This window comes from Pleurodeles waltl, chromosome 7, assembly GCF_031143425.1.
Source record: "Pleurodeles waltl isolate 20211129_DDA chromosome 7, aPleWal1.hap1.20221129, whole genome shotgun sequence".
Taxonomy (NCBI): Eukaryota; Metazoa; Chordata; class Amphibia; order Caudata; family Salamandridae; genus Pleurodeles; species Pleurodeles waltl.
The window spans coordinates 1,314,458,160-1,314,530,248 of record NC_090446.1 but is presented as its reverse complement, the minus strand read 5'-3'; the positions used below and the strand labels follow the sequence as shown (position 1 = coordinate 1,314,530,248).

General features: G+C 43.6%; 1 protein-coding gene across 1 annotated transcript; it reads right to left on the bottom strand.

Annotated features, from left to right (window-relative positions):
• Positions 1–31,199: 31,199 nt before the first annotated feature.
• Positions 31,200–62,995, bottom strand: RPL18 (ribosomal protein L18). The gene is made up of 7 exons (XM_069200638.1): positions 62,894–62,995; positions 60,105–60,191; positions 59,838–59,945; positions 43,237–43,335; positions 42,751–42,874; positions 32,853–32,922; positions 31,200–31,326 (listed from the first exon to the last, which is right to left on the bottom strand). Exons 1-7 carry the CDS (start codon positions 62,894–62,896, stop codon positions 31,251–31,253), a joined length of 567 nt encoding a protein of 188 aa, XP_069056739.1. The 5' UTR covers positions 62,897–62,995; the 3' UTR covers positions 31,200–31,250.
• Positions 62,996–72,089: the final 9,094 nt, after the last annotated feature.

Here is a 72,089-nt window from a genome sequence, read left to right as displayed (position 1 = left end):
GTATGTAAGGCTCTTTCGGCTACTGAGTCTGGTTGTGGAAAAAAAAAAACTGGGAGTTCCACTGTTTGGTTTAGGTGGAACGGTGATATAACTTTTGGTAAGAATTTTGGATTTGTACGGAGAACCACTTTATGTTTATGTATTTGTATAAAGGGTTCTTGTATAGTAAATGCTTGTATTTCACTTACCCTTCTAAGAGATGTGATAGCTATTAGGAAAGCTACTTTCCAGGTTAAGTATTGTATCTCACAAGAGTGCATGGGTTCAAATGGTGGACCCATGAGGAGTGTTAACACAATATTGAGGTTCCACGAGGGAACTGGTGGTGTTCTCGGAGGTATGATTCTATTTAATCCCTCCATAAATGCTTTGATGACTGGGATTCTAAATAGTGATGTTGAATGTGTAATTTGCAGGTAGGCAGATATTGCTGTGATATGTATTTTAATAGAAAAAAATGCTAGTTTAGATTTTTGTAAGTGTAATATGTAACTTACAATGTCTTTGGCGGAAGCATGTAGTGGTTGAATTGGATTATTATGACAGTCATAAACAAATCTTTTCCATTTGTTTGCGTAACAATGTCTTGTAGTAGGTTTTCTAGCTTGTTTAATGACCTCCATACATTCTTGTGTAAGGTTTAAATGTCCAAATTCTAATACTTCAGGAGCCAGATTGCTAGACTGAGCGATGCTGGATTCGGGTGTCTGATCTTTTGTTTGTGTTGAGTTAACAGATCTGGTCTGTTTGGTAATTTGATATGAGGTACTACCGACAGGTCTAGTAGTGTTGTATACCATGGCTGACGTGCCCAGGTTGGTGCTATTAGTATTAGTTTGAGTTTGTTTTGACTCAATTTGTTTATTAGATAAGGAAGGAGTGGGAGAGGGGGAAAAGCGTAAGCAAATATCCCGGACCAACTCATCCATAACGCATTGCCCTTGGACTGAGGGTGCGGATACCTGGACGCAAAGTGTTGTCATTTTGCGTTCTCTTTTGTAGCGAATAGGTCTATTTGTGGTGTTCCCCAGCGTCAAAAGTAAGTTTGTAGTATCTGCGGATGAATTTCCCATTCGTGTGTTTGTTGGTGAACTTGACTGAGATTGTCGGCTAACTGGTTTTGAATCCCTGGGATGTATTGTGCTATTAGGCGAATGTGATTGTGAATCGCCCAATGCCAAATCATTTGTGCTAAGAGACACAGTTGTGATGAGTGTGTCCCTCTGAGAAAATGTACATAATAGCTGCTAGGCATCTGTTTATCTTTATTATGTTGCCATGTGCTCGACAAACCTCCTGAACTTTGATGATTGACCTTGTGCTCACAGCCTTGGGCTGCAATCTGCTTATCGCTGCCATATTACTTTTTCCAATTACAGTTCCGAGAATAGTCGTGCTTAATCAGTAACTGCCAGAACAAGTTTGTACAGGTCATTGACACCTCCTGCCAGCTGCATCTGTACCTTCTCCCACCACACGTGTATCCCTGAAATATTCTGAAGACCGCAGAGGACCTTGAATACGATAGGGGTGGAGTTGTCCTCCGACTAAGCAGTTCTGTGTGTGTATATAAGGTTGGGTGCCCCAGAGTGAAGGGGCAGCCTCCGTAGGATAGTCACTTGACTGTCCTGGGACTCTGTATTAGCTCGAGCTATAATCCATGTAATAAACTTCTCTTTATTCCTCCAGTTTGTGACTCCGTCTGATTTGTGAACTTTCTGCTAAAAGGACCCTGAGGACATAAAGGGTGTCCCTCCGCCGCTGGGAAGAAGACCCCAGGTGGGGGTCAAATCTTTCCTGGTTCCTCACCTCCTGGTTTGTTTAAGTAATACATTGTTGTCATGTTGTCTGTTTTGACAAGAATGTGTTTGTGGGCTATTAGCGGTTGAAATGCTTTCAATGCTAGAAACACTGATAACTGTTCTAAATGATTGATATGCAGTTGCTTTTGTTGAACGTCCCATTGTCCCTGTATACTGTGCTGTTTGAGGTGTGCTCCCCACCCTATCATGGAAGCATCTGGTGCGATTACGTATTGAGGCACTGGGTCTTGGAATGGCCGCCCTTGGTTTAAATTTATAGGATTCCACCATTGAAGCGAGAGGTGTATCTGGCAGTCTATCAACACTAGATCCTGAAGTTGTCCCTGTGCTTGTGTCCATTGTGTTGCTAGGCACTGTTGTAAGGGCCGCATGTGTAGTCTTGCGTTTGGGACAATGGCTATGCATGAAGACATCATGCCTAGGAGTTTCATTATAAACCTCACTTGATAGTGGTGGTTTGGGTACATGGTTAACATTATATTTTGGAAGGCTTGTACTCTTTTGTGGACTTGGAGTGGCAATCGCCTTTTATGTGTCGATTGTTGCTCCTAAGTATTGTTGTATTTGACACAGTTGTAGATGTGATTTTTGGTAGCTTATAGAGAACCCTAGTTTGTGAAGGGTTTCTATGACGTATTTTGTGTGTAGAATACACTGTTGCTGAGTGCTGGTTTTTATTAACCAATCGTCTAAGTAAGGGAATACGTGAATGTGCTGCCTTCTGATGTGAGCGGCTACTACTGCAAGGCATTTTGTGAATACCATTGGGGCTGTTATGCCGAATGGTAGCACTTTGAATTGGTAATGCACTCCTTGGATTACAAACCTCAAATATTTCCTGTGGGAAGGATGTATGGGTATGTGGAAATATGCATCTTTGAGATCTAATGTTGACATGTAGTCCTGTTTGAGCAAGGGAATCACGTCTTGAAGTGTCACCATGTTAAAGTGATCTGATTTGATGTAAAGATTCAGTGTTCTGAGGTCTAATATGGGTCTCAGTGTTTTGTCCTTTTTTGGAATTAGGAAATACAGGGAGTAAACACCTGTTCCTTTTTGCTGGTTGGGTACTAGTTCTATTGCTTCTTTTTGTAACAATGCTTGGACTTCTAGTTGTAACAGATCTAAGTGTTGTTTGGACATGTTGTGTGCTCTTGGAGGACCATCTGTTGGGAAATGTAGGAATTCTATGCAGTAGCCATGTTGGACAATGGCTAGGACCCATGCGTCCGTAGTTATGTGTTCCCAGTTGTGGTAATAATTTGTAAGTCTTCCCCCCCCCACTGGTGTTGTGTGGTGGGGGTTTGTGACATTGAAGTCACTGTTTGGTTTGTGGAGTTTTTGGGCTCTGGAATTTCCCTCTTGTTTCAGGGAACTGTCCACCCCTATATTGTCCTCGAAAACCTCCTCTCTGATATTGGCCCTGATATGTGGGTCTGACTTGTGAGGTGGAAGGCTCTGTGGTTTGAGGCCGAAACCCCCCTCTGAAGTGCGGCTTTCTAAAAGTGCCTCTGCTCTGTGAGGAGTAGAGCGCGCCCATGGCTTAGGCCGTGTCCATGTCTTTCTTCAGTTTTTCTATCGCAGTACCCACCTCCGGCCCAAACAATTGTTGTTCATTGAAAGGCATATTCAGCACAGCTTGCTGGATTTCTTGCTTAAATCCGGAGGTTCGTAACCATGCGCGTCTACGGATGGTTACTGCTGTGTTCACTGTCCTGGCCGCCGTGTCTGCTGAGTCCATAGCCGACCTTATTTGGTTGTTGGCGATAGTTTGGCCCTCCTCGACAACCTGTTGGGCACGTTTGTGGAACTCTTTGGGAAGGTGTTAATTGAGATGTTGCATTTCATCCCTGTCGTATCTTGCCAGTAGCGCTTGCGAATTGGCAATTCGCCATTGATTGGCTGCTTGTGCTGCCACCCTCTTGTCTGCTGCATCGAATGTCCGACTTTCCTTGTTGGGCGGTGGTGCGTCTCCAGAAGTTTGTGAGTTTGCCCTTTTCCGGGCTGCTCCTACTACCACCGAATCAGGAGTTAACTGTTGTGTGATGTATACAGGGTCCGTAGGGGGAGGTTTATATTTCTTCTCCACCCTAGGTGTGATGGCTCTGCCTTTGACTGGGTCCTGAAACACCTGTTTGGCGTGTTTTAACATTCCTGGCAGCATTGGCAAACTTTGGTATTGGCTGTGCGTAGATGACAGGGTGTTGAACAAGAAGTCATCTTCTATGGGCTCTGCATGCAATGCTACATTATGAAATGTAGCTGCCCTGGAAACCACCTGCATGTAAGCAGTACTGTCCTCAGGTGGTGATGGCCTTGCAGAGTAGCAATCAGGACTATTGTCTGAGACCGGTGCATCATACAAATCCCATGCATTTGGGTCATCTTGGTTCATCCCTGTGTGCGTTGGTGACTGCATCATTTGCGGTGTTGCTACTGGGGACAGATGTGGCGAGTGCGCTGGCGATTGTTGTGGCGAAAACTGTGGTGGTGTTTTTTCTTTAGCCACTTTCGCTTTTGGCTGCATTTCCGCCTCTTGGAATGCGAACTTCCGTTTCATTTTTCTTGGAGGAAGAGTTCTGATTTTCCCTGTGTCTTTTTGTATATGGAGCCTCCTCTGGTTATGGTCTGGCTCTCCCATGCCCAGTTCTTGTTCAAATCTGTGGCCTTGTAATTGTGTGGAAAGGCCTTGTTCCTCTGTATAGGAGCTGTGTTTCGGCACCGAAATCTTTTCAGCAGTCTTTTTTTGCTCAGAGGAAACCTTTTTGGGTTTCGGGGTGCCGAGTTTTCGGGTTAAGCCATGGCCTGTTGGTGGTGGCATCCCCTTGCCCTTCATTATTTTGGTGTGAGTTTTCCCCAGGGCTGGTTTACTCACGGTTTGTTGCGTTTTCAGCTGCTTACTCCCGGACTCGTCCAAGTCCGAATCTTGAATGGAGAACTTCTTCTCTTCTTCGACGTCGATGTGTCTGGCCGGTGTCGACGCCATCTGGAGCCTTCTAGCTCTTCGATCCTGTAGTGTTTTCTTGGATCAAAATGCCCGGCAAGGCTCGCAAGTGTCCTCTTTGTGTTCGGGAGACAAACACAGATTACAGACCAAGTGTTGGTCTGTATAAGGATACTTTGCGTGGCAGCTGGGGAAGGGGCGGAAGGGGGTCTGGTCCATGAGGTTTGAAGATGGACGTGGTCGGGTCGACCATGCCCCGCCGAGGAGTGGAAGCCCCGAAGGGCCGCAGGAACGCTTCTTTCTTCGGTGTCGATGTGCTAGCACTAACCCGGTACGGAGCGCCAACAATACTGTCGAATTTTCCGATAATCAACTAACTTTTCCAAACCGAAATACAGAGCGAAGAGGAACACGTCCGAACCCGATGGCGGAAAGAAAACAATCTAAGATGGAGTCGACCCCCATGCGCAATGGAGCCGAAAGGGAGGAGTCCCTCAATCTTGTGACTCTAAAAGACTTCTTCGAAGAAAAACAACTTGTAACACTACGAGCCCAACACTAGATGGCAGGATAATGCACAGCATGTGTATCTGCAGCTACACATGCCATCGAATATATATATATATATATATATATATATATATATATGGAAAATGTCACTTACCCAGTGTACATCTGTTCGTGGCATGAGTCGCTGCAGATTCACATGCTGTGCACAGTCTGCCGTTGGGCTCGGAGTGTTACAAGTTGTTTTTCTTCGAAGAAGTCTTTTCGAGTCACGAGACCGAGGGACACCTCCCATTTCGATTCCATTGCGCATGGGCGTCGACTCCATCTTAGATTGTTTTCCCCGCAGAGGGTGAGGTAGGAGTTGTGTATGTTAGTAATAGTGCCCATGCAATGGAATGAATACGTATGTACATAATAAAGGTTAAAGTAATATATTTACATATGTACAAATGTTCAAGATCTACTTCTAAACGGCTACAGGCTCCCGGGGAGGCGGGTGGGCCCATGTGAATCTGCAGCGACTCATGCCACGAACAGATGTACACTGGGTAAGTGACATTTTCCGTTCGATGGCATGTGTAGCTGCAGATACACATGCTGTGCATAGACTAGTAAGCAGTTATCTCCCCAAAAGCGGTGGTTCAGCCTGTAGGAGTTGAAGTAGTTTGAAATAATGTTCTTAGTACAGCCTGACCTACCGTGGCTTGTTGTGCAGTTAACACATCTACACAGTAGTGCTTGGCAAATGTATGAGGCGTAGACCATGTTGCTGCCTTACATATTTCGTTAATTGGAATATTTCCTAGAAAGGCCATGGTAGCCCCTTTCTTTCTGGTTGAGTGTGCCTTTGGTGCAATAGGCAGCTCTCTATTGCTTTAAGATAGCAGGTTTGAATACACTTAACTATCCACCTAGCAATGCCTTGTTTTGAAATTGGATTTCCTGTATGAGGTTTTTGAAAGGCAATAAATAGTTGTTTTGTTTTTCTAATTAGTTTTGTTCTGTCAATGTAGTACATTAGTGCTCTTTTGATGTCTAATGTATGTAGTGCTCTTTCAGCTACAGAATCTGGTTGTGGGAAGAACACTGGTAATTCTACTGTTTGATTTAAGTGGAACGGTGAGATAACCTTTGGTAAAAATTTGGGATTTGTTCTTAGAACTACTTTCTTTTTATGTATCTGAATAAATGGTTCTTGTATGGTAAATGCTTGAATCTCGCTCACTCTTCTTAGAGATGTGATGGCAATCAAAAATGCAACTTTCCACGTTAAGTATTGCATTTCACAAGAATGCATGAGCTCGAAAGGTGGACCCATGAGTCTTGTTAAGACAATGTTGAGGTTCCATGAAGGAACAGGTGGTGTTCTTGGTGGTATGATTCTCTTTAAGCCTTCCATAAACGCTTTAATGACTGGCATTCTAAATAGTGAAGTTGAATGAGTAATTTGTAGGTAAGCTGATATTGCGGTGAGATGTAGCTTTATGGAAGAGAAAGCTAGATTTGATTTTTGCAAATGTAGTAAATATCCTACTATATCTTTTGGAGATGCGTGTAATGGCTGAATTTGATTCAGCCATTACAGTAATACACATACAGTAATAGCAGTAATACACGAATCTTTTCCACTTGTTTGCATAGCAGTGTCTAGTGGTAGGTTTCCTAGCTTGTTTTATGACCTCCATACATTCTTGTGTGAGGTGCAAGTGTCCGAATTCTAGGATTTCAGGAGCCAAATTGCTAGATTCAAAGATGCTGGATTTGGATGTCTGATCTGTTGTTTGTGTTGTGTTAACAGATCTGGTTTGTTGGGTAGTTTGACATGAGGTACTACTGACAGGTCTAGTAGTGTTGTGTACCAAGGTTACCTTGCCCATGTTGGTGCTATTAGTATGAGTTTGAGTTTGTTTTGACTCAACCTGTTTACTACATAGGAAAGTGGAAGGAGAGGGGGAAAAGCGTATGCAAAGATCCCTGACCAGTTCATCCATAGAGCATTGCCTTGGGATTGATCTTGTGGGTACCTGGATGCGAAGTTTTGGCATTTTGAGTTTTCCTTTGTTGCAAATAGATCTATTTGAGGTGTCCCCCAAACTTGAAAGTAATTGTTTAGTATTTGGGGGTGAATTTCCCATTCGTGGGTTTGTTGGTGATCTCGAGAGAGATTGTCTGCCAACTGGTTCTGAATCCCTGGAATAAATTGTGCTATTAGGCGAATGTGGTTGTGATTCGCCCAATGCCATATTTTCTGTGTTAGGAGGCACAACTGTGTCGAGTGGGTCCCTCCTTGTTTGTTTAGATAATACATTGTTGTCATGTTGTCTGTTTTGACAAGAATGTATTTTTGGGTTATTATGGGTTGAAATGCTTTCAGCGCTAGAAATACTGCTAACATTTCCAAGTGATTTATGTGAAACTGTCTCTGATGTATGTCCCATTGTCCTTGGATGCTGTGTTGATTGAGGTGTGCTCCCCACCCTGTCATGGAAGCATCTGTTGTTATGACGTATTGTGGCACTGGGTCTTGGAAAGGCCACCCTCGGTTTAAATTTGTACTGTTCCACCATAGAAGCGAGATGTATGTTTGGCGGTCTATCAACACCAGATCTAGAAGTTGACCCTGTGCTTGTGACCATTGTGATGCTAGGCACTGTTGTAAGGGCCGCATGTGCAATCTTGCGTTTGGGACAATGGCTATGCATGAAGACATCATGCCTAGTAGTTTCATTACCATTCTGACTTGTATCTTTTGTGTTGGATACATGGCCTGTATTACCTTGTGAAATGTTTGAACCCGTTGTGGACTTGGAGTGGCAATCCCCTTTGCTGTGTTGATTGCCGCTCCTAAGTATTGCTGTGTTTGACACGGCAAAAGGTGTGACTTTGTGTAGTTGATGGAGAAACCTAGCCTGTGAAGGGTTTGTATGACATATTTTGTGTGCTGTGAACACTGTTTTAGCGTATTGGTTTTGATTAACCCTGTCGTCTAAGTACGGGAACACATGTATTTGCTGCCTTCTGATATGTGCAGCTACTACTGCCAGGCATTTTTTTAAAACTCTTGGCGCAGTTGTTATTCCGAATGGCAACACTTTGAATTGGTAATGTATTCCTTGGAATACGAACCTTAGGTATTTCCTGTGTGAAGGATGTATTGGTATATGGAAATACGCATCTTTTAGATCTAATGTTGTCATGTAGTCTTGCTGTTTGAGCAGTGGGATTACGTCTTGTAACCTGACCATGTGAAAGTGGTCTGATTTTATGTAGGTATTTAGTGTTCTGAGATCTAGTATTGGTCTCAGAGTTTTGTCCTTTTTGGGTATTAGAAAGTACAGTGAGTAAACTCCTGTGTTTTCTTGTTGAATTGGTACTAATTCTATTGCGTCCTTTTGTAGCAATGCTTGAACTTCTAGTCCTAGAAGATCTATATGTTGTTTTGACATATTGTGTGTTTTCGGTGGGACGTTTGGAGGGAATTGGCGAAATTCTATGCAATAACCATGCTGGATAATTGCTAAGACTCAAGTGTCTGTTGTTATTTCCTCCCAAAGTTTGTAAAATTCTCTTAGTCTTCCCCCCACAGGTGTTATGTGATGGGGGTGTGTGACTTGTGAGTCACTGTTTATTTTGAGGGGTTTTGGGGCCTTGGAATTTTCCTCGATTTTTGGGGAATTGGCCCCCTCTATATTGCCCCCGAAAACCTCCCCTCTGATATTGACCCTGGTAAGTAGGCCTTGTTTGTGAGGTTGTGGTTTCTGTGGGTTGACCTCGAAACCCTCCCCTAAAAGGCGTTTTCCGAAATGTGCCTCTGCTCTGCGGGGAGTAGAGTGCGCCCATGGCTTTGGCTGTATCGGTGTCCTTTTTTAGTTTTTCAATGGCAGTGTCTACCTCCAGCCCAAACAATTGCTGTTCATTAAACGGCATATTGAGCACAGCCTGTTGGATTTCGGGTTTGAACCCAGAAGTGCGCAGCCAAGCGTGCCTCCGTATTGTGACTGCAGTGTTTATTGTCCTTGCAGCTGTATCGGCTGCATCCATGGAAGACCATATCTGATTGTTCGAGATACTTTGTCCCTCTTCCACCACTTGTTGCGCTCTTTTTTGGAACTCCTTGGGAAGGTGTTCGATGAGATGTTGCATTTCATCCCAATGAGCCCTGTCGTATCTTGCCAAGAGTGCTTGCGAGTTGGCGATACGCCACTGATTTGCTGCTTGTGCTGCAACTCTTTTTCCCGCTGCATCAAATTTGCGGCTCTCCTTGTCTGGAGGTGGTGCGTCGCCTGATGTCTGAGAGTTGGCTCTTTTACGAGCTGCCCCCACAACTACTGAGTCCAGTGTTAGTTGTGTTGTAATAAATATTGGGTCTGTGGGAGGTGCCTTATATTTTTTCTCCACCCTTGGAGTTATGGCTCTTCCTTTAACTGGCTCCTGAAATATTTGTTTTGAGTGCCTTAGCATTCCTGGGAGTATGGGAAGGCTTTGATACTGGCTATGGGTGGAGGACAGGGTGTTAAAGAGAAAGTCATCCTCAATAGGTTCCGAATGTAGTGAGACATTGTGGAATTCGGCTGCCCTTGCGACCACCTGTGCATATGATGTACTGTCCTCAGGTGGTGACAGTTTAGTTGGATATGAGTCTGGACTATTGTCAGACACTGGGGCGTCGTAGAGGTCCCATGCATCGGGATCATCCTGGCTCATTGTGGTATGAGCTGGTGAGTGCGTTAGTGGTGGAGTTTGCGCCGGTGATGCATGTGTTGATTGTGGTGGTGTTACTTTCTTTACCACCTTTGCTTGTGGTTGCTTGTCCCCTTGTTGGAAAACAAGTTTCCTTTTCATCTTGATTGGGGGAAGAGTGGTTATCTTCCCTGTGTCTTCCTGGATGTGAAGCCTCCTTTGAGTGTAGTCAGTTTCTACAGTTTGAAGCTCTTTACCAAATCTATGCAATTGGGTGTTTAGTCCTTGTTCCTCTGTATAGGAACTAATTTTCGGTTCCGAGGCTTTTTTCGGTACCGAAACCTTTTCGGTAGGCTTTTTAGGCTCCGAAGAAGATTTCTTTGATTTCGGCGTGGTATCTCGGTGCCGAACATCTTCGGTGCCGCTGTCTCTGCGCCGAATTGTCTCGGAGCCGATGTCTCGGCTCCGAGGTTGCTGTGTGGCGGTATCACGACCGGAGTCGGATGACTTCGACACCAGCATGCCCTTTTTCGGTGCCTTGGCTCGGTCACCTAGTTTTTGGGTTAAGCCATGGCCTGTTGGCAGTGGCGTCCCCTGGGCTTTTGTGGACTTTTCGTGAGTATTAATTTTCGACATCTTACTCACGGTTATGTCTTCGACGTCGGATTCCCCCGAATCCGACTCGTGGATGGAGAACGCTTCCTCTTCGTCCTCGAACCGATGGTGTCCTGTCGGCGTGGACGCCATTTGCAATCTTCTGGCTCTTCGGTCTCTGAGCGTCTTCCTCGACCGAAACGCTCAACAGGCTTCACACGTATCCTCCTTGTGCTCCGGGGACAGGCACAAGTTACAGACCAGATGCTGATCCGTATACGGATATTTGTGATGACATTTAGGACAGAAGCGGAACGGGGTCCGTTCCATCAGTCTTGAAGTTGCACGCGGTCGGGCCGACCAGGCCCCGACGGGGGATCGAAATTACCCCGAAGGGCCAACAGAGCTCTTCAAGATTCGGTGTCGATTTGTTCTAACTAACCCGATACCGAACGAAACAATACCGACGATTATTTCCGAGATTCTAACTAACTTTCCGACCCGAAACACGGAGCGAAAAGGAACACGTCCAAACCCGATGGCGGAAAAAAAACAATCTAAGATGGAGTCGACGCCCATGCGCAATGGAACCGAAAGGGGAGGAGTCCCTCGGTCTCGTGACTCGAAAAGACTTCTTCTAAGAAAAACAACTTGTAACACTCCGAGCCCAACACCAGACGGCGGACTGTGCACAGCATGTGTATCTGCAGCTACACATGCCATCGAACATTATATATATATATATATATATATATATATATATGGAAAATGTCACTTATCCAGAGTACATCTGTTCGTGGCATGAGACGCTGCAGATTCACATGCTGTGCATATCCCGCCATCTAGTGTTGGGCTCAGAGTGTTACAAGTTGTTTTTCTTAGAAGAAATCTTTTCGAGTCACCAGATCGAGGGACTCCTCCCTTTCGGCTCCATTGCGCATGGGCGTCGACTCCATCTTAGATTGTTTTCCCCGCAGAGGGTGAGGTAGGAGTTGTGTATATAGTAATAATGCCCATGCAATGGAGTAAGTATGTTCACATAATGTGACTAAAAGTATTATATTTACAAATTTACGAGTTTAATTTTGATCAACTTACACCGGCTACAGGCTCCCGGGGAGGTGGGAGGGCGCATATGAATCTGCAGCGTCTCATGCCACGAACAGATGTACACTGGGTAAGTGACATTTTCCGTTCAATGGCATGTGTAGCCGCAGATACACATGCTGTGCATAGACTAGTAAGCAGTTATCTCCCCAAAAGCGGTGGTTTAGCCTGTAGGAGCTGAAGTTTTTTTAAATAAACTTCTTAGTACTGCTTGTCCTACTGTGGCTTGTTGTGTTGTTAACACATCCACGCAGTAATGTTTAGTGAATGTATGAGGCGTAGACCATGTGGCTGCCTTACAGATTTCTGTCATTGGTATATTTCCTAGAAAGGCCATTGTGGCGCCTTTCTTTCTAGTGGAGTGTGCCTTTGGTGTAATAGGCAGTTCTCTCTTAGCTTTAACATAACAGGTTTGAAAACATTTCAAAATCCATCTGGCAATGCCTTGTTTGGATATTGGATTCCCTGTATGAGGTTTTTGGTAAGCTACAAACAATTGTTTTGTGAAACTGTTTGGTTCTATCAATGTAGTACATTAGAGCTCTTTATGTCTAATGTATGTAATGCTCTTTCAGATACAGAGTCTGGTTGTGGAAAAAACACTGGGAGGTCCAGAGTTTGGTTTAAGTGGAAAGGTGATATAACTTTTGGCAAAAATTTGGGATTTGTACGTAGAACCACTTTATGTTTGTGTATTTGTATAAAGGGTTCTTGTATAGTAAATGCTTGTATTTCACTTACTCTTCTGAGAGATGTGATAGCTATTAGGAAGGCTACTTTCCAAGTTAAGTATTGCATTCACAAGAGTGCATGGGTTCGAATGGTGGACCCATGAGTCTCGTTAATACAATATTGAGGTTCCACGAAGGAACTGGTGGTGTTCTCGGTGGAATGATCCTTTTTAGACCCTCCATAAAAGCTTTTATGACTGGGATCCTAAATAGTGAAGTTGAATGTGTAATTTGCAGATAAGCCGAAATTGGTGTGAGATGTATTTTAATGGATGAAAAAGCTAACTTAGATTTTTGTAAGTAGCTTACAATGTGTGTAGCGGCCGCGTGTAATGGTTGAATTTGATTATTATGACAGTAATAAACAAATCGTTTCCATTTATTTGCGTAGCAATGTCTTGTAGTAGGTTTTCTAGCCTGTTTGATGACCTCCATACATTCCTGTGTGAGGTTTAGATGTCCGAATTCTAAGACTTCAGGAGCCAGATTGCTAGATTGAGCAATGCTGGATTCGGGTGTCTGATCTTTTGTTTGTGTTGAGTTAACAGATCTGGTCTGTTTGGTAGTTTGATATGAGGCACTACTGACAGGTCTAGTAGTGTTGTGTACCAAGGTTGTCGTGCCCAAGTTGGTGTTATTAGTATTAGTTTGAGTTTGTTTTGACTCAGTTTGTTTACTAGATACGGAATGAGTGGGAGAGGGGGAAAAGCGTAAGCAAATATCCCTGACCAACTCATCAATAACCCATTGCCCTTGGAGTGAGGCTGTGGGTACCTGGATGTGAAGTTTTGGCATTTTGCGTTTTCTTTTGTTGCAAATAGGTCTATTTGCGGTGTTCCCCAGTTTTTGAAGTAGGTTTGTAGTATCTGGGGATGAATCTCCCATTTGTGGATCTGTTGGTGATCTCGACTGAGATTGTCTGCCAACTGGTTTTGAATTCCTGGGATGTATTGCGCTATTAGGTGAATGTGATTGTGATTCGCCCAATGCCAATTTTTTTGTGCTAAGAGACAGTTGTGATGAGTGTGCGCCTCCCTGTTTAAGTAATACATTGTCGTCATGTTGTCTCTTTTGACAAGAATATGTTTGTGGGCTATTAGCGGTTGAAATGTTTTCAACGCTAGAAACACTGCTAGTAGTTCTAGCTGATTTATGTGAAGTTGTTTCTGCGGAGTGTCCCATTGTCCCTGGATGCTGTGTTGGTTGAGGTGTGCTCCCCACCCTACCATAGAAGCATCTGTTGTGATCACGTATTGAGGCACTGGGTCCTGGAAAAGCCGCCCTTGATTTAAATTTATATGATTCCACCATTGTAGCGAGGTGTGTGTTTGGCGGTCTATCAACACTAGATCTTTTAGTTGACCCTGTGCTTGTGTCCATTGTGTTGCTAGGCACAGTTGTAAGGGCCGCAGGTGTAATCTTGCGTTTGGGACAATGGCTATGCATGAGGACATCATGCCTAGTAGTTTCATCACTAATTTTGCCTGATACTTCTGGTTTGGGTGCATGCTTTGTATTACGTTTTGGAATGCTTGTACCCTTTGTGGACTTGGAGTGGCAATCCCTTTTTTTTTTGTTGATTGTTGCTCCTAAGTATTGTTGTATTTGACACGTCTGTAGGTGTGATTTTTGGTAGTTTAGTGAGAAACCTAGTTTGTGAAGGATTTCTATGATGTTTTTTGTGTGTTGAAAACACTGTTCTTGTGTGTTGGTTTTGATTAACCAATCGTCTAGATACAGGAACACGTGTATGTGCTGTCTTCTGATATGTGCCGCTACTACTGCAAGGCATTTTGTAAATACCCTTGGTGCTGCTTTTATAACAATTGGTAACACTTTGAATTGGTAATGTACTCCTTGGATTACAAACCGTAAGTATTTCCTGTGTGAAGGATGTATGGGTATATGGAAGTACGCATCTGAGATCTAATGTAGTCATGTAGTCTTGTTTGAGCAAGGGGATTACGTCTTGAAGTGTCACCATGTGAAAGTGATCTGATTTGATGTAAAGATTTAGTGTTCTGAGATCTAATATGAGTCTTAGAGTTTTGTCTTTTTGGGGTATGAGAAAGTACAGGGAGTAAACCCCTGTTCCTTTCTGGTGATTGGGTACTAGTTCTATTGCATCTTTTTGTAACAACGCTTGGACATCTATCTGTAATAGATCCATGTGTTGTTTGGACGTGTGTTTTTGGAGGCACATTTGATGGTAATTGTAGGAATTCTATGCAATAGCCAAGTTGGATGATGGCTAGGACCCATGAGTCCGTTATTTCCTCCCAATTTTGGTAAAAATCTGTTAGTCTCCCCCCCCACTGGTGTTATGTGTTGGGGATTTGTGACACTGAAGTCACTGTCTGTTTTGAGGGGTCTTTGGAACTTCCCTCTAGTCTTAGGGAACTGCCCATCTCTGTATTGTCCCCGAAAGCCTCCTCTCTGATACTGGCTCTGGTATGTGGGCCTGGTTTGTGAGGTTGAGGGTTCTGTGGTTTGGCCCCGAAACCCCCCTCTAAATTGTGTCTTCCTAAAAGTGCCTCTGCTCTGTGGGGAGTAGAGCGCACCCATGGCCTTGGCTGTATCTATCTTTTTTAAGCTTCTCGATAGCTGTGTCCACTTCCGGCCCAAACAACTGCTATCCATTAAAAGGCATATTAAGCACAGCCTGTTGGATTTCGGGCTTGAATCCTGAGGTGCGCAGCCATGCGTGTCTCTGAATTGTGACCGCTGTATTTAAAGTTCTTGCAGCTGTGTCTGCTGCGTCCATTGCTGAACGTATCTGGTTATTTGAGATACTTAGGCCCTCTTCTACCACTTGTGCACGTTTTTGGAATTCTTTGGGCAGATGTTCAATAAAGTGTTGCATTTCATCCCAGTGGGCTCTGTCATATCTTGACAGCAAAGCCTGTGAATTTGCAATGCGCCATTGAGTGGCTGCTTGTGCTGCCACTCTTTTTCCCGCTGCGTCAAACTTGCGGCTTTCTTTGTCAGGTGGTGGTGCATCTCCGGAGGTGTGTGAATTTGCCCTTTTGCGTGCTGCGCCTACTACTACTGAGTCCGGTGTCAGTTGCTGCGTGATGTACATAGGGTCTGTTGATGGGGGCTTGTACTTTTTCTCCACCCTAGGAGTGATGGCCCTGCCTTTTACGGGTTCTTGAAATACTTGCTTTGCGGGTTTCAACATTCCCGGTAGCATTGGAAGACTCTGGTACTGACTATGTGTGGACAACAGAGTATTAAATAAAAAGTAATCTTCGATAGGTTCAGCGTGCAGTGTCACGTTGTGAAAAGCAGCTGCTCTGGACACCACCTGTGTGTAAGCAGTACTGTCTTCAGGTAGTGATGGTCTTGCTGGGTAACAGTCGGGACTGTTATCTGACACAGGCGCATCATAAAGATCCCATGCATCTGGGTCATCTTGGCTCATGCCTGTGTGCGTTGGAGACTGCACCATAGGTGGGCTAGCAATTGGTGATGATTGCGGTGAGCGTTGTGGTGATGGTGGCAGAGTTACTTGTTTTGCCACCTTTGTTTGTGGTTGTTTATCCTTCTCTTGGAAAGCCAGTTTCCTTTTCATCCTTATAGGAGGGAGAGTTCTTATCTTCCCGGTCTCCTTTTGGATATGGAGCCTTCTCTGTGTATAATCTGGCTCCCCTGCTTCTAGCTCTTGCCCAAATTTATGGCTTTGCATGTGTGTGGAAAGCCCTTGTTCCTCCGAAGTCGGATGTTTCGGTATCGAAACCTTTTCAACTGTCTTTTTCAGCTCCGAAGCCACTTTGAGTTTCGGTGTTCCAATCTCTCGGTGCCGACTCATCTCAGTGCCGGTATCTCGATGTCGAGATTGTTCCGACCCAGTGTCTCAGGGCAGAGTCTTTTCTGTGCCGGTATCTCAACCGGAGTCGGATGACTTCGACATGTGTGCCCTTTTTCAGTGCCGGACGGTCACCGATTTTTTGGGTTAAGCCATGGCCTGCCGGCGGTGGCGTCCCCTGGGCTTTGATGATTTTTACATGAGTTTTGGCCGGGCTGTTTTACTCACGGTTTTCGGCGTCTGTTCTGTTTCAGCCTCGTCCGAGTCAGCAATGGAGAAGGTTTCTTCTTCCTCCAATTCGTGGTGTCCCGACGGCACCGACGCCATTTGAAGCCTTCTCGCTCTCCGGTCCCTCAAGAGTTTTCCTCGACCGAAACGCTCGACAGGTATCCTCTCTGTGTTCGGGAGGCAAACACAAATTACAGACCAAATGTTGATCTGTGTAAGGATACTTGTGGCATTCGGGGCAGAAGCGGAATGGGGTCCGTTCCATTAGTCTTGTAGACGCACGTGGTCGGGCCGACCAGGCCCCGCCGGGGAATCGAAACCCCGAAGGGCCACCGGAGCTCTTCAAAATTCGGTGTCGATCTGCGTTAACTAACCCGATGCCGAACGCAAACAATACCGTCAAATTTTTCCGATATCTAACTTTCTGAACCGAAACACGGAGCGAAGAGGAACACATCCGAACCCGATGGTGGAAAGAAAACAATCTAAGATGGAGTCCACACCCATGCGCAATGGAGCCAAAATGGGAGGAGTCCCTCGATCTCGTGACACAAGAAGACTTCTTCGAAGAAAAACAACTTGTAACACCCAGAGCCCAACACTAGATGGTGGGATATGCACAGCATGTGAATCTGCAGCTACACATGCCATCGAATATATATATATATATATATATATATATATATATATATATATATATATATATGTATATGTTTCTGTGCTTGGCATGGTCGTGGGCCATTGCATGGCTCCTGGGTGGGTTGTTATACTAGATATCTATGAATTCCTGCTCTCATCTTATCACACTTATCTACCCATCATATGTCATGTCTCTATCAAACTATCCTCCATTCTCACTCCGACGCAGCCCAAACCCTTTCTACTACTTTCATCTCCTAAATAATTCTGCCTAAGCTCTTCCCTCCGCTTCCACATCTAACTCACCAAACCTCACTCATCCCAACCCTTTGGGTTGAGTAAATTAAGGAAATACTCCCAATTAACACTTCAGGATTTCTTTCCTCCTCCACCCCTCCATTACTCCAGTCAATCTAACTAACAAACTCTCATATCCGCGGCTCAAATTAACTCATAATACTAAAACTGTACTCATTATTTCCCGATACTAATCCATCACTAATTCTTGTTGGGTTCCAGAATACCGTGCTACTCACCGAAAAGCGCTTTGACACCTCGTCAGGTGTAGTAAGCGCTATATAAATACGATTACAATACAACATTGTGATCAATGAGAAGCTCTAACAAGCATTTAGAATGCAATAGTCTCAGGTTTGCTCAAGTTAGAGCTCATAGCGTTGTAAATTACTGACCGGACTTTTATTGCCACACAGACTGAAAATAATCAAAGGAGGAGAGTGAGGGTGAGCTGGCCCTGGAAAAGCCCCCCCTCTGCTGTTGGTTTAGGTTTACAGAGGGAGCTGGTTGTGAGAAGTAACTGAACAAGCACCCACACTGTTGAGGTGAAATAGGCTAATGCCCCCCCCCCCAAAAAAAAGTCCCTTACAGAAGAGATAAAGAGGACATAGCGTAATTACACAGTACTTTATGCTGCTCCCAAAGTGAAAAAAGGCAGAACAGAGGCACAACTGACCCCTAGCAAGCAAGGATTTTTGAAGGAGACCGCAACTAACCAATTTAAATGCTGGAACTCACTCTATAGTAGACTTATAAGTATACAGCAGGCTCAACCTAAAAAGTAAGCATACCACATAAAACTGTTGCTTTAAGTCTACGCAAGAGGAAAAAGACATTGAGCAGAAGCCACTTTAAAATGTGTTCCAGAGCTGCCTTAATGATCTATGACTAAACAGTAAACAGGTAAAGCTATAAGGAGCAAAGTTACACAAGCGTAAACATAACTGAGTAATGCCCCAAGTGCACAATAGTGCACAGGGAAAGTTCAAAATAATCAGTAATTTATTTGTATGAAAAAGTTAAAATCCGTTCTTTTAGTGGTATGTACCTCAAAGGGGGCACACCAAAGAACGTATTACACAAAAAGCCAAAAGAACAAGGTTGTGACAAAGCATGACAGAATCAAAAGGTCACATTTCCAATTAAAAGAAAACACTTCTGCACCAAAAAGAGCACTTTTATAAATTCTTGTGTGCCAGGTTGATTTGATGACATTTCAATCCTCTAAGCATATGGGATCATCAGGACAATACAATATTTGCCCATCTCTCTATACCAGAAGTCTTCAAACTGGGGGGGGCGGGCCCCCCAAGTGATACCGGGCGGGTGGGTTAGGGGGGCGGGCGTCAGACACTGGCCAAAAGAAGCATTATACAGATGACAGGCCTTTCTTTTATTCAGAAGCATGTTATTGCATTTTAAAAAAGGTAACAGTACTTAACTGCAATGTTTAAATAGGTCTAGACATTTAAACATTGCCATCTTTATAAAATAATTGAAAAAATTCTGAGGGGGGACAAAGATTTTTATTTTTCAACTGGGGGGGCGCGGCATTAAAACGTTTGAGGACCACTGCTCTATACACAAATCAATAAATACATGTTGGAACCTGCAAAATTAAGGGAAGGAAAGAAATGTCTTTAAAATTATGCATTTGAAGCTCTTAATCCAATGCACAACTTACTTATGACGAGGACATGCTGAAAATTCAGTCGACCAAGTCACTGACCTGCATGCATTTGTAAAATTGAGGTTACAAATAAAATACTGATTGTTTTTAACTTGCCCTGTGCATTAATTATTGTGCACGTAGGGCATTACTCATGTGTACGCTTCGGGACCTTTGTTCCTTATATCTTTATGAAAGGAAATGCCTCCTTGGCATGGTTACCCCCGGACTCTTTGCCTTTGCTGATGCTTTGTTTGGATTTGAAAGTGTGCGGGGGCCTGCTAACCAGGCCCCAGCACCAGTGTTCCCTAACCTGTACTTTTGTTTACACAATTGGCACACCCTGGCATCCAGGTACGTCTCATGTAACTGGTACCCCTGGTCCCAAGGGCCCTGATGCCAGGGAAGGTCTCCAAGGGCTGCAGCATATCTTATGCCACCCTGAGGACCCCTCACTGAGCACAGACACTGCTTGCCAGCTGGTGTGTGCTGATGAGGACAAAACAAGTAAGTCGACATGGCACTCCCCTCAGGGTGCCATGCCAACCTCACACTGCCTATGCAGTATAGATAAGTCACCCCTCTAGCAGGCCTTACAGCCCTAAGGCAGGGTGCACTATACCATAGGCGAGGGCACCAGTGCATGAGCACTGTGCCCCTACAGTGTCTAAGCAAAACCTTAGACATTGTAAGTGCAGGGTAGCCATAAGAGTATATGGTCTGGGAGTCTGTCATACACGAACTCCACAGCACCATAATGGCTACACTGAAAACTGGGAAGTTTGGTATCAAACTTCTCAGCACAATAAATGCACACTGATGCCAGTGTACATTTTATTGTAACATACACCCCAGAGGGCACCTTAGAGGTGCCCCCCTGAAACCTTAACCAACTACCCGTGTAGGCTGACTGGTTTTAGCAGCCTGCCTCACTCGAGATATGTTGCTGGCCACATGGGGAGAGTGCCTTTGTCACTCTGAGGCTAGTAACAAAGCCTGCACTGGGTGGAGATGCTTATCACCTCCCCCTTGCAGGAGCTGTAATACCTGGTGGTGAGCCTCAAAGACTCACCTCCTTTGTTACAGCACCACAGGGCATTCCAGCTAGTGGAGTTGCCCGCCCCCTCCGGCCACGGCCCCACTTCTGGCGGCAAGGCCGGAGGAGATAATGAGAAAAACAAGGAGGCGTCACTGGCCAGTCAGGACAGCCCCTAAGCCAACCTGAGCTGAAGTGACTCTGACTTTTAGGAATCCTCCATCTTGCAGATGGAGGATCCCCCCAATAGGGATAGGAATGTGACCCCCTCCCCTTGGGAGGAGGCACAAAGAGGGTGTAGCCACCCTTAAGGACTGTAGCCATTGGCTACTGCCCTCCCTGACCTAAACACACCCCTAAATTCTGTATTTAGGGGCTCCCCTGAACCTAGGAACTCAGATTCCTGCAACCTAAGAAGAGGACTGCTGAGCTGAAAAACCCTGCAGAGAAGACGGAGACACCAACTGCTTTGGCCCCAGCTCTACCGGCCTGTCCCCCCACTGCTCCAGCTACGCTTTCCCCAGGACCAGCGACCTCTGAATCCTCAGAGGACTGCCCTGCTCTAGAAGGACTAAGAAACTCCCGAGGACAGTGGCTTTGTTCACCCAAGACTGCAACTTTGTTTCCAAAGAAGCAACTTCAAGACAACTGCGTTTCCCGCTGGAAGCGTGAGACTTGCTACTCTGCACCCGACGCCCCCAGCTCGACTTGTGGAGAAACACCACTTCAGGGAGGACTCCCCGGCGACTATGAGACTGAGTAGCCAGATTTGCCCCCCTGTCCTCACAGCAACGTCTGCAGAGGAAATCCCGAGGCTCCCCCTGACCGCGACTGCCTGATTCCCAGACCCCGACGCCTGGAAAAGACTCTGCACCCGCAGCCCCCAGGACCTGAAAGATCGGAACTCCAGTGCAGGAGTGACCCCCAGGAGGCCCTCTCCCTTGCCCAGGTGGTGGCTACCCCGAAGAGCCCCCCCCTTGCCTGCATCGCTGAAGAGACCCCTTGGTCTCCCATTGAGTTACATTGGAAACCCAACATGTGTTTGCACACTGCACCCGGCCGTCCCCGTGATGAGGAGGGTGTACTTTCTGTGCTAACTTGTGTCCCTCCCGGGGCCCTACAAAACCCCCCTGGTCTGCCCTCCGAAGACGCGGGTACGTACCTGCTGGCAGACTGGAACCGGGGCACCCCCTTCTCCATTGAAGCCTATGCGTTTTGGGCACCACTTTGAACTCTGCACCTGACCGGCCCTGAGCTGCTGGTGTGGTAACTTTGGGGTTGCTCTGCACCCCCAACGGTGGGCTACATTGGACCCAAACTTGAACCCCGTAGGTGGTTTACTTACCTACAAAAACTAACAAATACTTACCTCCCCCAGGAACTGTTGAAAATTGCACTGTCTAGTTTTAAAATAGCTATATGTGTTTTATTTGAAAAGTATATATGCTATTGTGATTATTCAAAGTTAATCAAGTACTTACCTGCAATACCTTTCATTCGAGATATTACATGTAAAATTTGAACCTGTGGTTCTTTAAATAAACTAAGAAATGAAAATGTCACTTACCCAGTGTACATCTGTTCGTGGCATCAGTCGCAGTAGATTCGCATGTTCTGCAATAGCTCGCCATCTGGTGTTGGGCCGGAGTGTTACAAGTTGTTTTTCTTCGAAGAAGTCTTTCGAGTCACGGGACCGAGTGACTCCTCCTTTTGTCTCCATTGCGCATGGGCGTCGACTCCATCCTCGATTGTTTTTCCCCCGCAGAGGGTGAGGTAGGAGTTGAATTGTAGTAATAGTGCCCATGCAATGGAGTGACTAAGTATGCACCTATTTAAGGTTGAGATGATACATATATAAATAATTGAAGGTAACTTCCAAACTGCTACAGGCTCCCGGGGAGGCGGGTGGGCACATGCGAATCTACTGCGACTGATGCCATGAACAGATGTACACTGGGTAAGTGACATTTTCAGTTCGATGGCATCTGTCGCTGTAGATACGCATGTTCTGCATAGACTAGTAAGCAGTTATTTCCCCAAAAGCGGTGGATCAGCCTGTAGGAGTGGAAGTAGTCTGAAATAATGTTCTTAATACAGCTTGACCTACTGTGGCTTGTTGTGCGGATAACACGTCTACACAGTAGTGCTTGGTGAATGTGTGAGGCGTAGACCATGTGGCTGCCTTACATATTTCTTGCATTGGGATGTTTCCTAGAAAGGCCATGGTAGCACCTTTCTTTCTGGTTGAGTGTGCCCTTGGTGTAATGGGCAGCTGTCGTTTAGCTTTAAGGTAGCAGATTTGGATGCATTTAACTATCCATCTGGCTATACCTTGTTTTGAAATTGGGTTTCCTGCATGAGGTTTTTGAAATGCAATAAAGAGTTGTTTAGTCTTTCTGATGTTTTTTGTTCTGTCAATGTAATACATCAATGCTCTTTTGACATCTAATGTATGTAGCGCCCTTTCAGCTACGGTATCTGGCTGTGGAAAGAACACTGGAAGTTCCACTGTTTGATTTAGATGGAACGGTGAAATAACCTTTGGCAAAAATTTAGGATTGGTCCTTAAGACGACTTTATTTTTGTGTAGTTGTATAAAAGGTTCCTGTATTGTAAACGCCTGAATCTCGCTTACTCTTCTTAGGGAAGTAATGGCGATGAGAAATGCCACCTTCCAGGTTAGGAACTGTATGTCGCAGGAGTGCATGGGTTCAAAAGGTGGACCCATAAGTCTAGTTAGGACAACATTTAGGTTCCATGAAGGAACAGGTAGTGTTCTTGGTGGTATAATTCTCCTAAGGCCCTCCATGAATGCTTTAATGACTGGTATCTTATATAGGGAAGTTGAATAGGTAGTCTGCAGGTATGCAGAAATTGCTGCAAGGTGTATTTTAATGGAAGAGAAAGCTAGGTTAGATTTTTGTAAGTGAAGCAAGTAACCCACTACATGTTCTGGAGTTGTGTGTAATGGTTGTATTTGATTAATATGGCAGTAGCAAACAAACCTCTTCCATTTACTTGCATAACAGTGCCTGGTGGATGGCCTTCTGGCCTGTTTTATGACTTCCATACATTCTTGGGTAAGTTGTAAGTGCCCGAATTCTAGGATTTCAGGAGCCAGATTGCTAGATTCAGCGATGCTGGATCTGGGTGTCTGATCTTTTGGTTGTGCTGTGTCAACAGATCTGGCCTGTTGGGCAATTTGATGCAGGGTACCACTGATAGGTCTAGCAGCGTTGTGTACCAGGGTTGCCTTGCCCAAGTTGGTGCTATCAATATGAGTTTGAGTTTGCTTTGACTGAGTTTGTTTACCAGGTAAGGAAGGCGAGGGAGAGGAGGAAAAGCGTAAGCAAATATCCCTGACCAGTTCATCCATAGGGCATTGCCTTGGGATTGTTTGTGTGGGTATCTGGATGCGAAGTTTTGGCATCTTGCGTTCTCCCTTGTCGCAAACAAGTCTATCTGAGGTGTTCCCCAGAGTTTGAAATAAGTGTTCAGAATTTGGGGGTGAATTTCCCATTCGTGGACCTGTTGATGATCTCGAGAGAGATTGTCTGCGAGTTGATTTTGGATCCCTGGTATAAACTGTGCTATTAGGCGAATTTGGTTGTGAATTGCCCAATGCCAAATTTTTTGTGCTAGCAGGCTTAACTGCGTGGAGTGCGTCCCCCCCTGCTTGTTTAGATAATACATTGTTGTCATGTTGTCTGTTTTGACGAGAATGTATTTGTGAACTATTATTGGTTGGAAGGCTTTTAGTGCTTGAAAAACTGCTAGAAGTTCTAGGTGATTGATATGCAGTTTTGTTTGATGTACGTTCCATTGTCCTTGTATGCTGTGTTGATCGAGGTGTGCTCCCCACCCTGTCATGGAAGCATCTGTTATTACGTATTGTGGCACTGGGTCTTGGAAAGGCCGCCCCTTGTTTAAATTTATGTTGTTCCACCACAGAAGCGAGAGGTAAGTTTGGCGGTCTATTAACACCAGATCTAGAAGGTGACCCTGTGCTTGAGACCACTGTGATGCTAGGCATTGTTGTAAGGGCCTCATGTGCAGTCTTGCGTTTGGGACAATGGCTATGCATGAAGACATCATGCCTAGGAGTCGTAATACCATCTTTGCTTGTATCTTTTGTGTTGGATACATGCGTTGTATGATGGTGTTGAAATTTAGAATTCTTTGTGGACTTGGAGTGGCTACTCCCTTTGATGTGTTTATTATGGCTCCTAGGTATTGTTGTACCTTGCGCGGCAGAATGTTGGATTTTGTAAAGTTGACGGTGAACCCGAGTTCGAAGAGGGTTTGTATGATCTGATTTGTGTGATTTGAGCACTGTATGAACGAATGGGCCTTGATTAGCCAGTCGTCCAAATATGGGAACACATGTATTTGCTGCCTTCTTATGTGTGCAGCGACTACCGCTAGACATTTGGTAAAGACTCTTGGTGCGGTTGTTAATCCGAAAGGCAGTACCTTGAATTGGTAATGTATTCCTTTGAATACAAACCTTAGGTATTTCCTGTGCGATGGGTGTATTGGTATATGGAAATAAGCATCCTTGAGGTCTAAAGTTGCCATGTAGTCGTGTAGTTTTAGCAATGGCAATACCTCTTGTAGTGTGACCATGTGGAAGTGGTCTGATTTGATGAAAGTGTTCACTACTCTGAGGTCTAGGATTGGTCTCAGTGTTTTGTCCTTCTTTGGTATCAGAAAGTACAGTGAGTAAACTCCTGTGTTTATTTGTGTGTTTGGCACTAATTCGATTGCATTCTTTTGCAATAGTGCCTGCACTTCTATCTCCAGGAGATTGGAATGGTGTGTTGTTAGATTTTGTGCTTTTGGTGGTATGTTTGGAGGGAATTGTAGAAATTCTATGCAATAACCATGTTGGATAATTGCTAGAACCCAAGTGTCTGTAGTGATTTTCTCCCATGCTTTGTAATAATGACCTATTCTTCCCCCCACTGGTGTTGTGTGGAGGGGGTGAGTGACATGTGAGTCACTGTTTAGTAGTAGGGGTTTTGGGGCTTTGAAATCTCCCTCTATTTCTAGGGAATTGCCCTCCTCTATATTGTCCCCGAAAACCTCCTCTATACTGTCCCTGGTAACTGGACGGTTTGGCTTGTGAGGTGCTGGCTTGTGTGCTTTGACCCCGAAACCCCCCTCGAAAGGGCGTTTTACGGAATGTGCTGTAATTCCCTCTGCTCTGCGGGGAGTAGAGTGCGCCCATGGCTTTGGCAGTGTCTATCTTTTTTGAGTTTCTCAATCGCTGTGTCCACTTCTGGACCGAACAGTTCTTTTTCATTAAAAGGCATATTGAGAACTGCTTGTTGAATCTCTGGTTTAAATCCAGACGTTCGGAGCCATGCATGCCTTCTGATAGTTACAGATGTATTAATTGTCCGTGCAGCTGTATCTGCAGCGTCCATGGAGGAGCGGATCTGGTTGTTGGAGATGGTCTGTCCCTCTTCAACCACTTGTTTTGCCCTATTTTGTAAGTCCTTGGGCAGATGTTCAATGAGATGTTGCATCTCGTCCCAGTGGGCTCTGTCATAGCGCGCAAGTAGTGCCTGGGAGTTCGCGATGCGCCACTGGTTTGCAGCTTGTGCTGCGACTCTTTTACCAGCTGCATCGAACTTGCGGCTTTCTTTATCTGGGGGTGGTGCATCTCCAGATGTGTGAGAGTTGGCCCTTTTCCTAGCTGCTCCTACAACGACAGTCTGGTGGCAGCTGTGTAGTGATGAAAACCGGGTCCGTAGGAGGCGGTTTATACTTTTTTTCCACCCTTGGTGTGATTGCCCTACTTTTGACCGGCTCCTTAAAGATGTCTTTTGCGTGCCGGAGCATACCAGGGAGCATAGGCAGGCTTTGGTATGAGCTGTGGGTGGAGGAGAGTGTGTTGAATAAGAAATCATCCTCGACCTGTTCTGAGTGGAGGCTTACGTGGTGAAATTGTGCTGCTCTAGCCACCACTTGAGAGTACGCGGTGCTGTCTTCTGGTGGAGATGGCTTTGTAGGGTATGCCTCCGGACTGTTATCTGACACTGGGGCGTCGTATAGGTCCCATGCGTCCTGATCTTGGTCACCCTGGCTCATGGTGGTGTGAGCTGGGGAGTGTGATGGAGTTTGTGCTGGTGAAACGTCAATCACGGGCGGAGGAGAGGGTGGTGGTGTAACTCTTTTCACCACTTTTGGTTGTGGTGTTTGTTCCGTCTGGAACTCCAACCTTCTCTTTCTCCTAATGGGGGGAAGGGTGCTTATTTTTCCTGTCCCCTGCTGAATGAAGATACGCTTTTGCGTATGGTCTACATCAGTTGCTTGTAGCTCTTCCTCAAACCTATGCTTCTGCATTTGGGAGGTTAGCGAGTGCTCTTCTGTATAAGAGCCTGAAGCTGGGTCGCTTGCAGTCTGTTTCGGCATCGAAACTTTGTCTGCGTGTTTTTTCGGCTCCGAGGTGACTTTTTTCCTTTTCGGGGCCGAAACCTCTCGGCGTCGATCTGTTTCGGTGCCGCTGTCTCGGCGTCGAGCCGTGTCCACACCGGCATCTCTGTGTCGAGGCTTGTCTCCAGCACTTTCTCGGTCCCGAGAAGGCTGCGTGCCGGTGTCTCGACCGGAGTCGGACGATCTCGGCACTGTTTGGGCCTTTTTCGGTGCCGACGGTCGGTCACCGAATTTATGGGTGGAGCCATGGCCGGATGGCAGTGGCGTCCCCTGGGCCTTGTAAATGTTTCTCTGTGTGGTTTTCGACGTCTTACTCACGGTTTGTGTATCGTCGAATCCTTCGGAGTCTGAGTCTTGGATGGAGAAGGTACCTTCCTCTTCCTGTTCCTCGAACTCCCGTTGGGCTGTCGGTGCGGACGCCATCTGAAGTCTTCTGGCTCGACGGTCTCGGAGTGTTTTTCGGGACCGGAACGCACGACAGGCCTCGCAGGTGTCTTCGCTGTGCTCAGGTGACAGGCACAGGTTGCAGACCAAGTGTTGGTCTGTGTAGGGGTATTTATTGTGGCATTTGGGGCAGAAACGAAACGGGGTCCGTTCCATCGGCGTTCTTCAGCACGCGGTCGGGCCGACCAGGCCCCGACGGAGGATCGAAAAACTACCCCGAAGGGCACCGGAGCTCTTCGATCTTCGATGCGGTGTGGAATCTAAGAACGCCGATCCCGAACGCAACAATACCGACGAAAATCTTCCGAAATTAGCTAATTTTCCGTTCCGAAACTCGGAGCGACAGGAACACGTCCGAACCCGATGGCAGAAAAAAAACAATCGAGGATGGAGTCGACGCCCATGCGCAATGGAGACAAAAGGAGGAGTCACTCGGTCCCGTGACTCGAAAGACTTCTTTGAAGAAAAACAACTTGTAACACTCCGGCCCAACACCAGATGGCGAGCTATTGCAGAACATGCGTATCTACAGCGACAGATGCCATCGAACATATATTTTTCTATACAAAAACCTATTGGCCTGGAATTGTCTCAGTGTGTGCTCCTCATTTATTGCCGGTGTGTGTACAAAAAATGCTTAACACTACTCCTTTGATAAGCCTACTGCTCGACCACACTACCACAAAATAGAGCATTGGTATTATCTCTTTTTGCCACTATCTTACCTCTAAGGGGAACCCTTGGACTCTGTATCAGGTACAGGCCTTTAAGTCTTTAGGTTTCACCTAGAAAGGAGTGTTTAGTCAGGTTTCTATACAGTGGGTTGACAGACTGCCTACAGCTTACCATTTGTTAGCTTCAGTGTTGCTCATTTTCTTCCTCCCAGTTTGATACGGCATGCGGAGGTGTCATCTCTTGTGTTTGTGGAACACGTACCAAGTACTTGTGTCCATTCACTGCTCCATTTATGGAGCAGTGTATTCATGCACTCCATATGAGAAGCTAGAGTTTGTCCGTGGTAGCTTTTCCCACAAACCCCCAAACCTGCACTTTGCACCACTGTACCCTAGTGCAGCTTATGTCACTCCAAGCCATGCCACTTCAATCTACCTCACTCCACTCAAATATTCCAGTCAACTCTACACCACTCCACCCCAAGCCACTCTATACTGCTGTACATGGCTAACTGTCACTGGCAAAACCAATTGTTCTCGCATAGGTGAAACCTATTGGGAATTGCAAATGCTGGTTTTCTCTGGGGAGGGCGACAATCCTGTCCGCAGCACTGTAAGCTTCTTCCACATGTTGCATTCACTGAAAACACATTCACTATCTTTCTCACTCAAAAAACATCACACTTTGATTAGAAGCACTTGAGGTTCCTTTTCTGGTGTACTAGGCAACTCATGCATGGAGGCAGTTTATTTTCAAGTGGCCTCTGTATTTGAAATTGCAGTCCTACACATATTTCATGGTGAAATATTGATTTGCGAAGCCACTATAAGCTCAGGGGTCTGTAGAAGAGTCCATATTAGGCACAGGTGCATTGGGTACGGTTATACAATCATTTAGGTGCTCAACTCAGTACAAAGACCTTGAGTTCAACTCAGTGTAACATTCAGGTGGCAGATTCTTCTGCATGTTTGTTCCCCAGCCTTCACCTGCTGGACAGCACTGCAGTTCTAAGGGTGGTGCAGTTTGGATACCCATCCTCAACTGCGGCAACACTTATGTTGGATCTGCCACAGCAACCTTGCCTTGGAGTAGGGGCCCGTGGCCAGAGTATGACCTGCAGCCCTGTGCAATTGCAATTTTCGGCTGTTGCGACCTCCAGGGCCAGGTGCAGAACAACCAACAAAGATGTATTGAACAGTTGCAGGCCCTAGGGAAATCATGGCTTCAACTGTGGCAGCAACATGGCTACTACTCTTTTAGATGGCAGCAACTTATCTCTCTGCAGAACCACTAAGGCTTCTCTTACAATGTCATTTTCAGCTTTGTACTCTACACCATATCAGCTCAAATGATGGCACTCACTAGTAGCAATGAGACTTGCTCCAAGTGGGAGTATCCAAAATAAGGACACCATGAAGTGTGAGATCTTAAACTACTCTAATCAGCCTTCTTAAAGCATTGAAGAGACTGTCAAAAGGTAGGCCCTGCCTAGAAACTTCACCTTGAACAGAAATTCTGAGTCCCACGTGTCACCTCTCACATCTACCAAACAGCAGTGTACAGGAAAAACCAACCTGTAGCGCTTACCCAACAAGATCATTTCATTTCTGAGGGAAGTCCTGTCGCCATCCTCCCTCCATCTTGTGCAGTGCTAGCTCAAGTGGTATACAGAATGTATTCCAATGGTTCCAGTATGCAGACATGCCACACTAGAAAAATCCAACTACCATACATGTGTTACATATTCACTGTGTGCACACACACTAGACAGGCACATGCTATCACTGCAGGCTTCTGGGTTTCAGACAACAGCATTACTTTACATGAGTGGGGAGTTAAGTACAGTATGAAGACTAAAGTTACTACTTATCCATTTAAATAAAAAACAACCGCCTCCCCTAAACCCCCAAATTCATAGTCTGCATTATTACCCAATATAAACTTCAGGCTGCTCCCTTGGCCCTGATGTAAAAGAAAAGCAACAGCTTTACAAACCTCCAATAAGAGACACTAACACCTACAGCTCGGGAAGCGCTCAATCCGAACTAGCCATCATTTGGTGACAAACTACACGCACGAGAAAAATGCCTCCCTTGGGATCAACCTGTTTAAACAATAAAACCAAAACAGCTTCACCAACAGTGCACATTTAGTTACTTTAAGCCACTGGGTATTGACGCTGTCCCCCTTCGAACATAACCGCTACTTCTGAAAGATAAAATTCAGCAGCTGAATGTTGGAATCACTTTTCATTTGCAACAGGAAAATCAATGAACAGGAAAGATGCATCATAATGACAAAACGTACCAAGAGGTATACAGAGGAATCACTGACTCTGCACGGTAAACGCACAATATTCTTTCTTGGTTTAGAATGGCTACTCCAGTTGTATTCTTTTCGGAAATATCAAACTTTCCTTGTTTTAAGCTCCAACTTAATATGCATTGTGTACACTCTGCGCCCCGTGTTAGTCAGTGGTTAAACCTATACACACAGCACTTACACTCCCCTTTCATCCCATTGGTGGTTCTCAAAATATTTCGTTTTTTAAAAATCCCTCATGAAGGAAAATGGACAAGCCAGTAATCCAGCATGCTTCAGACATTAAAATTTGATTTTTCTCAGGTTACCACACTAGATGAGGCTTCTCAGAGTAGCTCATGAGCTACTGGTAGCTCTCCAGCTACCTGTAAGTAGCTCTCGTGTGCAACCCAGCTTTCCAAATTACAAACTTTAGCTTGGTTGAATTCATATATATATATATATATACCAAACCTGAAAAGTGTGTATGAGGCGAAAATGTGTATTTTCAGAACTGTATGAGCTAACATTTGGAGGAAAGTGTTTGAATTGTCAAATTTGCAGCCGATATCAGATTACATAACCAAAGTATTCAGGAGACTTATTACTCATTATTGCTTTGGTGCACATAGACATTCCCAATTGATAGCCTTTTTTTGCTTTGCTGCTTGAAACCCAGCTTGGTGTAGTGAGGTGACTAGTCTTGTAATCTTTGGTTATGGAGACCACTAATGTTATATCTGATGTGGTTACTATTAGAACAATTATAATATCAGTGGCTCAGGATGACTTTCAAAATAAGTAGCTCTGGTTACAGATTAGGATGGAGACCTCTGCACTAGATGAAAAGCATTGCATCCATCAATGTATGGAGGAAGAGCTTACCTTGCGTCCTCCTTTGCTCCTCCAGGCGGTTTTGGATTTGTACAACTGACATACATGATTTTATATCAGTGATTACATACATTTACATCACGGATCACAAGCTCTCACCCACAATTAACTTTCTTTCGGCTGCCAAGTGGCCCCGTGTCAGGTGGACAACGTTAGCCAACTGGGGCTGTTTAGCTTGGTGCACTCTGCATGCACGAACAATTGGCCCAAAACTAGATTGTAGACACAACAAAGTTAATGAAAAGCACCGTCTGACAAGTGTCACAAAACACAAGGCCAGTTAGCTGACGGCTAGGAAGTAGCCAAACTAAAGTTTTTACATGGCTTGAATAGCCAGGAATAAAACCAATGTATCAAATAAAAAAAGGACCAGGGAGGTTTGGGAAACCAAAAGTTATTTTTATTATGCACAAAGTGGAAACTTGGACTTTAGTTCGTGTATCCTCTGCTGGCTCTGCGACCTCTGGCACGTTCAAATTTCCTGCCCTTAGACTGGATATAAGGCCTAAAGAAGAAAACAAAAACATGCGTTAAAAATTGGAGGAAAAAAAAAGCTTCATATCGTCTAACAGAGGTTCTTAAGATTTTCTCCCTGCATTTCCATTTCAAGCAAATTTTGAAAATGCAAAAAACAAAAAGCATCCACAATTTGAGCATCACAAAATCCCCCAGATTATTTAATTTCACCTAAAACGTAATGCTCGTATCCTGGAGTTAGGAGTTCTAACCCAATAATTATTTCTTGTAGTCCGGATTACCTTCAGTTACTGAAGAATAGCCCAAGATTGGAGTACTCCATCCTTTGCGACAGTCACCTCAAGTTAAAGTTTGAACCAGTCTTCTCTAACAAGTAGCTCGTTAGCTACTAGTAGCTCTTCAGCTACCTACAAGTAGCTCTATTGTGTTCAAACCCAATGAACTAAATTAGAAGCTTTTGCTTGGCTGAATTTATACATATACCAAAAATTGGAAAGTATGTATTTTAATATCAGAATTCATAAGATGATGTTTGGAGAACAGTCGAATTTTCTAATTATATTGAAAGCTGACATTTGAGTAATAAAAATAAAAATTGTGTTGGGGAGACTATTACTAACATTATTCACTTGGTTCTAAGGGCAATGCGTTTATGGCTGTTATGTGTTACCCATGTAGTCATCCCACATTGACAAAGCATTTTTTACATTGCTACTGACAACCGTGCCTAATGCACTGAGGTGATCACTGCTAATGATCTTACATATGGGGCCACTATTGCAATCTTGTCTGATATGGTTACTACTACATATCCAATACGATGAGTAGCTTGGGAGGATTTCCATTGAGCACAAGTAGCTCTTATAATACTGAAAAGGTTGGAGACCAGACTTAGACATTTTGGCCAAATCTAATAGGACAATCTAGAAAAATTCTCATTTCAATGCAGAACACATTATGTTAGACAAATCAAGTCGTTTATCAATTTGGGATGAATGAGTGAGTATAAAGGTGAGGCACTAGGGTTAAAGAACCTAAATGCAAAATTAAAATTACAAGGGAAAATGGCATGCTAGAAAAGATGAGTGACTTTCGTAGGGTAGCCACCTCTCCTAGTCATTATGGACACTGTTTCCAGTCACACTTGTGTGCATTGCGATCTTGTTTTGCTTTCACTGAACTAATTAGGCTAGCATATGAAACCACTAATTTGTAGATGAAAAGATCAGGACTAAGGAGTGTCCTGAATGACCTGGACTGAAGAGGACCCTAAACCGGTGTAGCTACATGCCGTTTGTCAACTGCAGCCTAGATCATCACTGCTAACCAGCTACAGCTGCTCTACGATTATGTCTTAAACCCAAGAATATGTATAGACTGTTTATAAACAGTCACATTTGCCACCAACATTGTTGCTGGTGGCAATAATACCAGGAGCTCTTAATACCAGGCCATCACGTTGTGCATGTTTAACCATCACTTATTTTGTTTAGAAAAATTAAAGCTAAGCCAACCCCTAATCAATAATTTATCATTCAAAATCCTGGTACTCACTTGGTGTGGCTGTGTGGTGTACCCGGTGCTCTGCCAAAGTGCCTGTACACCTCTCGGCCCTTGCGAGGACCTACAATAAAAGGAGGAAAGCAAGGTTTTGAGAGAATGATTGAGCAGATATTAAAAAGGAGTGTCAATTAGGGAACAAATCACAAAACTGTTGAAAAGCTGGTCTCGCTACTATATATAGCAGACAGGACTGAACAGGAAGATGTGCAAGAAGGTGTCAAACTCATGTAAAACGCATGTATGAAGGTGGCTTCCCTTTACACTTTCAAAATCTATTCTGAGTTTTCTAGAGCGTATAACTACCCGAAGGCCTTGCAGTGTTAACCCTTCATCAAAGTCACCATCTAACCAGAAAAACTGGATACTGTAAAGCCAGGTTTTCAAGGCCTTACACAAACAGCTCAAAAGGGGCAGCTGGCGCGGTATAGCGGGGGAGGGGGGTTCCAAAGTTTGGAGGCCTGGTACAATAGATCTGCAGATTTTAGGAACCTGTAGCATATGTGCTGAGGAGGATCCGAGAGACCTGCCAGGGATATAGGGGATAGCAAGCAAACTCAAGACAGGACCTCTCTTGCAGAGTGATCCATGTAGAATGCATAAGGTCCTAAATTGAACTGCAGCTCCACTGGGAGCCACTGAAGATCCTTCAAGGCCTTTTTTGCAGATTGAGGTCTTGAAAGATTCATGAGGAGCTAAGCAGCAGCATTCTGCTTAACCTATAGCCTCATGATCACATATCGAGGTGAACTGAGATACAGGGCATTACCATAATCGAGGGCAGGAGATAAGAGCCCAAACAATTAACCTTCTGACTAAGAAAGGATGGTTTAAAATCGTTCTTAGCAATCTCAGAACACCAAAGCAAGTGGCAGGCAGGTGTTTTGGCTTGGAGCTCCATGGTGAGGCTGGAGTCTATCCACATTCCAAGACACTATCATATGTTTAGGACTGGTGAGCCTTTCTAGACAGTCAGGCACAAGAGCTGGAGCTTTCTTGTTGAAGTGGTTGCCCAGCAGCATGACCTCGGTCATGCTGCTGGGCAACCACTTCAACAAGAAAGCTCCAGCTCTTGTCTTATTTCGTTGAGCCTCAGTCTGCAATTGGGATTTGGCTACCTCCTGAAGACAGAAGGCCCGACTGAGGTGACTGGAGCTGGGTTCAGGGGAAATGGAAATCCCCAGCTTGGTGTTCTCAGCATAGAAAGCCATTGACAACCCAAAAGGAGCGTACAATTTCGGTCAGAGGATACATACAAATTGAGAATAGGGCTTAAGGAGTAGCCATGTGGCACACCATAGCTCACCGGAAAACTGTTGGAATACCTTGAAAGATCTAGTACTGCTTTTTGCATTAAAAATGCAACCATAATACATGAAGTTTGGCTTATGAAACAGATTAACTACCTTGTCCGATAAGATATGGGGCACATGAAATTTGCCTAACTTGCTTAATGTGTTCCATGGCACCCCAAATAGCCTGTTATTCACTGAACAACGCATTCCACATGGCTACCCCATATATTTACCAGGGTATAAAGATAGAACAAGTTGCAATAATGAAAAGAAAAACAAAAAACAAAAACTGCCGACTTAAAGATCCAGCGTATGCAGCATACGCTCAGAAATGTTAACTGTTTAAAATAAAATTAAAAAGGAAAAAGGCTGGTATATCATCACTGCGGACAATACTTTTGGGTAGGGGTTAAGAACATAACCCACTGGACTGCAGTGATGCTCAATGTCGGTTTGACCAACTGATAAAGGCCACGTAATGTCCTCCAGGAAAGCCAAATTTTATTTTACAGTGGTGCGCGGCACAGTGAAGGCAGTGAGGACAAGTTTGCAGGAGGGGGGGGGGGGGGGGGGGGAGGAGATCAACTGGTGGTAGAACTCTAGAACTTGGAACAGAACTTCCTACCACCATAGGCAACAATACCAGTGACACCTTGAGTGTGGATGAGAAAGAGCAGAAAGACTAAAGCATTACCCACATCCTGGACCGCAAGAAAAAAAAGAATGGAAATGATGGACATGATGCACCCAAACCCAAGCACCGAGGAATGTGAGCGGTAATTTAACTTTTCCTGCAGACACACCCCATGCAAGCAAAACAAACAGGCTAAATAATCAAGAAGCATCCTGCTGAGAGAGAGATGGTGTTAGGAGAAGGGAAGCAAATGCCCTAAACTAGAACAGGAATATTTGGTACAAAGCCAAGGACAGAGTGATTTCTGGTAATTTTCAGGATACAAGGTGAGAGGACCTGAGGGAGACCACAAGTTTCTCAAAGGAATATAACCTTTGCCTCTAATGCAGCACAGAGCAATCGACAGCCTGCCCCAAGCACGGTTGGCTCCCATTCCGTAGAGGAACATATCATGACAGTCAAGGGGGAGGAAAGTTCTCAGCGAAGACCACAAGATGCACAGTGAAAAAACTACCAGATATTCTGGCAAAATTGAAGTTGGAAATTAGCATGGAGATTGCAGAAATCAAAATAGACTTGACTGTAGGTGGAGTCAATTGGGGACATCAGTGGAATCACAACAGCTCACGATGTTCACGTCATCTTGAGTCAAACTAAAAGGCTCATGGAAAAATATGAACATGTAGAGAACAAACTGTACGCTTAAACAGTGACAAACTTGAAAGAAGAAACAGAAGGGGCCAACATGGCAACGTGAAAAGTCGTGGTCTTCTGTGAAATCAGAAAAGTGGCCCAGACTTTGAAATGGGAGTACAGAGAGCCCACTGAGTGGGAAAAGGAAACCGATATCGTGCCCACAAACACGTTACTGTGGTGAAGGCGTGGACCTAACCTCTTAAAGAAAATGTTGCAGGCTCACTGTAGAACTCTTTTCTGCAACAGTGAGGTGTCTGCTTTCCAGAACCTGGCTGCTGCCACACAGCAAACAAGAGTATTCAGACCATTGCACAAAAAGTAATAAAGCTGCTACAGCAGACTCAGCCCTGCAGGAATTCAAACTAAGTAGAAATGTACTAAGAACAGGGTCATAAAGCCAGTATACAAGATGGCAAAGATGCCACAAAGGAACCACAAATATTAACATGACATGTTAAGACTTGCACGCTCTCCAAATTCACAAAACAATAGCAATAGCAGTACCAGGGCCCCAGAGCCACCTTCCTCAGTCTTCCTAGATGTATTTGCTGACAACCACGATTTGTAAGCTCCATTGCTTAACAATGTGCTTAGTGCTGTTGCAAAGGTGGACACGGCCCACCATCCCCCAACCTGTACTAGTTTTGTATTAATACACATCTTCAAGAAAAGGGATAAATGTCAGCCTAAGAATTATAGGCCAATACCGCTTTTAGATTTCACTGCTAAAGTCATGACATGAACTTTAGTGCATAGGCTTAAGGACTGGCAGTGGAGAATCTTAACTGACACCCAATATGGTTTTAAGAAAGGCTTGAGTACCCTATATCAATGCCTTTATTTGAGCTGAGTCATTGGTAAATACACGGCTGCTAAAGGGGGCTCTGTCTTTCATGAACCTTACAGGAGCTTGACTGCGCGCCACATTTTTATTATTGTCGATTATGAAGGAGTTGGATACAGAGCCGGACATTATTTCCTTTATTCGTCAGCTCTACAAGGATGCCTCCGCGAGTGTTTGCTTTGGTAAGGCCGGTGAATGTACTGACTTAAGTATTAAAAGAGTCCTAGCAATGTTGTGCCCTTGCCCTGTTTTTATTCTCTTTATATATTAAGAGTTGATAAAGTTTTAATATTGAAAGCAAAAGGACAAACAAAAGTATGCTCTCTCCATTCTTTTAAATGATGAAGGCATTGTGGCCAGAACAGGGAGTGCTACAAAGGGTTACAGAGGACAGATGTTATGCACGATGTAGACCTAAGGGCTAATGAGTGCAAAACATTCACTATGATCTGTAGGCCAGAGTTCGTCCAAAAGATGCTCTTACTTTATTCAAAATAAAGATGTTTCGGAGGTGGCCTCTTATTTTATGTATCCTGGTTTGACAATTTGAAGTGGAAACTGATGCTATTAAATAGCTCACCTTGAAGTCAATTATCGTCTAGCATGGTTCCTGTGAAATGTTAGGCTCCAAGACAGTGAAGCTGCTGTCGGAGATTTATTTTAGTAAAGTGCTGTAATAGCTACATGCGGGGCTGGTATTTGGGGTATAATAGATGTCCATAGGTTTCAAGAAGTAGAACATTCTCTGAAGAACATCTTGGCGGTCCCCAGAACCTTTGCCAATGCTATCTGCCATGCAGAAGTAGGGACCCGATGTATTGAGGATAGAATCACATTATCCCCCTTGCTATTATGGAACTCTGTATGGCCAAGGCAAAGACAGTCTTCAACAAACTGGTGTTAAAAGATTTTCTGCGAATACACACGGCCTTTGATATTCCTTGGCTTGCCTATGTAAAGGTGGCTTCAGAGCAGACAGGGTACTGAGGACCTGAGGACCTTCTCCACTCCCGACCCTTAGGATTATATATAAAACAACTGTTTTCAAAAGGCCTAGCTGAAGAGAGCACACTTCGATAACCACAAGCCAACTGTGTGCACATACAATTAGTTTAATGCTTACGTAGGCCAACAACATTACCTCTCTCTTATTATTAACGGACAGCAGCACTTTGTACTTAAGACATCTTCCAAGATGCTCTTTGTAGAATTACAGGACTGCAATGGCCAAGGAGACAGAATGGACAGAAGTAGAAATGTCGATGTGCTAGGACTATCCAGGAGCATTTGCCTAGTTGTCACTATGCTTGAAGGGCGGTGTGAGAGAAGTTAAAGTACATGTTTTATTCACAAGGTTGCAGATTATAAAAAGGATAGCCTTAAGAGTAGTCGCAGGAAAGCCTATGGCGTACAGAGGACCCTCGAAGAGTTAAAGTTAAGTTGTGTGAATGTTTTAAATGGGTCGGGGGATTTCGAGGCACATTATACTCTACCAGGAAGTGAAAACGGTAGTGACAAGGGCACAACAGGCATAAAGTAAAATGTAAGTGCCTCTCCTTGAAAATTAGCAGCTTTAATTTACTCATTAAAAAGGGACAGAGTATAAGGAGATCTCAAGCTGCACTACCTGGAAATTCTTCCTCCTGGAGACCCACATATTAAAACCAGACTGATCCAAAATTAAAGTTACCATGTACAGTTTTTTTGCTCCGGCCAAGTTAATAACAGCCAGGGTAGGCATTGTCAACAATTTGGAAAACACAGCCTGGAGCCACCTGCGACTCCGAAGGCGGAGATCTAGTGGTACACACTGAACTACAGGGGAAACCACTCACTGATCAACTGATACTCTTCCAACACAAACTGAATTCTCATCTTAGAAGGTGGTACGAGAATGTGGGATCAGTCAGGGGACAATATTATATGTCTAGGCGACTTTAATACAGTATGAGATCAGGGTACAGAGAGATGTGTGCACACATCTATGATTAAGAAAAAAAAAAAAACAATGTCTTAAAAACTAAAGGGGCAGTTTGTGGATCAGGCCTTGAGACTAAAATAAGAATAAAGTATTCCTACTCACATGATCAAAGGACATACGAGAAATGATTATCTCTACCTGTCCATGAGTCTGTGCCTAAAGAGCACATACGCAGGGGAATAGGTGTGGAAGGCGAGGTTGGGTAGGCAACAGAGCTACTAGGGGTTGGAAAATGCACCCCGAGTTACTTATCGACCCAGCAATAGACGGAAGGTATGTCAGAATTATGTTGGGGAAAAATAACCATTGGGAAACCTCCCTCGTGTCCACTGCGATGCATTCAAATCAATGATCCAGGATTTTGTCACAGAAAAGGAGTAATGAAGGGCTAAGAACCAGCTATTAATTGACGAAGCAGAATTTTGAACAAACGGGGACCCTCCCAGAAAGAACCTAAAAAGGGTGTAATGTGCTTCTGCTTAACGAATGCTGTTCTTCGGAGGAAGATACTTTATAATTCTGTTGAATATGAACAATACACTAAAATGTGTTAAAAGTTGTAATGACAAGCCAAATGCAAAGGAAGGATTCCAGCCGAAAATGTTCTGTAGCCGCTGAAACCAATATTTTATGAAAAGGGCGTGTAATGGAAGTCAGGTAGGAATCAACCACGCGGGAATCCTCACTTTACAGGACCACCACCAGATCCCAACTACTCAAACCTCCTCAATGTTTGAAAGTTCCATTCTTAAACATTTTAAAATGGTATGTGGAGTAGTCATCTGTGGAGCAGGAAAGACCAGAGTACTTTAACAAAGGAGAACATAAATGCTGGACATCACAGAGAAAAAGGAAGGAAAAGTGAAAGAAAATCATTAGCTGCTGGCGCTCGGGATGTAGCCACAAGGAGCCCAAGTAATTGTTACAAAACTAAAGAGCTCTCGGGGTGCATTAGTTACAAAGATGCTGTGCATTGTAGAATCAACCGAAAGCAAGGAAACTGGACAATTCTTAGACTAGATCTCACTGCATTATTTTGCGTGCCAGGGGCCAAAAGAGCTACCCAAGGCTCAACTATAAGCAGCCAGAAGATCAACTGGGACCAACAAGGCACCGGCCCAGCTGCGATTACAATTACCTTTTACTTGGAAGTTGCTAGCATGCTCCCCGATCTGCAGAAAACCTGTTTACCTCCACACAAAAAACAAAGGGGGTATGCCCCTAAACCATGCAGAAGGCTAGTGACCTAAAATTCTCAAGCTATGCAAAGATGCCAAGCGATTAAAGTCATAGAAACATAGCATTATTAAATAACAACTGATTTCTTATTTTATTTCAACTATTAGGATGGACAAGATCCTCCGGACATGATACTAATAAGGCTGACTTTGTAAAGAGCAGGCAAGGCTCAAGAAACGTAGCCCACTACCTAATGGAAAGTGCTCAGCAAAAAGGAATCCCAGACCTCTATAGGTCCTTACATGAAGTGGAAGAACTTGACAAAGTGATCTGGGAATTTCTGGAAGCAGTATTGCTCAGTGTGGATGAGCCTACAAATGAGGGACTAGATCTTGTCAAACTACTGCACAAATGGAACGAGGATCAGGGTTATTGGCAATGACATGTGTGGCTCGCAGAGAGCCCCTATCATTTAATGAAGTTTCTGAACTTCACAACCCACTGCTAGGACCAATTTTTGTGATACCATAAAGGCTAGGCCAACAAGGAGGGGTGGGGGTGGAAGGGGATTCACAAAAAGTGAATCGCTAGGAGGTTTTTCACCTCCGAGTTCTGAGTGGCAGACAACAAAATGGTTACTTACAGGGCTACAAAGTCATCATTTCTAGAAAGAAAAAGCATTTCAATGCATCCGCTTTTTTCCATTGTCCTAGTTTTTATCCAGTTGTGCATGTGCATCTCCAATGCTTCTGGGATGCATCTGTTGTGATGGCCACTGGGAGTCTTGAATGATCTTCCTAAGGTCACCTGTTCTGATTTCCACCACTGTGCCTCCTTCTGTATTTTTGCTGTGACAACCACTAGATCCTCTTAACTCCTGATAGACCGTTCCTTGCAGATCTATTCTTGGAAAGGTTGCATGTGTTATGAGTGGTATGCATGATGCCATCATGCACATTAGCTTTATGACTGTCCTCACTGTCAGAATGCCCCTTCTGGTATAGGTGAACTTGTTCTGCCATAGCCTCTATCCTCTTTGGGACAGGGCATGCTCTTGCTGTCCAGGTTTAGGGCCTGTCCCAGGAACACCTTCTCCTGTTCCGACAACAATTTGTGGTTTATGGAGAAACTCATCCGTTCTAGACTTGTGATTACGGTCTTAATGTCTGACATTAGTCTCATCTTTGCCTTTACTAGCCAGTCATCTAGGTATGGGTATTTATATATTCCTTCCCTTCTTAGGCAGGCTGCTACTGCAGCAAAGCACTTAGTAAAAAGACACATAGTGCTGACTATATGCCGAATGGTAGCACTGTGAATTGGTAGCGTACTCTGTCTAGTACGAATCTGAGGAACTTCCTGTGTCCACGATTCATAGGGATGTGTAGAAGGTAGACATCCTTGAGATCTAGGCTAGCCACGTCTTAGAAATGGGATGACTCCTAGGAGTGTTGTCATTTTGACATGTTGAGTATGAATACATTTCTGACTTGTGGGGGAGAGTCACTTATTCGATGTCCTCCTTTTTGGGCTCTTCATCCTGTGGCTCCAGTGTTGCGGGAACTTCTACGGCAAACTGATAGTCTTCGACATCCAAGGTTTAGTCAGGATTCAAAATATCTTCAAGGACCAGAACTTTATCTGTAGGAGAGGCGAGATCTCGGCCTAAAGCCTTCTCTTTTTTTTTTTAACCTCCTGTGCCTTCGTTCAGGCATGAAGTGTCCGTAAAGGTCTTTCCTTGGACATCAATGGGTCAGTCAACTGTGAGGGTTTCATGCCCTCCTTCATTCCCTCTCGAGCTGGTAGTAACGTCAAGGTTTTTAACTGTGTTTTGGCAGTCTTAGTATCAGTGATCCTGTTTGTTTTAGACGTTTTTGATTAAGAGGTTGCCCGTTTGTCCAAGAACTTTGGTTGGTGCCTTTCAGCAGCTTGGTTACCCTTTGAGCCCTTTTTTGGCCATCCATCGCTGCATTTTTCCTCTACATGTGTCTTCTTGGCTACTGTTTCGACATCCAACACCCTGCCTGGTACTGTTTCGGCTTCAAGCCTGTCAGTCATCACTGGACAGGTCCAAATCATTTAGCGACATTTGTGGTCTTTTGGTGGCCATGGTTTGGTGCTGTAGCCTTAGTCTTTGGCAGGCCCTCAATGTCGTTGGCAGTGCAGGCCTCGCAGTCCTCATGGAGGTCTCTTGGCACAAGCTTGTGGCGGCAGTGGGACAAAATGTAAAGGGATTATTTTCTATGTCCCCTAGCTGCCCTCATTCTCTGACAACGTGGCTAGCTCAGGCAAGGTCCCTCATTGGAAAAAAGCAGAGAAGAGTCTTCTGCAGTATTCAGTGACTCTAGATTTTTTTTTTTATAAAACCACAACTTTTCACAAAAATCTTTCGTAGCTTCTCCGTTGCTTACAGAACCAACAGCAGAAAAAAATCTGCAAATGGCCACTATGCACAATAACTTCCAGGGTGCCATCTAACGTTATACATGGGTTAGGCATATCACCAAAATGATGGTCGATGGCAGTGTAATGCAAAGCATGTGAATCCAGAAACGGCACTAGTCTACATCATGTCACTCCGAACCACTTGGTGAAAATCATCTCTGTAATGCACTGTTACCCATATATACATCTATATATTGCAGATCCAGAGAGGAATAAACTAGAGGTTCCCTCAACTGCAATTGTTTTGACAAGTTTATGTAGCCACTGATGGCCTAGATATATGGAAACCACGCTAGAGACGGTACCCAGTTTGGGGACTTGGAACAAACTGTGCCTGCTCTAGCCTTTCACCTTAAAGGCAGTGTAACTATAAACATTCAGCCTACTTGATCACAAAAAAGGCCTAAATGAACAAAGGGTGGGTGCCAGGAAGGGATCCTGCAGCTGGGGTGGTCACTGGAGTTTGATTGCTGACTTATTTCGAAAGCTAAAAATATTCGGCTAAAGTTAAGTTCAAATTGACCAGAAACTCGAAATATGTAGCTAGTTTATACTACAGAAAACATCTGAAACAATGAAAAAAAAAATCTAATAAGAGGAACCCACAAGATGTTCTAAACAAATGTAATGCTGGGCTGTCGCCATTTAAAGAAGTGCTGCAATATCAAATTCTGTTGACAAATTAGAGAACTTTGGCAGCCATTTCAACCCTCTGAAAAGCTTCACCTTTCTTTTCAACTACCCAAGCCAAATTCACAATGGTGCGTGGGGTTATGCAGGAGAATGGTCAGATGGGAGGAAAGAGAACCATATCTCACCTGAGAGCAGCACGGTTTTCTCTCCCTTGGGCGATTCCATGGCCAACTGATCAAATGTCATTATTTGGCCTCCAGCCTTCAGGATGCGGTCGCGGGCACCAGAAGTGATTTTAAGGGCACACACCTAACGTTGAATGAAAAAGGGCAATTATAATGGTAACAGAACTACAAATACCCATGCATCCACCGAAAAAAAAAAAAAAAAACCACATTCAATATAGCTATTTATCTCTGGGTGATAAATTGGCCACGGCATACGTTTTTCATATCTGTCTCTTAACCTGACAAAATTAAGACACACAGTGTTGGGTTAATGCACTCCTAGAACTGTGCCAGCATGTTAATATAGCCAGCTTTCGTTCTCCAACTTGGGGCTAACCAAGTGAAAATTACGTCCTTGTGTGTCTGATCCTGGTCAACAAGCGTAAGAATTTTTTTTAAACCAATGGCTTGGTTTTACAGTAATCAAACAATCTGCAAAATTACCTTGAGTTTGGGGATGTCCTGAATCCTAACGTCATCTGTGATGCAGCCCACTACCACTGCAGTCTTGTTGTCTCGTCCTGGCAGTTTCATCTTGCGGATCTGTGAAGAGGCAGATATCAATGCAGATTAAGAGGTAAGGGTTCTACAAAGAAGCATACAAAAGGTGCAACATTCCAAGGATATGATAGGTGGGAAAAATAGTTCACGGCAAGTGGTCACGTACGTGTTAGAAGCACACAAACAACTTGTCCACGGAATCCCAAGGAACATGAAAGACTAGTTTCTCATCCAGTGTATCTGCCTGCGTCTAGTTTCGGCACACACCCGAAGAGCAGCGAGTGCTTGGGAGATATTCAGAGCCTGAAGCAAAACGTCCTGAATGGGGGCCTCTATTCATCACCATTACAAGGTACTGGGGAGACCGCACAGGCTGAGCAGTGTCAGGTAAACAAGTTACTAAGAGGCCGGTACTCGTTATACCGTGCATGCTACCTATGGACACAAAGTATACCGAGAAAACGGTTAATGCTCCCCGATCTTGGTTTCCTCTCCATATGTAATTTTCATAATTATAATAAAAACGTATTTCTCCCCATGAGCCCTTTAATGCATCAGAAGAGCAGAGGGAGCGTAAATCATACCTTTGAAAGATCAATCACTTAGTTAGAAGATGCCTAAATACAAAAGGTGAGCAGAGACTGGGTTCTTTTAGAAACAAACTCCTCAGAGGAAGACAGAGGCCCCTGGAATGCGAAGCTTGAACTCCATTCATTACCCAGTGGACCAGAATCCTTTCAAGGCCAAACAAAGACGTGCGATAGGCTAAAATAAGCGATCATATTAAGTTCCACGAGCAAGCACAAGGGTAAAGCAGGCAGGAACAGACCAAAGTCCCTGTTCCCTCGGAGACCACATCAGAAACAATTCGAATGACTTATAACACTGGCAGACCATGGTCTCCATACTCAACCTACCAGACAAAGGGGACAGATATGCTGGGCCTCAGAGTGGGCCCCAGCTGACATCGTAGCACCATATTTAGTGAACAGGCTTAGAAACTCTTAGGATAAAACAGGGGATGCCAGAGGGCAAGTGTCTCCGGTCTAAAGTTGGAAGGGAAGGTGGTTGTAACCCCATAGGTTGACAGCACGATGGCCACTTTCCCACTGAAATTTATTAGGAAACTGCAAGAAAGATATTGACAGGTACTTGCATGCCTGCCAGAATAAGTTGCTGAATATGGCAGGCCTACTGACCAAAATTCTAGACATCGTACAGAGGAGGCAAGAGAAGTGGGATCACTTATCACATGTGGGAGTCTGTCCAGTTAGCCTCAATAGGCAGGGGTTGTCCTGATATTTATACAGCCAGGAATAGATCTCTGCTCATCAAGGTAGACCCTAAACTAAATGACATCACTTCTGTGGCAGGCTCAGTGGCACAAAGGTGTTTGTTTGGAGAATGGTTACTGAAGGAAGTAGGCATGTATGTGTTCACTTTCCTGTCTCAATAAGGCCAAATCAATAAAAAAAAAAGTTATATACACACACACAGCTCGAGGGGCCAGTCGCAGACGAGGGATATCTGCGGTCTGCTTACTGAACCATGGCCATCTGAGAGAAACCATACCGACGAGGACAATGGAAGGATCACTCCCATTGAGGAGGGTTCTTCACATCATGCGAAACTGGTAGAGGCAGTGGCTTCAGTCTCCTTTAGGGGGCAAAAGCAACTCAGAAAACATACCAGGGTGGGACTAATCTCTACTCTCCCTTTAAGGGCAGAAGTGAGACTAGCACCATTCATCCACAAGTTTCAACACCAATGCATGAGTCTTAATGTCCCATCAATGGACTTTAATTTTACAGGTCGCCAAGGCAATGGCGGAGGCCAAGACCATCACTTTCTCAGCAGAGAACATCAACATAATAAACCAGATGGTGGCAGAATTAGAACAGAAAAGGGCCAGCAAACCCAGCAATGTCCCACCCTGAAGAGTTTTGTAAGCAACATCTTCCCAATCCAGAAAAAGGACAAAAAAAGGACAAGAGGTATGGTCCACTAATCAATCTGAGGGAGTTTAAGACAGTGGCCATAGGACATTCGTAGGGATCCACCTCATCAGGGACATCCTCAAACAAGGTGACTGGATGGTCTGCCTTGAGCTGAAGAACACTTATTTGGCAATCAAGATTTTTAAGTTCCACCACAGATTCCTATAGTGTGAATGGAACCAGAACTTACGAATTCACAGCTCTGTCTCTCCTAAGCACCATGGTGCTTTCACCAGGTACAGAGACCAGTGACTCAATTCCTCAAATCATGGAATATAAAACTGGATAATAGCCCAGTTAAAAACCAATACCCTCATCGACTTACAAATGTGTTGCACCTACAAGAACTGAGGTGTGTAACAAACCAAGAAAAGCAAAAACTGAAGTAGACTTAGCAGTCCTTCTGGGACTTATTGTAGACTAAAGCCAGGTTATCCTCATGAGAAACAAATGAGCTGCAACAAGCATCAGTGAAACAAGACACCCCTTCGGCAGTTGGCTCACCCAGTGGGACTTCTATCTTTGTCCTCACACAATTTCCTCAGGTCCTCTACTCCAGTTATGCAATCGTTTAAGGCCTCCCTTCTCAAAAGAGGACCGAATTGTTCACCTTAGTAGGGTATGCTTTCCTACCATTTGCCATCAGTGCGAAGGCACAAAACGACAAGACGAAAAGCTAAATGGATTGTGATGACCCCAATTTGGAGGTCGTAAGTGATGTTCCCAGTTGTGATGGGACTGTCTTCTCTACTTTCAGATCATTCTGACGAGCGTGCAGAGTCAGTCTTGTGATGAAGAATCACTCCAGTTTATGGCAGAATTACAGAGAATTCTAGACTATACCTGGCCTTTCAGAGCAATATGAGAAACTCATTAAGGCATGGGTGGACAAACCGGCAAGTGCTACAAGCAAGCCTGGAGATCATTGACGGTATGTAGAACAAGGTCTGGATCTTGTTAGGTCTGATCTTGTTCATATACTGAACTTTTTATCTCAAGTAATAGTGGACGGGATCTTACAAGTCAATAAGCACCTTTAGCTCAGCCATTTCGGCAGTTGTCTTAATACAGAGAATGACTGAACATCCTATAATATGCAGGTTGCTGAAAAAGGCAGGACTCTTCTTGCCTCCACAACCTTAGTATTCACGTTTCTGGGATGGCAGTTACGTTTTGCACAAGCCTCTTATGGCAACAGAACAAACATTGATCCACAAAGAAAGTAGCAGGTAAGTTAGCTATGCTTTTTTTGCCATCATGCAAAAGAGTCCTGTATATGTATAGGCGTTTCTACTCCACTTTGGGTTTTATTTTCAGTTTCTTGTGCACAAAGACTACCCCTAAAGCGATTGGATAGATAGAATGAAATTCTCAAAAATGATGTGGTTAAATCCCCTAAATCCTAGGATCTCACAATGGAGGCCTAGTCTCTCAGGCGGTTTCTTCCCACACTATTGCCGGGTGAGTGAAGCAAGCAGCAGACATGTTTGGAGCACATTCAACCAGAGGGGCAATAGCATTCAAATCTTTTCTTATCATTTCTTTGGGAGTCTGACAGGAAGATATGAAGTCAATTTTACTTCGCTCTAATGGATAAAGTGGCTTCCTTGGGAAATCGGAAGCTTTAAAACAAGCAGAATCCTTCAGTCGGGACCCGACACAGAAAACAAAAATGCCTTAGCTGGTGTGCAGGTAAGTTCCATTTCTACTTGGGACACAGGTGAGGACCATCGCACCCTGCTGATATTTACAAACCTATAGAATCTATATTGGGCTTGGACTGCATTCATACAAGTGTGATAACGTTTACAGACACAACATGCAATAACTAGTCTTGCAAATAATCTGTAAACATGTTTTAACAGGTTGTAACCGAAACGAGTTAGAATAACTTTGTAGTAGTAAACAGGAAGAGAGCCTGACTTAGGATTCCTACATGGAATACTGCAGACTGCCACTGGTTTCTTTTTGGCTATAATAATAAAGTGACAGATCAGAAGTATAATCCTCGCCTTCGTAAGCTTAATCAAACACTTTTCTCCGCAACAGCTAGGAAATTTTCAATGCTCATTCAAATGCATGTTTATACATTGGGCCCGATTCCCAGACTAGCAGTTATTTCAAAATGACACCGAGACAAGAATGTATTATATGTTGCTTTTTTTTTTTTTTTTTAGGATTAGATTCTTTAATCCTCAAGTGAATCCTAGAAAAACTATCATGTAATAAGTTTGTGATGTACAAGTATGGGCTGCTTCTTAATGGAAAGTAAGGCTTACAGATGCCTAAAACTATGGATACAGGGTAAACTCAAAACTGAAGATGTTTCAGGATTAACTAATAACTTTTATAAAAAAAAGGCCTGAAATGAAGGATTGTGCTCTGCTAAATATTGCATTTATCTGTTAACCTGGAAGTGAAAAGGATGGTGGGAATAAAATGCTATTCCTGTGCTTCAAGAAAAGCAATCATTGCCTGTAAATAACTAAGGTTTTAATGCACAGAGATCAACAGCATACATAGCAGCCCTTGGCAGTTAACATTTTGACCAGACTACTGAATAGATATTGTGCTCCTAAGAAATATGTACTGTATACAACGTTGACATTTCATTTGTATCAGCATATGCTGAAATCATAAAATCACTGATCATAATGGGTAGGGTAATTTGGCTTTACCTATACATTTCTTTTCTTGCCATTTGATCCATCATAGCCAGATGATTCCAGCACCCCTGCTTAACCATACTACCTACTCAATCGTCTCATAGGTCACCCATCAGTAATCTTGTTGCTTACCATTGATCTATTTAAAGATCCCTCTATGTACCCAGTACTGGGCTGTGCCTCACTGATAACTGCCACAATCTCCTACTTCCAGCGTTGCTTATTATTTAAGCACAACACCCCCTTAGACGGTTCCTCTAGTGTATGCAGTCTCCTCCTGGTTCTTTGCAAGCACCTCCATGCTATCTCACTTTCAATTGATAAGTGGCAACTGCCTCTAGCGTCTCCTCTACCAGACACCCATTGATCACACATGGACCCAACTGTTGAAGACTTTCGGCTCTTACAACCAAGTTGTTGATGACTCATGATGATTCTGGAAGTGTGCACACTGATACCGTCAGTCTAAGGGGCTGTTTCTTTTATTCTATTTTAACTGGATCATTCATAAACGTTTCCGCCTTTATAGCTTTTACCACCCAGGTATAGAGCTTTTATTTTTAATCGTTGAATTGTACAATTAAGTGCATTTATATCTGGATTACTCCAAAATCTGCCATTGCTATCTTGCTCTTATCTACACAATCGTTCCCACATTATCTACATGCCCATCTTGAGTCCTTCCTCTACATGACCTTTATACTGACCCCCCCCCCCCCCCCAACATGTTAACAGTGTATGCAAAACTGGCATATTAAATGTATCTTTAAGTCCCTTGTAACAGCATAACATATAGCCAGGGCCTGTAAATGAAATGTTACTAGTGGGCCTGCAGCACTGTTTGAGACACCCCCATGAGAAGCCCCATGAGTAGCCCCTTAACCATGCATCAGGACTGCCATTGCAGAGCCTGTGTGTGCAGTTTCACAGCCACTCCCACTTGGGATTTAAATTCCTTTACCTAGCCTTAAACGCACCTTTAATTACATATAAGTCACCCCCTAAGGTAGGCCCTAAGTAGCCCATAGGGCAGGGTGTAAGTAAAAAGCGGGACTTGTACATGTCCTGGTAGTGAAAAACTCCCAAACTCATTTTTCACTACTGCAAGGCCTACTCCCCTCAGAGACCAGTATTAAAAATTCCTTAATGTACTTTTAAGCTGTAGTTCCTGATCAAAAGGAGCAGCTTTGCCATGTTTCGTCTATTTGGAATGGTAATAACCCCCTCTTTACTGATGAATTCGGATTTGACATTATGATTTTAGAAATTACACTTCTGTGTGACTTGCAGTCGGTCTTCAATATAGCCTGGGGTGGTTGACAGGTACACTTTGTGCATTCCCTCTAGACAGCCAGGTTAGGTGTGTGAGCACTTCAAAGATCTGCTTTAAAGTCACCCCCAATTTAAAGGCATATTTGGGTATATCTACTGGGGCTCTGACTCTAGCAAGACAATATACTACTGGACCTGGGAAGAATTGTGCTGGAGTAAAGACTGCGGTGTTGTAAGGATTTACACTTTGCCTGGACTGACTGTTTTGAGGAACTGCTCCTCTGCTTTGCTGAGCTGCCCTGCAAAGGACAAGGACTTCATCCATCTCACTTGAACACGAAATTACTAAAGGGTGTGCCTTATGTTTTCTGAAATCTCAGGGACACAAAATAGTTAGTACAACTCTCCTGGTGCTGCTCGGCTCTCCTGTCCGAGTCAGACCCTTACCTGAGGTACCCCTCCAGTACTGGGGCTCAGAAGTGAGTTTTGCAGCGGCTCTCTACAAAAAAACTGAAGCAGCATCACCGTTGCACCAGTCAGACAGACTCATCGTCCTTCGATGTAGAGGCTGTTTGGCAACAAAGGGATCCACAGCCTGCATGGCCTGATGACACATTGCTTGTATTTCAATGGAGCTCGATGATGAGGCAGTGACCCAACTGTGTGGAAAAGACCAACGCATCACGCCCTTGATGCTTTGCTTTATGTAAGGTACTTTTTCAGCATACTCCAAGTGGGTTCTGTAACCAGCCTGCCCATCATCCCTGTCAGTCAGTTTTAACTTTGGATCTGCACTGATTCCTCGCAACCCGCTAATGACTGCTAAGGACTATTTTTAGTTTATTCTTTAAAAAAAGAATATTGAAACCTCTACGTATTTGTTGTTGGTCTCATTTTGCTCAGATTTAAAGTGTGTATCTGACTTACCCTGACTAGAGTGGCGGTTCATGCTTGTCAGTGTGTGCACACACGGACAACCAGAAAGCCAGTTTTTTTAACACCCTTTTAATCCACTTCTCAATGACACTTCAAAAGCACACTGATGCCCTTTAACTTTGACTAGTAGCCCAAAACCATTCAGCGCCTGTCTCCCAGACACCTCTCTGTCCCACTAACCTCATCTGTACCGTATCCCCATATGCACCATAACCCCCACTCTCTCAAAAATATCTTCCAGTGATCCTCGTGCACCTCTGTGGTCTGGCATATTTACTGTGCCTAACCCTTGTAATGCAAACCCTTCTGTAGACCATCACCTTTTATTTTGTAGTTGACTCACTACTTCAGAATCTTTCCTCTATTTCATGCTCTAAGTTGCTCGCCCCAGTGACACCCTCACTCGCCTTTATACATCCCCACCTTAACCTCATAACTGAGTCAAGGGCCCCGCCTTAAAGACCTTTCTACCCCACCTCCTTGTAATACCTCTCACTCCCCTCCCAACAGCTGTCCACAGTAACAAACACACTGCTCAAGAGTCCTTCCTATAAAAACACACCATACCCAACAAGACTCATACGCCGCCTACACATCACTTCCCACTAACACTACCTAACTCCCTCTTGCAGTCCGCCATCCTCTCAAGATACTACTTTGAGGCCCACTGTTTCTAATATCAATCACATGAGCCATCCAACAAACTATTGTCATTTAGCAGTTTAATACCGGACACACTTCTCTGTATCATCATAATACACTGGTGTTAACCAGTACCTGATATTTTACACAGCTTACAGCAGACACGTTCCATGATCACTACTGCATCGCCTTTCTAATGACTGCCATTTAGGACACTACCTATTCTCACAACCCCTGTTTAAAAACTATGTCTTCCACTGGTAGGTGACATGCCCCTCTATGTTGACACAGCTCTACTGCATCTCCCACTAATAACTACTATGTGCCTCTGTACCAAGTAGTCTTGTCTGCATCTGATACTCCTCTAAGCAATCCTGCTGACAACCACATTATGCTTCCATTGTGAAGGTACACACCCCTCCTTACACCTATCATTCACAGCTTATATCCCACGCCTGCTTGAAAGCCCCCTCTAAGTTAAACATTCCTGTCCCACCTTTTTGTGATACCTTGAAATACCAAGACTACTTACTGGTACTTTATGCCCACTCCCTAGGAACACCTCATTGATGCAATATCAGTCCTTCCTGATCCTTTCCATGCCCTCCCAGCCTTAACTAGTACCAGAGTGCCAGCCCTCATTTACCAGACACTTCTCTAATCCTCCTCCAACCGGTCCCCTCATACACTGTTCTCTACCCAATTTTCTTCAATGAGTGAAGAAAGCCCTTTATCTATTGGGCACCAGCCTCACCGATCTTTACAGCCGCTGAAGTTACATATGCTCATGAAACCTCCCCATTCCACAGATACTAAATACCCCTATGGAGCCCTCCCTCAATCTGACATTTCATTATGCAACCTCTCTGATCACACACCACCTGTAAACTATTTTGCTTTGGTATCAGACATCCTGGCCCCTCTAGTCTGCCTAAGACCTCTAGGCTTAACATTGTGTGCCTCTTAAATCACTAATCTTGACTAAATAAAAAAGTAACCCAATCTGGATCTTTTGTAAAGCGGTCTAATGCCCCTGGCCAAGTTTATGCTGTACAAATTACTCCTTCAGCCCCATCACCTTATAGTGGCTCTAAAAACCTGTTCATGCACTCCCTCTATTTGACGGTTCCCTTTACTCTTGCCACTGATACCTTCCATGTTTAAGGTTTTTTATTGTTCTGGATCAGCGATGCTCCTATAAGCCCTCTTTCTACCATGCCTCTCTAATACCAGAAACGCACACCACCATCTTGACCTACCAAATCCTATACCGCATCACTAATCTTTCTCTCCTTGACATTCTTCACATGTGCCCCTCAACAGTCCCAACATGTTCCACAGAAACCCGACCCCACCCACTATCTCACCTCCTATTAATACCACACACACAACTCATAATCGTCCACTGGCACCAGGCACCTCCCTAGGAGCTTCCCACCATCGTGCCTCACATTGATACCTCACATGCACTCTAATACACAGCACCTTCCACTGGTAACAGACAAGTCTATCTCTAGTAACTCGCACACCACTGAAGAACCCATCGCCTCAGACTGGTGGGCAAAGCTGCTCCGGGGCTGCCTACAGCCAAGACTTCCCCATTTTGTCTCCCCCTAATTCGACCTCTTAGCCTACCACATCCCAGTGACAATCTTTCGGACGCCCTCACTTTCTATAACTTACACATCTCCATCGGCCTTATCTTTTTATAAGGACCTCAGTTTTGGGAGACCCTCTAATCTGCCTCATACCCCAACAAGGACTCGTTTGTCTGGAATATTTTGTTCTTCGTTTTGTATAGGGGCAGTTTGCTTCTTGCCACAGAGAAAGTAACAGTATGCCTCTAATGCCAGAAGCATCAGCTTACTCTCCCCTCTGTATGCCAAGCCCAAAGATGGAAACCATGGGGCTCTACTCATCCCACTGCAGTCACTCCACTTGTAGTAAATGTATCACACACCATCAAAATGCAGGGCGAGCATCAGCACTCAGTAGCCAAGCCTCCAATGCATGTGTTTCAAGTCAGGACATGGGTAACTCGTGATTGAGGCCGTTTACTTCCCTGTGTCCTACTCAACAGTGGCGTAGAGGATTTGTTCTACAGCATATAATGCAATTCCAGCTTCATGCAGTAAATGCGCTCACAAGTCATGTAACTTCACTTCCTTGTATATTAATCTGCTTCTCAGGTGTCTTGACTCAGGATCATAACTTTACAGTCTTTCTACGTAACTGTGGGCCATAACTGCAAGTCAGTGTCAGTGGCTGCGAAAATGTTAAGTATTTCAAACTTCATATTTTGGTTGCACCCACTACAAACACCAATAAGTGTTATATCTCTGCACCTCAACTCATCTGACATAGCAACAATGAAAAGACAAAGGAACAGACCTCGCATGGAAACTCCCACACCTTCAAAAGAAGCTACAGTACCACCCAGCAACTCCTACCATGCAACAAAACGACCTTGAGAAAAACGAATCTGCTGTCGTCCACTTTCAAAGGCAACCAGTCTCCATCCCTCTCACTTCAGTCTGGATAGCCATTAGCCAACCACAGAAAAAAAGCAATACATGTTCATTGTCTGAAAGGCTATCCCTGATCTTGTGCTGTGCAAATCCAGGGTCCCCCAGATTGGTGCACTTTGCTTTCGTAATTAATATAGTGAGAAAATCAAGTGCACACAGAAGACGTCTGCTACAGCATTAGCAGTATCTATTTTAACAATGTTTGCATTATTTACCCTGTATATTCTCATGTTGCTATGATCAAGAGTGTATCACTTCCTCCAAGCACTGCCTAAAGCTCTTATATCTCCCAAAATATTTATTAAGCAATTACTTTACACGTCTAACTCCTAAGCTGTTCATCTGTCCTTGCTGAAGTGCTGGTCTTGTGGTAGTTGTGCAAAGGAGAGGCTATTCATCTGAAGTTAGTGCCCACCAAAGTAGCTAGGGGAGCACTAGATAAATCATGGTGCTCTATTTAGTATTGCATCTTCAGAATGCATGCTCTCTTAAAAGGCTCCATCTATATTCCCAACACCCTGCATAAAGTTAGTTAAGTTTGTTGCCTCTTTTTCCCTTTGATTGACACCTTCCTTTTTCCATCCCAGCCCATCTCTGACCAAACCCAGTCACGTGCTTCTCTTAATCGCCAATTGAACACACTTCATTAAGATCATAAAAACCATTTTCAGTAGTGAATCCTCTCTAGCTTGGATTAATTCCACCAACCATTTGCATGAACTCACACCCCCGCCCCAACATAACCCCCTCATGAAAAAAACTTAATTGAACGCACTGAAAGGTTTCCTTGAAAACACAAGATCAGCCCCAATGAGCACAATAAATAATTAACAGGGTACTGACCACTAACGCGAGTATCAAACAAGGATGCCTTCCTGTACCACAGCTCAATTTGTATGTAGAGGATCTCCCCTTATTTTTTTTAACCTAGTAAGAGCTTTCTGAACTTAATTTCCTGATCAAAAAATTCAGGTCCTTCAATATGCAGATAATACAGTACTCCTGAATTAAAATTGGTTGGGCCTGCAATGAGCGCTGGACAAACTAGGCCTGTTTTGCCAAGTAAACAGCTGTCAAATCAACGGATCAAAAAACAAGCTGGTTATTTTTTGCCAAAAAGTCATCAAAAAGGGCGCTGTGTCTCAATGAAAAAGTTGGGGGCGTTCATACAAATTCCTGGGGATCTCAGATGAAAGAGGGAGATAATGACTAATCTTAAGGCTTTAAAAACTCTGCCTGATCCCTCATGGCAGTTGGGGCATTACGCTCTATGAACCTCTGCAATTGCCCATGTATCTAACACAACCATTATCTAAGATCCAGAAACACCAGCTGATGCGATTGAGATTTCCAGATTCATTTTACGGTTGAGCGTGCAAGCGCTCTGGCCTGCTGTAATCTCCGTGGGCTTTTAACCACACCCACTACTGCTATTCATTCTTTGTTGTGGTCGTCTTAAGTGCATCATTTTTATTGGAGCATTTTGTGAAATGTCCCTCATTTGTGTGGCGTGTTCCCTCCCAGGCGATTTCACAAAGTGAATTTTTTGTTGGCCATCACACTACATCACGCTTAATCCTGTTAGTGTGTGATTGCTCCTCCAGTTTGCCTTTCATCCCAGCCGGGATCCTTTCTAGACATTCACTCAGAGTGCCAATAACTCTGCGAATCATGGCAGCTGTGGCGCTATGAATTTATTTGCTCATATCAACATTTTTACTTTTCATTTATGTGGCAAGAAAAGTCCAGTAGGAACTCACAGTGCCAATAGCTCTAATTCTAGCAAGCGCAAGACCCACTGCATTGCAAATGCTTGTTAAAATTATTTTAAGGAATGCTAAACGAATGCCGTTTGTGTGGCTAACCCACAGAATCACTAAATCATGTAGTCTTATTTGTGGAAAGCTTTTTTTTTGTTTTAATAGGAAACTAGCTGTAGCCGATGAACAGAATTCTTAAAGTGTGGTCCTGTGATAAGGCTGTGGAGAGTTGTTTAAAAGGAGAGGCGAACACGGTTGACTGCAATATTTTTTTAATTTTTGGGCAAGGCCTGTAGCAATTTAGCAGTTAACGAACGTCACAACTGACTGTCTTCGTTGCAGCAAGCCAATGTGTAGCTTTTCAGAGCTCCCTCTTAAGGTGATTTTACCTTTTAGAAAGGATAGTCAATAGAGCCTAGCTTCAAATTTCTTACAATTAAACTGTACTCCGCCTTTTAGATATTATTGTATGTTGTAACAGAGGGCTCAATTGTGCTTTGGCCGTATGCAAGTGAAAAATGTATTTCATCTCAATCCTGTTACATTGCTATCACATGGAGTCTGTTTAAATAAAGTTTAATTAACTTAACGTATGGCTTGCTTAAAGGTGCCACACAGGTAATTTCGATGACTTAATTAAATCATGCCCTACTTAGAATGTGTCAAATCAGACATGTCCAATATAGATGAACAGTGCTTTTCCCACCGCTTTGAGATAGTAAATAGTATGGCCATTGGCGTAATGTTTTGATAACACATGACTTGTTTGTTACACAATCATGTATCAGAGGACTTTTGCAGCTTTTAATATTGTGTTAATGAATTTTAGTATCATGGCCCAGGAACACCGACTAATTCATCCCATGACGCCAAAGAGTCTTGATGTCTATTTTAATCTTGTTGGTTTTGTCCTTTGTGCTAGATTACAGCTGGGAGGGGGTTTTAACTGCTGTAACTTGATTAGGGAATAATGGTTTTAATGTGATTTTATTGACGGTGGTGTGAGATTGGCAATGATTTTTATCAATTGTGCTAATAAAGACTTACTAAATAAATGTGTGGTCTCCGACAGAGTGCTGCCTGGCGTAAAGTGTTTCAACACCTTATCACAGATAGTTAGGGCTGAATAAATACAACACAAAGAAAATAATTCACTCAACACCCTCTGAAAAGAAAAAAAAATAATCCAGGGCAACTAAGAAAGCAGACTTGGGTATGTTGAGTGATGGAGAACGGGAAGAAACACTAGTTCTAGAGGGTAGTATCCATAAAGGCTGGATTCCGACTAATGCAACTGAAATTAGTAAGTAGGATTCACTTTTCTAGTAATCAAATGACTACATAAATAGGACACAAAAAAAGACATCTTAGAATTTTTGGCAAATAGACTTCTTTGTGTACATATTATGGGTCATTTTTCATTTAATACGCTGCTGTGTGTGGGGGGGTGGTGGGGGGACATTGAGATGTTTATCCGAGATCCTTGTTGTTTCCATAGAATGTATTATGCAATGGAAATCGATTAAGTTGGAGGATGCCCCCAAAAAATAACATGCGGAGCCACTCGAAAACAGAGGAATAATGTAAATATTTCCTTGGTTTGAAAAGTGCAAAGGCATAAGAAATGCTGCTCATGGATAACAGTCTTCTAGTCTAGCGACTATCCAAGGGAGAAGCTACCTGGATAACCGATCCAGATAACTTTATAAATGTTATACACTGCTCACCTAAAAACGCGGGGCACTGTAAAAGTACTTGCAACCGGTTGTATTAACACAAAAAAAATTACTTTAAAAAGGATAATGTGAATAAAAAAATTAAGAGATTTGCTTACTTCTTAACAAGATCACAAGATGAAACATGTTCGATGTGCAATGGAAGCCCAGAGAACTGATCAGCAACAATTCATACTGAGGAAATGATGGTACTTTAAATATAGATAATATATTGTGTAACATCCACTTTCAATTGGGATACGGCCCTATGCCTCTTTCAGAGTTTGCTAAAATAAATCAAGATTTCACTAACTTACCCAACTTCCCTTAAGTAACCACAGTATAGTGACCAGACTAACTTATGTTAGTAACAATACTAAGCCCATTATTACTAAATGTCAGCACCACCAGCCAATACATATCATGATTTCCAGATACTTCCATAGGCTAAAAAACATTGATGCATCTACATCAACGTTACCAATTCTCTATAAGCTACCAAATAATATGATCCTTTTCTAGTCGACGAGAGAAAGCTTGATTTGGAAACAAAAATACACAGGTCTAAACACGTATTAAAGGATGCTGTGGTTTAAGCCATATATTTCTATTCTTAAACTTTGTGTGCCACTTGCATGACAAGCCGAGGTCCAATTCCTACTGGGCCATTTTACTGGTTAATCAATGCCTCAAAGCTCTACGCCCCTTTTCCTTTAACCTTAACCCTAATAGCCCATCATAGTCTAGCAAACAGGTCATGTCAAGGTCCCATTAGCATTCTAGAAGCGCTCATGTATTGCTTTCAGAACAGGATTTCTTAATTGTCATTACCATTAATACATGGGCATCTCCTTCGCTGTAGCATTCTACTAACATTTTCAATACACCAATGGGACTCCGTTTACGTTTATAATCTCTATAATGAAAACAAGGGGTAACCCTTTAACTCTGGGCAGAGAACAGAACAGTAGTCCCCTTTGGGGACAGTAGAGGCCTCAACTTCCTTGGCAAATGTACAAGACCATCTTAAGACTGGTTCTGACAGACTGAATCAAATTTATTTCAAAAAACGAAAAATCAATAAAAAAAATCCTTAAGAACACATTGTATATGAACAAGGAGCTCCAAAGTAGGTGAAAGGCACAACGAACGTGAGAAAGCGAGATAAAGTGCAGAAGTGATATGTACAAAAATACTTACAATGACCAACGGCTGATAAGATGCAACATTCATAGCACCACTCTATTAAACGTGGTGTTTTAACAGCTTTTTTCTTAGAGTCAGTGTCTGTATTTTGTCAATATTTCAACCGTGCTAAATTACTTCTAAGAGGGTCATCGGACCAAATAATACTACATAGCACCTAAAGAAAGAAAACAATCATATTTAGATACTTTATATATGTCATGTGTTCCAAAATTCCAGATATCATTTTGGATGCAACATACCAAATAGTAGAATTAATTCCCAAACCAATGATTGTAATTCGAAAAATAAACTCACTTAAATATTCAGGGATTTCACTTACCAAGGCAAAACTATTGAGAGGTTGATATAATATACTCTGCATGAATCCAAATTTTATTAATAGACCCACTAAATAAGGTACAACATATCTCCAAAGCTGGGTGCATTTCTCGCATGCTAGGTACCCAAACTCGCTACACTTTTGCCTTGGTAGGTGAAATGCCCAACAGCATGGCATGCTGGCCCAGGGGAGATCCTTATAAATTACCAAGCGGGTCAAATCAACCATTTTAGTGGGATTCGAGGGGGGGGGGGGGGGGGGGGGGGGGAGAGCACACTGCTTCTCATCCCAGCACAGTTCATCAATTGCATCCTGGTAAGTGCAGTATGCTTACTTCAAAGTTGCTGTAGATAATCACCAAAGATGTTGCAGGTACATTTATCTCTAGACATGTGTTTCTGAAGTAGCAGAGAAAAGTCATCTGGGATTGCAGGTATGCAGGAACCATTGTTGCTTACAGATATATGGTACTCTGGGGTTCTGAGATTGGGCTTATGGGGTTGGTCCCATGCAACATTACAACTACCCTCATACCTGCCACCAGTGCAGACACAACAGCAATTAAATGAACAAAACGTACTAGACCTCAACATCTGTATAAACGTACCATATTTCAATTTTGTAATCCTCTCCACAGAATACTATTGCTCTTCTTAAGTCAAAGCACTAACTACCACACCTCATCTCTGTATGCCCTCAAGCTCAAACTTAAGTGCTGTTGAAACAAGCGTACGACCGACTCCACTATTGTGATCTATAGACTTCACCCTGAACCCACTCATTAGCTGGGGCAGACTAAGTCCTCACATAGCTAAAAACTGCCTTAGTTCCTTTGCAGCGTTTTGCTTTATATTCTGGTGTCTTACTGGCATTCTACAAGTTAATGTCCTATCTATTGTTCAGACTGCTGCCCAAATGTACTGTTCCGACCTCTTGCTACTCAAACGGCATCCATAAGCTTCCCCCTTTTTTACAGGATTAAACGTGTTGTATAAAGACAAATAATAACCTGCCTACATTTACTCCACTCCATTTTATAATCACAAAAATTGCACTTTCAACCTTTCTTTAGCCATACACCGACAAGTTCGTCTATAGCCTCGATGCACGTTACATCAACATCAATCACAGAGACTTCTCAATCAAGAGTTTGTCTTGAGGTTCCCGCGAAAGCCTCGGTAGCCAATATATAATATTCCACTAGGCATGCTAGCTGATGTCTCCTTGGGTATCGAGCCACCAATATCGAACTGAGTCAGCCAAAGACCTTCAGGTGTAAAACTTTTAGCACAATGAAGTTAACTCATCTAGCAGACTAACAACTTGTAAGCATTAAATTAAGGTATAAGCACCGAGGGTGAGGCTTTCATCGATTTATGTGTACTGTATAGACTTAAACATGTTTTGCACTCCTTTAAACAGTCTGTACTTTGTGGGGTACCTGAATCTCGAATTACTGGTTCATAAAACAATGTATGTTGGTCATAGGATGGCACTTACCAGTCGAGAGACTGCAAGAGGGGGCCTGTTCGCACGGCTCATAAAAAGGCGCCTCAGCACTACCTTGTTGAAGTTTGAGTTTGTACGACGGGCCAAGAACCGGTAGAGCTGCAAACAAGAACAGCGGGCACACATGAAAATAATGGTCTCAGCACACAAACATAACCACTCACGTAGGGACAAACAATCCACATAACATCCGTTCAAAATGCAAATATTACAGTGCAGCCTGCAAATGCACCAATGGGAAAATTGAAGTGTAGTTACCTTAACCAAGAGCCTTAGGTAGATATCTTGACTTTTGGGCTCCTTTCTTCGCACCTTGCGATCCTTGTTGTGGCGGATATCCACTCCCTGCACAGCAGAATAATCAGATGACATGTCTGAGGGAATACTATTAAATATCAACACGCGAATAATTCTCAATTTTAAGGTCATGGGCACACTGCAAACGTTTTACCGGACGGATGTTAAAGAGGTTCAAGATACAAGAACATAAAGGGGTGCCCCCTAATGGAAGCCGCGTGCCGTTGGTGGATAATTAATGATGACTCACAAATTTAAGTTTCGTTTGTAACTACTTTTCATTCAAGACAACTGTCCAAATATAAAAGCTGCATTATGTCCACTATGGAACCGACATTCGGGCTTGGGGGGAATTGGTAAGCCACACAGTAAACCAGGTAAACGTTTGAGATGCACGTTCAAACATTTCCTATTCCTACTTAATGGATTCCTGGCAAGTTACATGTTGACAAAGTCCGTTACAAGAGAACTTTCAAAAACATTCTTCACTAAAATAAAAAATGGAGCATATGCTTCAATTCATATAAATCAACGTGTCTCTTAACGATATACTCTGCTGCAGAACCGGGCCTAGAATGACCTTAAACGAATATTTATTAGACACCAGTGCAAACTGCGAGGTGCAACAGGTTACCTTTCATATCAAAACAATAACGTGGTCCTGCACGTACTTGGATATAAATGTCTGCACAATACACTATGAAGAACCCGGCAAAACACTAATACACGCCTCCATAACTAAACAAGTGAGAACATTATGGCAAAGGTTATAAGGAGAATTATGGAACGGGGTTTCAATGTGCATCTTTAAATTACTATTTCTACTGGCCAGTAAACCACTGGTCGTAAAGTCTAACATAACTTCATCAGCCTCCCAAAACTGAGAATGGACGTGTAACCCTCCACCTGATTCTCCTCCTCCTATACTATGAAACCGCACACCGTAACATCACAGCCTCCGTTTCGAAAGCAAGCATCCACCCTAACATATCTATTGATCTTTATTAGAAGAGACTCAACAGTTAAACTGAGGTCGCAAATCAAACGAAGTTAAAGAAAGTCATGCTGGTTATACAATGAAATCGTTCAGAAACACTAGTTTTGAAAAAATGTGTTGTGTTAAAGCAGCAGGTGTTCTTAAGAGATGTTTTAGACATTTAGGTTGAGGAGTTACGCTATAGGCTGTCAAGAGCAATAAAAAACTTGTTCCTGTGCAAAGGGGCATGCCATCCGCGTGCCAACTTGCTTCATATGACAAACGTTTAGGCGAGGAAGTGTGGTCAAAATAGGCCTTATGAACATTTTTGGGTGCTAAGCAGGGAAACGAAAAACACCATAGCGCAAATAACCATCCAGCCAGGTTTTTGTGATAAAGTAATTAAACCTGGCACAACTCCTGTCTGGTGTGATTCACACATGGACAGAGCATGCCTATATAGTGGCACTATATACTTCAGTGAATCAGGTCATGCTTTTGCACCATCTTCTTGACCTACTCACACTAACTACTGCACTTTTCTCCGACAGCAGTTTTCATGAGTTAAAACTTATCATAAACGTATTTAGGCACCGATTAGGTGCCTATCACATCACAGAATAAGAACATCATATCACCGTACGATAGACCACGGTACACAGGTTTTAAAAATATGACCTAAACACACAATAGCTATGCTGCCAATGATCTTTCAAACACTGGATTTGCTCAGCACATTAATGCTTTTAATAAGCACAAACGGTATAAAAATAAACACATGGATCAGGTGAGCTATCGACAATACAGAAAAGCAGTGTCTTCGAGAAGAACAGTAACTACAACATGGACCAGCCACAGAACAACAGATGTGCCCACACGTCGACCAAAACGTTCTAGTTGTTGGCTAATTATGACAAAAACAACTAGCGACGTAACAATAAGTTGTACAGGAATGCTGTTGGGTGTCAGAACGGTGACCTGTCATTTCATAAAAGACAGGAAGAGAACACGGCCATACACAATTTGCTCAGGCTGGCGATGTACCAACAGTTTCAAAGAGGGCGACAATAGCTAGCAGGTGGAATCAAAACGCATTAAGCTGCTTGCGAGCAGAGGATGGCGATGCCATACCAGCGACAGGAACAAGTAGTCAGTCAGAAGACTCTGACCGTGAAGCGAGGTCGTCCCGAGACTAGAAAAATCAAAGAGCGAATACAGGAGGGCAAGGCGATACTGGCGTGACTAGATGACAGGGAATAAAAGCGGTTCAGTGGTGTGTTAACGTAAACTATCAAATAAACGGCAAATGTACCCACACGAACATATAAAGTAGTTACAAATCGCCCCAGAAGGAGAACGACACACCCCTTGAAATGGCACAGTTTCTGGATGAGGAGAATTCGTTAACTGCTGAAATTGAAGAGCGTAATGGCGAACTAGGTACAAGTTGCGAAATGGAGCCTTCTCACACAAACATATTCCCTTGTACCATATCACACAATTAACTAATGCCAAATACCGTTCGGACATGGGAAGAGGACAAAGATCATCAGGGGTTTCACATCTCCCCTAACTCCAATCCCGATAGCAGCGGAGAAAGGGAGGGTGCATGAGAAGTGATCCATGAACGAACACTCGCAGCGAATTTCGCGCACTTTTACTTCGGACAACTGAAAAAGCACCGACACAGAACACCAGCTACTATGCTGGAAAGAAACACATAAGCGGCAGGAGACAGGATGGCGGCAGATCGGGGCACAGGGCCCTCTCTCACCATGATGGCAGCTGTAGCTGTCTCTGCTGCTAGGGCAGGAAAGGAAAGAGAAGGCGGCCGCGCATGGGAAGATGGGAGGCCACGCACACCGGAAGTCTCGCATTCGAGTGGCAATGAAAATAGAAAGCGGACAGGCAAAAGGTGTAAATGCGGCGGCCATTTTGATATCAGTATTTGATTTGACCGTACCTTGTTTTTTTAACGTTTACGTTTTAAATTGTCTTTTTTATTGTGCTGGTTGGTGTATTACTTGCCATTAGTGCCATGTGATGTATTGCGGTTGTGTGTGCTTAGTTGCTTTGGTAAGTGTTCTTGAGCTACTACTTAGTGAAAATAAGGGAAACTTGTTAACATAATGTCAGTTCTGTACTTGGGAAAGTGGTACAGGATCATAACGAAACCAGTGCATCGTGTACCAGACTTTCAACATTTATTCAACCGGGTTTTTTTTGCATTAGCGTTCTTGTAATTTTGCTTTATGTTTATACATTTGTAAGTTGGGGTGAATGACCACAAAGTCGATCTTGCAAATAAAAGAAGATCCGAAGTTCGTTCTCCAAAATGCAAACCCACAACAGAGCCAGCTGCCTCCAGCTACCAGATCAACGGCTGAATCCCATGGAACCAGCAGCTCGAGCGCACTACAGAACATGGAATGTCATGACAATAGAAACGCTAATAAAAGAATGCTAACCACGCTACACATAATACATCACCTAACTAAGAATGTATTTACATCACCTCCCCCCTTTATACAACGCAAATAAATGATAAAGCTATATATATACATATTTATACAAGAATGAAATCCTGAAATTTTGCAGGTAATTTGACTGTTCTAGAGCTACGAGTTGTTGTTGCACCCACAGTAGATTCCGAAGGCTTTGCAACAACCGCAGAGTTTGAAACTTCATACTGCACAATATCTGAGGTATCAGATAACACATCACCTGGAGAATATGTCGGTTCCATTCTCGAGCATGTACTTGACTCCAAACTTGATTTAGACTGTATAACATTAGCTTTTGATGGTCCATAGCCACTAACATCGGTCAACAGCATAGAACCTCCATCTTGGATAGAGCGATAAACATTTTTAAAGATTTGGACTTGTTGAGCATTAAGCGGTATGACACTATTCTTATTCCACCATCCTCTGCCTTCGATTAGAACAGAAGATTTGGAAATTTTAATAATTCTCATCGGAACAGAAAATTTAGAGTCACCCTTACATACATGAAAAGGTTTTTTAATAAGAACCCAATCGTTAACTTTAAGATCAATAGTTTTAACATCGTTCTTTCTGTCATAATACACCTTTTCTTTACATTGTTTGTCAGAAATTCTATTTCTTAGATTAACATCCTCCTCCAGACCCTCCTCTTGTGCATGACATTTCTCATGTAGAAAATCAGATAACCAATTCGGGGCAAGTTTTGTCCTAGGATTCCTTCCCCTTAATAATTGGAAAGGAGTAACCCCAGTGGTAGAATGAGGAGTAGTTAAGTAAGCCCAGATTTTTTCCTGTATAAACTCAGCCACATCAGCATTGGATGCTAATGCAGATTGAATTCCTTCTTTGAAAAATCAATTGATCCTTTCCACTAAGCCATTAGAAGAAGGGCTATATAATGCCACCCTAAGGTGTTTAATGTCATGTGAAAGTAGAAAATCCGAATTTTTTTTAGAGACCAAAATGTGTACCATAATCGGTAACCACGGTTCCAACCGTGCCTTCTAATTAAAATAGTTTACTTAAAAACAAAACAGCGTCAGAATCAGGACTGGATACAAAAGCATAGTAGACCCACTTAGAAAAGTAGTCAATAGCAACTATAAGGTATCTCATGTCTTTGGGTAATAAGTGATAAGGACCTGAAAAATCAAGAGCAATTTTATCCCATGGATTCTGTGGAAGTGGAACGGGGAACATAGGTTTGATAGACGTCTTCCAATGTTTATCAGACACTATGCATTCAGGACACCTATTAATGTAGATCAAAACTTGTTTATCCAAGCCCGACAACCAGTAGGATAATTTAATCCTTTTAGTGGTAGCGGAAATACCCATATGACCTTCATGTACTATTTTAACAATTCTGTCTCTGAGATCAACGGGAGGAACCACAAGATCACATCTCAAGCAAATTTCGCCTTCACAAGAAAGTTCTTTAGCTACTTGGCTGAAACATCTGAGTTGATGTGACAATTTCTTCTCTGGAAGCCATTTAGTCTTCAAAAACAACACCACTTTGTCTAGAATTTCATCATTTAACATCAAATTTTTCCACTCTTGCTCCGTAATATTATTATCTGTAACTGCCAAAATATCCAGAAAGCCTACAACACATTCCTGTTCCGAATCAGTATCCACAGAAGCATCAATTGGTAAAGGTAGCCGAGACAAGCAATCAGCTCGAAAGTTCCTCCCACCCTGTATGTACTTAATGTTTAAATTGTATTCTTGTAACTTTGATAACAAACCAACCAGGCGTGCAGATGCTTTTCCCAACCCATCACCATTCAAAAGGAAAGAGAGGGGTTTGTGATCCGTATATAGATCGCAACAATTTCCCCAAATGTATGTTTTACATTTCTGAACTGCCCATGTGCAGGCTAAGGCTTCCCTTTCAATCGTACTGTAATGTGTCTCTGCCCCTGATAAAGTCCTGGAAGCAAAAGCTACGGTATTTTCTTTACCATCCACCTATTGACGAGAACAGCACCTAAGCCTTTTAAGCTCGCATCAACCATGATAAATGATTTATGCGATGGATTGAAAGGTTGTAAAGCAGAGGCATTTGCAACCAAATCTTTCACCTTCTCAAATACTTCACTAAGATTCTCATTCCAATCAAATTTGATACCCTTTTTGAGCATTGATCGTAAAGGCTGAACAATCATAGCATATCCAGGAACAAATCTAGCGTAGTATTCACAGAGACCCAGGAATGATCTTAAAGCATCTTTGTCGGTGGGAGGTGATGCTTTCCTGACTGCATCTATATTGCTACACTTAGGTCTAATACCAGTGTTTGAAATGCTATGTCCCAAATACTCCACCTCTTCTACCATTAATTTGCATTTGCTAGGCTTGACTGTCATGCCTCTGTCTTTCAGAATACTTAGACCTTTGTTTAACACTTCTACATGTTTGGCCTCAGTGTCAGTGTGGATTAATATATCCTCCGGAAATGCTTTTACTTCAGGTAAATCACCGAAAAGTTGATTCATAAGTTTCTGGAATGCACTAGCTGCGGAGGCAAGACCAAAGGGTAAGCATAAGTATTTATATGCACCAAATGGCATTACAAAGATAGTTAAATCCTGAGATGATTCAGTCAAAACGATTTGGTGGTAAGCAGAGTGTAAATCAATGGTTGGAAAAAAATTGACCCTCCGACCTTGGAAATCATCTCCTGAATGTGTGGGAGGGGGTGGCAATCAACAATTATGTTTTTGTTTACTGATCTTAAATCCACACATAGCCTCAAACTATTATCCTTTTTTTTGTGACTACAATGGGAGAAACCCATTCTGAGGAATCAATTGGGGTAATTATACCATCCTTCTGTAATTTGTGTAGCAATGCTTTTAGATCTGCCCTGACACTCAACGGAATAAGCCTTACCTTGTGTATTACGGGAATTGCACCATTCTTTAGCTTAATACAGTGTTCATAACCTTTCACACTACCTACATGATCCATAAAGACTTCGGGAAATGAGCTAATCATTTGGGTCATAGTATCATTAAGTACAGTGACATTAGCAATGTGGCTAGATGACACAGAGGTTGGTAAGTCACCTAAAATGATGGGAGAGTCATGACCAGGCCTGAGAATGATGCCTAAACATGCGAAATCTTTCCAGCCTATAATATCTCACCCTTTGACAGCAACGTAAATTTTGGTATGAATAGTTCTACCTAAACATGTCAAATCAGACCAAAAATATCCAAGTAGATCTATGTCATATCCACCGAATGCTTTCGGAGTGATGTCAGTAGTGAGTAAATTGATAGTGTCATGCCAAAACTTGAAGAAACTCCGATCAGCAAGAATTGTAATGGGTGCTCCTGAATCTGCTAATACAGGAACTTTAAAAGAATCTATAAAAACATCACATAAAGCAGCCTTAATAACCTTCACAGGTTTTGCGCTGGTGTCATCCGGAAGATCAACAGCTAATAGAACGTTCGATAACTTGTTGGAGCACTGAGCAACTTTATCATCAAGCTCTATTGTGCTAATCTTAACTTTGTTTGAGTAATTTTTGTTGGTGTTGTGAGCAAGGCAAACACTGTGGAAATGACCTATCTTGCGACAGGAATTGCACCTTTTCCCTATTGCAGGGCAAGAAGGATCATTACCAATGTGTAGTTTGGAACCATAACGAAAGCAAATATGAGGAGTCTTCCCAGTACGCCCACGAGAACTGAATTTCCCTACTCTGTCTTGCTTGTTAGACATAGCACAAACAGTATCATCATTAATTACACAATCAACAGTAGCACTCTGATTAGCTAAGACTCTTGAGGTAGTTATCGACCTCTCAATGCTCTTAGCGAGGTCAATCACCTCCTCAAGAGTAGGGTTCCGGCATGCTAAAAGTCTCTCTTGTATTTTCGTGTGAAAACAATAAAAAAACAAATTGATCACGAATGTAGGTATCAACATTGGTTCCAAATTCGCATTTGGAAGCTATCACTCGTAGATTGGCGACATATTCCTCAACAGATTCATCAGAAGATTGTTTGCACATAGCGAAGTTAAACCTCTCCAGTAAAACACTGGGCTCATCAGAGTACTGTTTCTTCATTCTTGCTAAACCTTCAGCATAGCAGTTCCATGCATTATCACCTCCAGCTGGTGGGGTGATAGGAGGTAAATTGTCAAAAACGCGTTGGCCTGCAACTCCAAGATGATTGAAAAGTATGGCCATTTTTCTAACTGGGGAATATTCATTCGCACCAATGGCTGTAAGATAATTATCAAATATACGCAGCCATTCAGTCCATTTGATATCTGGTTTTTCTGGCTTTTGCAGAAAAGCTGGAGGTTGTATTATTCCATGTGTGGCAGCCATTTAATAAGAAAAACAAGTCACTAGAATAAAAACTGAAATTAGTTTTGCCAAAATGGTGCCAAAAAAATAAATAATAAAAATAAAACAATATGGTAGCTGTTACAACTTAAATTGAAGTAAAGTACTGGGTAATTTGTAGCACGTTCTGGACAAATGTTAATCAATAACTTGAAGAAATGCACAAAGAAGTAACAAAATTGTTGGGCAACTGTCACCACGTTGATATAATGATATCAATCAATAATTGCATCATCATTGGCGCGTTAGAGACGTATTGTTAAGAAACGGCTTGAAATGATGGGCGTGCGCACCTTTCCGCGCATGTAGAATTCCAATCCGATGTCAGGAGCACGTTGCTGGGCAACCGGCTGATAAACAAACTCACGCGGAGATCCGCGATCTGATACTAAAGTCACGAGAACGCGTTGCTAGGCACCCAGCTGTTCAAATGCACACACCCTCTCGCGTGTAGATCTATGGCATCCGAAGAAACACGTTGCTAGGCAACCACTTGATGCACTCTCCCTCATGCGCAGGAACCAATGAAAAATTATGCCCCAAAAAAATAAAAATGGCTCACCTAGGAATGAACGAAATAAAAGTCAAACTGAGTGTCTTTAAATCTGCTCGATTATCAGTGAAAGTCGTTAAAGATTCCGTCCGTTCACTCCGTTCGGCATAGTAAATCTGTCGGTGGATCGCAGAAATGTAAAAAAAAAAATGGTCACCCCACTCCTGGTACCAATTGTAAGGTGGGGTTAATGACCACAAAGTTGATCTTGCAAATAAAAGAAGATCCGAAGTTTATTCTCCAAAATGCAGACCCACAACAGAGCCAGCTGCCTCCAGCTATCGGATCAACGGCTGAATCCCGTCGAACCAGCAGCTTGAGCGCACTACAGAACATGGAATGTCATGACAATAGAAACACTAATAAAATAATGCTAACCACACTACACATAATACAACACCTAACTAAGAATGTATTTACATCACCCATTACAACATTCCAGATTACTTCTGCCAGTAGCATTGTCCCTACGTACTCTTCCCAGTCACTACGCAATGTAGGAAGTTGGCTCTGTATGCACTATTTCAAAGTAAGGAATAGTATGCACTGAGTCCAAGGGTTCCCCTTAGAGGTAAGATAGTCGCAAAAAGAGATAATACCAATGCTCTATTTTGTGGTAGTGTGGTCGAGCAGTAGGCTTATCAAAGGAGTAGTGTTAAGCATTTGTTGTACACACACAGGCAATAAATGAGGAACACACACTCAAAGACAATTCCAGGCCAATAGGTTTTTGTATAGAAAAATATATTTTCTTAGTTTATTTTAAGAACCACAGGTTCAAGATTTACATGTAATACTTCAAATGAAAAGTATTGCAGGTAGGTACTTTAGGAACTTTGAATTAGCAAAATAGCATATACAATTTTCACATAAATCCCATATAGCTATTTTAAAACCAGACAGTGCAATTTTCAACAGTTCCTGGGGGGAGTAAGAGTTTGTTAGTTTTTGCAGGTAAGTAAACCACCTACGGGGTTCAAGTTTGGGTCCAAAGTAGCCCACCGTTGGGGGTTCAGAGCAACCCCAAAGTTACCACACCAGCAGCTCAGGGCCGGTCAGGTGCAGAGGTCAAAGTGGTGCCCAAAACGCATAGGCTTCAATGGAGAAGGGGGTGCCCCGGTTCCAGTCTGCCAGCAGGTAGGTACCCGCGTCTTCGAAGGGCAGACCAGGGGGGTTTTGTAGGGCACCGGGGGGGACACAAGTCCACACAGAAAGTACACCCTCAGCGGCACAGGGGCGTCCGGGTGCAGTGTGCAAACAAGCGTCGGGTTTGTAATAGAAAGCAATGGGAGACCAAGGGGTCTCTTCAGCAATGCAGGCAGGCAAGGGGGGGGGGTCCTCGGGGTAGCCACCACCTGGGCAAGGGAGAAGGCCACCTGGGGGTCGCTCCTGCACTGGATGTCAGATCCTTCAGGTCCTGGGGGCTGCGGGTGCAGTGTTCCTACCAGGCGTCAGGTTCTTAGAAGCAGGCAGTCCTGGTCAGGGGGAGCCTCTGGATTCCCTCTGCAGGCGTCACTTTAGGGGCTCAGGAGGGGCAACTCTGGCTGCTCACGGTCTCGCAGTCGCCAGGGAGTCCTCCCTGAAGTGTTTGTTCTCCACAAGTCGAGCCGGAGGCGTCGGGTGCAGAGTGCCAAGTCTCACGCTTCCGACGGAAAATGCGTGTTGTTTTAAAGTTGCTCCTTTGTTACAAAGTTGCAGTCTTTGGTGAACAGAGCAGCTGTCCTCGGGAGTTCTTGGTCCTTCTAGATGCAGGGCAGTCCTCTGAGGATTCAGAGGTCGCTGGTCCCTGGGGAAAGCGTCACTGGAGCAGTGTCTTTAGAAGTGGGGAGACAGGCCGGTAGAGCTGGGGCCAAAGCAGTTGGTGTCTCCGTCTTCTCTGCAGGGTTTTTCAGCTTAGCAGTCCTCTTCTTCTTAGGTTGCAGGAATCTGAGTTCCAAGGTTCTGGGGAGCCCCTAAATACTGAATTTAGGGGTGTGTTTAGGTCTGGTGGGTTAGTAGCCAATGGCTACTAGCCCTGAGGCTGGCTACACCCTCTTTGTGCCTCCTCCCTGAGGGGAGGGGGGCACATCCCTAATCCTATTGGGGGAATCCTCCATCTGCAAGATGGAGGATTTCTAAAAGTCAGAGTCACCTCAGCTCAGGACACCTTAGGGGCTGTCCTGACTGGCCAGTGACCCCTCCTTGTTTTTCTCATTATCTCTCCTGGACTTGCCGCCAAAAGTGGGGGCTGTGTCCAGGGGGCGGGCATCTCCACTAGCTGGAGTACCCTGGGGCATTGTAACACGAAGCCTGAGCCTTTGAGGCTCACTGATAGGTGTTACAGTTCCTGCAGGGGGGAGGTGTGAAGCACCTCCACCCAGAGTAGGCTTTTGTTTCTGTCCTCAGAGAGCACAAAGGCCCTCACCACATGGGGTCAGAAACTTGTCTCTCAGCAGCAGGCTGGCACAGACCAGTCAGTCCTGCACTGAACAATTGGGTAAAATACAGGGGGCATCTCTAAGATGCCCTCTGTGTGCATTTTTTAATAAAAAATAAATCCAACACTGGCATCAGTGTGGGTTTATTATTCTGAGAAGTTTGATACTAAACTTTCCAGTATTCAGTGTAGCCATTATGGAGTTGTGGAGTTTGTTTTTGACAGACTCCCAGACCATATACTCTTATGGCTACCCTGCACTTCCAATGTCTAAGGTTTTGCTTAGACACTGTAGGGGCATAGTGCTCATGCACCTATGCCCTCACCTGTGGTATAGTGCACCCTGCCTTAGGGCTGTAAGGCCTGTTAGAGGGGTGACTTACCTATGCCATAGGCAGTGTAAGGTTGGCATGGCACCCTGAGGGGAGTGCCATGTCGACTTAGTCATTTTCTCCCTACCAGCACACATAAGCTGGCAAGCAGTGTGTCTGTGCTGAGTGAGGGGTCCCTAGGGTGGCATAAGACATGCTGCAGCCCTTAGAGACCTTCCCTGACATCAGGGCCCTTGGTACCAGGGGTACCAGTTACAAGGGACTTACCTGGGTGCCAGGGTTGTGCCAATTGTGGAGACCATGGTACATTTTAGGTGAAAGAACACTGGTGCTGGGGCCTGGTTAGCAGGGTCCCAGCACACTTCTCAGTCAAGTCAGCATCAGTATCAGGCAAAAAGTGGGGGGTAACTGCAACAGGGAGCCATTTCCTTACACCTGGGAATGAACTAAATAAAAGTCAAACTGAGTGTCTTTAAATCTGCTTGATTATCAGTGAAAGTCGTTAAAGATTCCATCCGTTCACTCCGTTCGGCATAGTAAATCTGTCGGTGGGTCGTAGAAATGTAAAAAAAAAAAAGGTCACCCCACTCCTGGTACCAATTGTAAGGTGGGGTGAATGACCACAAAGTCGATCTTGCAAATAAAAGAAGATCCGAAGTTTATTCTCCAAAATGCAGACCCACAACAGAGCCAGCTGCCTCCAGCTACCGGATCAACGTCTGAATCCCGTCGAACCAGCAGCTTGAGCGCACTACAGAACATGGAATGTCATGACAATAGAAACGCTAAT

Bases quoted from the DNA above. Each gene is read 5' to 3' on its own strand.
- RPL18 (XM_069200638.1), bottom strand. The intron at 43,336-59,837 runs GTAAGTGCCATC...GCCTCTTCACAG, and splicing joins CTCTTGCAGTCTCTCGACTG to ATCCGCAAGATGAAACTGCC. The intron at 32,923-42,750 runs GTGAGATATGGT...CTTTTATTGTAG, and splicing joins GAAAACCGTGCTGCTCTCAG to GTCCTCGCAAGGGCCGAGAG.